General features: G+C 39.0%; 1 pseudogene; it reads right to left on the reverse strand.

Annotated features, from left to right (window-relative positions):
• Positions 1-1,475: 1,475 nt before the first annotated feature.
• LOC125146518 (60S ribosomal protein L14-like) lies at positions 1,476-9,821 on the reverse strand (annotated as a pseudogene).
• Positions 9,822-72,089: the final 62,268 nt, after the last annotated feature.

Consider the following 72,089-nt stretch of genomic DNA (forward strand, 5'->3'; position numbering starts at 1 on the left):
TCGCGATCTCGCAGTCCATGAGTTGGAGCCCCACATTGGGCTCTGTGCTGACAGCTCAGCCTAGAGCCTGCTGCAGATTCCGTGTCTTCCTCTCTCTCTGCCCCTCCCACACTCATGCTCTGTCTCTCAAAAAGGAATAAATGTTAAAATTTTTTTTTAATTAAAATAAATAAAAAAATATTAAAATATTTAAAAAAAGAAATACTGTTGGATTAATATTTGGAACAACAACAGTGACACCACTATATAGTAAGTTCCTTGGCATTTGACACACTAACCATATCTCTTTATTAAATGATGTTGAAGCATAATAATATCCAAAATTTCATTAAAAAAAAGTAAATTATGTTTAGCAGGGCTTTCATATATCTCATAATATCATGGTTCTTTGCTAATATTTATGCTATAGAGAATCTTTCAAGCAAATTATTTGTTTAACCAGAACATCCTCCCATACACTGAACTGGATTTATTAGATTTCAGGAAAAAATGTTTTAGTTTTTCAAACTCTTGAATGATCAATGGTTTTATTCATCAATAGGCATTGATTGGGTACTTCATATTTTCCAGGAACTGGGTAGGGACTGAAAGTTGAAGACAAATAGATACAGTTTTTAGACCCAAGTAATGTGCCCTGTAGTGGTCGAAAAAAGTGAGTCGCCAATGTAATACAGATTGAAATGCCCTGTGTCAGAGGTAGACACAGGATACTTCAGAAGTCTGTAAGACAGGAAATGTTGAGATCATTCACTTTTAGGGTCTAATTAAGAGAAGGTTGAACTGAGCCATTTTCCTTGAAATGATTAGGCAAAAATTGGGGCACCCGAGGAAGGGTATTTTGAGCAGAGAGAAAAGTGTATGTAAACTTCAATAAACATGGCATATAAATAATTCACGGTATTTGGAGCGTATTGGGGTGCAGAGAAGAAGAGGTGAGTCTAATAAATAAGTTAGGAACAGATTAAATAATTCTAATATTCCTAGAAAATGTGGTGCTCCCTAGGGGGGGTGTGCACATACACGTGTGTGTGAAAATGTAAAAAATGTCCCTTACCATGTTGATCTAATAGAAAGTTAACATTTTATTAGTATGGCTGAATCTATATTTCTTCTTGCTTCAGTTTTGATTGAGAGCTTTCATCTCAGAATGGTGAAAGAGCAGGCATTATATGCTACATGAAGAGAAAGCATGGCCTTTGGAATCAGAGGATCTGCGTTTGAATTTCATTTCATTTATTTGTTGGCTCTGTAACCTTGAGAAAACCACTAAATTGTTCGAAGTTGAAATACAAGGCTGTTATGAATTGTAAGTAAAATAAAACAGATTTTACCCTAAGGTTTGCAGTGTGTATTAATTGTGAATTATGCATTGTTTACATGTGAGTCTTTTATCTTCAAATACTGCACTTTTTTTTATTTTGTAATTTTGTCAGGTTTTTTTTTTTTGCGTGTCCAAAAGAACCTTTATTACTTATTTAAAATAGCCTCTTATGCTTTTGTGTTTTCTTGCCAGATGCCTTCAGAGCACATGCTTTCTGGACTGGAGCTTTTGGACCCTTCTGAGCCTTTGGAGGCATTGCATTCTGGCCTGCAGCTCTCTGGGCAGGAACCTTCTGGGGTGGAGCCTTCTTGCCCGCAGTTGCCATCTTTTTTTTTATGTTTATTTATTTATTTTGAGAGAGGAAGAAAGAGAGGGTGCATACCAGTAGGGGAGGGGCAGTGAGAAAGGGAGAGTGAGAACCCCAAGCAGGCTTCACGCTGTCAGCATGGAGCCTGACACGGGACTTGATCTCATGAACCATGAGATCATCACCTGAGCCAAAATCAAGAGATGGAGGCTTAACTGACTGAGCCACCCAGGCACCTGGATACTGGCCATCTTTTTTGCTGGAAACTTTGCAACAGCAGCTGCAGTTACATCCTTAGCAGCAGGTGCTTTTTGGGGGGAGAAACTTTCAGGAGAGCTGCTTTTTGCAGCTTCCTAACATCAAGCTTGATTATTCTATTCCCCACTCTCTTTGCCTTCATGACTTTATAACAATCAAAATCTATCAACTTGGCTTTTCTTTATCTGGTTTTAATCTACTTGGTGCATCTTGTGGCTGCCCGTTTTATACTGATACCTGCCTTCCACCAGGTGTGTTAGACATACTTCTGCTGGGTACTGTGTGGGAACTTGAGGATGAAGTCAGTGAGCTGCATGGATTTGAAAGGCATAGCCTGTATCCTTAGCTGAGTGCAGGGTCCAGCAACCAAAGACTTGTTCTGATCAATAACATCTACAGTCCAAGCCTGCTTCCCCCGAATGAGGCCCAAAGGAGACGTAGGTCACTCTATGTACCAGCCAACCTCAATGAAGCACCTGAACACCACGTTGGCAGGTGAGAAGGAAGAAACCACTCCATACCGTGTGCATATCTATTTTGTAATTTTCTTAGTTTTCACTTTATTTTCTAAATTTTTAAATTTAAATTCCAGTTAGTAATATGCAGTGTAATATTAGTTTCATGTGTACAATGTAATGATTCAACACTTCCATACATCACCAGGGATTCACCACAAGCGCACTCCCTAATCCTCATCACCTATTTAATCCTTCCCCCCACCTACCTCTGGTAACCATCAGTTTGTTCCCTGTGGTTAAGAGTCTGTTTCTTGGTTTGCTTCTCTCTCTATATTTTTTTCCATTTATTTTTGTTTTGTTTCTTAAATTTCACATAGGAGTGAAATCATACAGTATTTATCTTTCTCTAACAGACTTATTTCATAATGCTCTTTAGTTCAACCCACATTGTTGCAAATGGCAAGATCTCGTTCTTTTTCATGGCTGAGTAATACTCCACTATGTATATGTAACACATCTTCTAAATTTTTTTAACGTTTATTCATTTATTGATAGAGAGACTGAGCATGAGTGGGGGAGGGGCAGAGAGAGAGGGAGACACAGAATCGGAAGCAGGTTCCAGGCTCTGAGCTGTCAGCACAGAGCCCAACATGGGATTTGAACCCATGAACTGCCAGATCATGACCTGAGCTGAAGTCAGATGCTTAACCACTGAGCCACCCAGGTGCCCTGACATCTTCTTTATCCATTCATCAATTGATGGACACTTAAACTCTTTCCATAATTTGTGTATTGCAGATAATGCTACTATAAACAGCAGGGTGCATGTATTCCTCTGAATTTGTACTTTTGTATTCTTTGGGTAAATATCTAGTAGTGTAATTGCTGGACCATAGAGTTCTATTTTTAACTTTTTGAGGAACTTCCTTACTGTTTTCTAGATTGGCTGCACCAGTTTGCACTCCCACCAATAGCGCATAAGGGTTCCCCTTTCTCCATATCCTTGCCAACACGTTTTGTTTCTTGTGTTGTTGATTTTAGCCATTCTGACAGGTGTGAGGTGGTATCTTATTGTAGTTTTGATTTACATTCCCCTGATTATGTGCAATATTGTGCATCTTTTCATGTGTCTGTTGGCCATTTGTATGTGTTCTTTGGAAAAATGTCTATTCATGTCTTCTGCCCATTTTTTAATTGGATTATTTGGTTTTTTAGATGTTGAGTTTTGTAAGTTCTTTATATTTTTTTGGATACTAACCCTTCATTAGACATGTAATTTGCAAATGTCTTCTCCCATTCAGAAGGTTGCCTTCTAGTTTTGTTTATTGTTTCCTTTGCTATGCAGAAGCTTATTATTTATTTATTTAAAAATATTTTTTAATGTTTATTTATTTTTTGAGAGAGAGGCAGAGCACGAACAGGGGAGGGACAGAGAAAGAGAGGGAGACACAGAATCCAAAGCCGGCTCCAGGCTCTGAGTTGTCAGCACAGAGCCCAACATTGGACTCAAACTCAAGAACCATAAGATCATGACCTGGGTTTAAGTTGGATAGTCAACCAACTGATCCACCCATGCACCCAGAAACTTTATAATTTGATGTAGTCTGAAAAGTTTATTTTTTATTTTATTTCCCTTGACTCGGGACCTATCAAAAAGAAGTTGCTATGGCTGATGTCAAAGAAGTTACCACCTGTGTTTTCTTCTAGGATTTTTATGGTTTCAGGTCTCATAATTAGGTCTTCAATCCATTTTGAGCTTATTTGTGTATATGGTGTAAGAAAGTGGTCCAGTTTCATTCTTTTGCATGTTGCTGTCCAGTTTTCTCAACACTGTTTCTTGAAGAGACTGTCTCTTTCCCATTGCATATTCTATCCTGCTTTGTCAAAGATTGGCTGACATTAGAGCTATGGGTTCATTTTTAAGTTTTCTGTTCTGTTCCAGGAATCTATGTGTCTATTTTTGTGCCAATGCCATACTGTATTGATTATTGCAACTTAGTAATATAAGTCTGGAATTGTGATGCCTCAGGCTTTCCTTTTTTTTTTTTTTTTTCCTTTTTCTTTTTCAAAGTTGCTCTGGCTATTCAGGGTCTTTTGTGGCTCATTAAAAATTTTAGGATTGTTTTCTCTAGTTCTCTGAAAAATGCTATTGGTATTTTGATATGGATTGCATTAAATCTGTAGATTGCTTTGGTTAGTATAGATATTTTAGTAATATTTTTTTTCTTCCAATTCATGAGTATGGAATGTCTTTCCATGTGTTTGTGTCATCTTCAATTTCTTTCATTAGTATTTCATAGTTTTCAGAGTACAGGTCTTTCCCCTCGTTGTTTAGGCTTATTCCTAGGTATCTTTCATTGTTTTTAGTGCAACTGTAAATGGGATTGATTCCTTAATTTCTCTTTCTGCTGATTCATTATTAGTGTATAGAAATGCAACAGGTTTCTGTATATTGATTTTGTATCCTGCAGCTTTACTGAATTCATTAATCAGTTCTAGTATTTTTGTGTGTGGGGAGTATTTTTGGTTTTCCATATATAGTATCATGTCATCTGCAAATAATGAGGGTTTTGCTTCTTCCTTGCAGATTTGGAGGCTTCTTATTTCTTTTAGTTGTCTGATTGCTGTGGCTAGAGCATTCAATACTATGTCGAATAAAAGTGGTGAGAACGGACATCCCTGTCTTATTCCTGAGCATAGAGGAAAAGGTCTCATTTTTTCCCCATTTAGGATATGAGTTGTGGGTTTTTCATATATGGCCTTTATAATGTTGAGGCATGTTCCCTCTAAATCTACTTTTTTGAGAGTTTTTATCACGAATGGATGTTGTACTTCATCAAATGTTTTTTCTGCATCTATTGAAATGATCAGATGGTCCTTATCCTTTCTTTTATTAATGAGATGTATCACGTTGATTGATTTGTGACTATCAAAACACCTTGAAACCCAGGAATAAACCCCACTTGATTGTGGTGAATAATTTTTTCAATATATTGTTGGATTTGGTTTACTAGTATTCTATCGAGAGTTTTTGAATCCATGCTTACCAGAGATATCAGCCTGTAGTTCTCTTAATTAGCGGTGTCTTTATCTGGTTTTGGTATCAGTGTAATGCTGACCACATAGAATGAAATTGGAAGTTTTCCTTCCTTTTCTATTTTCTGGAATAGTTTGAGAAGAATAGATATTATCTCTTGTTTAAATGTTTGGCAAAATTAGCCTATGAATCCATCTGGTCCTGGACTTTTGTTTGTTGGAGTTTTTTTTGTTTGTTTGTTTGTTTGTTTTTTTAGTGTTTATTTTTGAGAGAGAGACAGAGACAGAGACAGAGAGAGAGATAAAGCATGAGCAGAGGAGGGGCAGAGAGAGAGGGAGACAGAGTCCCAGGCAGGCTCCAGGCTTTGAGCTGTCAGTACAGAGCCTGACGTGGGGCTCTAACTCACGAGCTGTGAGATCATGCCCTAAGCTGAAGTCGAACACTTAACCGACTGAGTCACCCAGGTGCCCCTGCTGGGAGTTTTTTGATTACTGATTCCATTTCTTTGCTGGTTATCTGTGTGTTCAAGTTTTCTATTTCTTCCTGTTTCAGTTGTGGTAGCTCATATGTTTGTAGGAATTTATCCATTTTTTCCAGGTTGTCCAATTTGTTCACATACAGTTTTTCATAATCAAACTGTTTGTATTTCTGTGGAACCAGTTGTTATTTCTCCTCTCTCATTTGTGATTTTATTTGAGTCCTTTCTCTTTTCTTTTTAATAAGTCTGGCTAGAGGTTTATCAACTTGATTATTTTTTCAAAGAACAAGATCCTAGTTTCATTGATCTCTTCTGTTGCATTTCTTTTTAGTTTCTATATCATATATTTCTGTTCTAATATTTATTATTTCCTTCCTTTTGCTAGCTTTAGCCTTTGTTTTGTTGTTCCTTTTCTTTTTCCTTTAGGTGTCAGGTTAAATTGTGTATTTGAGATTTTTCTTGCTTCTTGAGATAGACCTGTATTGCTATATACTTCCCTCTTTGAGCCACTTTTGCTGCATCCCAAAGGCTTTAGACATTGTGTTTTCATTTTTAGTTGTTCACATGTATTTTTTTTTAAATTTCTTCTTTGATTTCCTGGTTGACCCATTCATTGTGTAGTAGTATGTTGTTTAACATCCATGTATTTGTGGTCTTTCCAGATTTTTTCTTGTGGTTGACTTCTTATTTCATACCATTGTGGTCAGAAAAGGTGCATGGTCTGATTTCAATCCTTTTGTATTTGTTGAGGTCTGTTTTGTGACCTAATATGTGACTCTGGAGAATGTTCCACGTGTACTTGAAAAGAATGTGTATTCTGCTCTTTTAGAATGAAATGTTCTAAATGTATCTGTTAGGTCTATTTGGTCAAATCTGTCATTCAAAGCCATTGTTTTCTTATATATTTTCTGTTTAGATGATCTGTCCAATGATGTAAGTGGGGTGTTAAATTCTCATACTATTATTGTATATCAATTAGGTTTTTTTGTTTGTTATTAATTGTTTTATATATTTGGGTGCATAAATATTTATGGCTGTTATATCTTCTTATTGGATTATCCCCTTTATGATTATATAGTGCCCCTCTTTTTCTGTTGTTATAGTCCTTGTTTTTAAGTTTAGTTTGTCCAATATATGTATTGCTACTCCAGCATTTTTTTGACATCGATTTTTCGTGATAGATGTTTCTCCATCCCCTCATTTTCTTTTTTTTTAAATGTTTATTTAGCTGAGGGGGGGGGCAGGAAGAGGGAGAGAGAATCGCAAGCAGGCTCTGCACTGTCAGCACAGAGCCTAAAATGTGGCTTGAACCCACAAACGGTGAGATCATGACCTGAGCCAAAATCAAAAGTCAGATGCTTAACCGACTGAGCCACCCAGGCACCTCATCGATCCCCTCATTTTCAATCTGTAGGTGTCTTTAGTCTAAAATGAGTCTCTTCTAGGCAGCATATAAATGGGTCTTAGTTTTTTTTTTTTAATTCATTCTGACACTGTATGTCTTTTGATTGGAGCATTTAGTCCACTTACATTCAAAGTAATTATTGATAGATTTGTATTTATTGCTGTTTTATTATTTATTTTGTGGTTGTTTCTGGAGATTTTCTTTGATCATTTTTTTGTCTTTCTTAAAGTTTTGCTGATTTTCTTTAGTGATATATTTAGATTTTTTCTCTTTATTCTTTGCATGTTTATTGGTGGGTTTTGATAAATGGTTCCCATTATGTTAGTATATAATATCTGCTACAAGTAACAGTCTCTATTAAGTTGCTGGCCATTCAAGTTTGAACCCATTCTTTTCTCCTTTCCTTACCCACATTTTATGTATAAATTATTATATTTTGTGTCCTTTTTTGGTGTGAGTACCTTGAGTGATTTTTAGAGATATATTCATTTTACTGCTTTTGTGTTTCCTGTTTTTATATTGTCACTTTTGATCTCTCTTTTCTACTCAAAGAGTTCCCTTCAATATTTCTTGCAGGGCTGGTTTAGTGGTCACAAACTCCCTTGGGTTTTGTTTAACTGGAAAAGTCTTTATCTTTTTCTATTCTGAATGATAGCCTTGCTGGATAGAGTATTCTTGGTTGCAGATTTTTCCCATTCAGCACTTTGAATATATCATTCCATGCCCTCTGGCTTGCCAAGTTTCTATCGAAAAATCTCCAGCTAGCTTTGTGAATTTTCCCTTATGAGTTAGTGACTTCTTTTGTCTTGCTGCCTTTAAGATTTTTTCTTTAGCACTGTATTTTGCATATTTAATTAAAATATGTCTTGGTCTTGGCCTACTTTTGCTGATTTTGCTGGATCTGGACTTTGGTTTATTACACTTGTTATTAGAAGTAATGGGGGGGGGGGTGTGCCTGAGTGACTCAGTCGGTTATGTGCTAATTCTTAATTTCAGCCCAGGTCACGATCTCATGATTCATGAGTTTGAGCCCCACATTGGGGTCTGTGCTGACAGCATGGAACCTGCTTGGGATTCTGTCTCTCCCTCTCTCTGGCCCTCCCCTGCTTATGCTCTCTCTCTCTCTTTCTCAAAATAAATAAATATTTTTTAAAAAGAACTAATGGGTGGATAACAAATGATTTGCAGGACAGGAATAATAAACTTAGTGCTAGGTTTATGACTTCAGATAAATTCAGATTTATGACCAGTGGCAGAAAAACTTACCTCTTCTATGGATGACCATTACACATTCCACACCTCTGTCTCTAACCTTCCTACTATTTAATGTCCCGTGCTGGTCTGAACATCTAAAATCTCACCCATGTGGTGCTTTATTGTTGCCTGTCCTCTTAAAATAGCACTGTATTTGCAAGACTTAATCAACTCCTATCAAAACTAGTGGCCATTACTTTTTCTTGGTAAACTCAACTTTAAAGAGAATTGAAAATGTGTAATCCTTTACAGCTTAGATATATGCATTTTGACAGGAAGATTATATGAGTTAGATCTTGCTATGTTTCAAGCAATGGAAACCAGCTGTAGCTATTTTTGTTTGGGGATGGGAGAAATAAGAGCTTTATTGAGATCTAATTCATGTACCAAATAACCATGAAAGTACATAATTAAATGTTTTCTAGTATATGCACAGAATTGTGCAACCATCATCACAATCAATTTTAGAATCTGGCTGACTTTTTAAAAAAGGAGACTGTATTAGAAGGATATTAGGGATGCCAGAACCAGACTTGGAACATGTCAAGACCCAAGATAGCATTATACGGTGAGGAGGTGCCTCACAACTGAGATATTCCGGTAGGGCACCAATGCTGCAATAGTAGTCTCAAATGGGCCTTTTGGGTTCTTGCTTACTTACCTCAGGTTCTGTTTCTTGGGGGGAAACTGGATGGTTGGGTCTGATAACCACCTGACTATCCTGAGGCTTCAAAAGTGGTCAGTTGGCAACTAATTTTACCATCCCACATAGACTACACACAATGTAGGAGAAAGTTGTTCCACAAAAGACAAGTAGTGTAGTTTCATGGCAAGACACTAGGTAATGAGACCCAAATGACAAATTCTTACTATCAAGATTGTTGGATATTATTTTAAAAACCCAAAAATATAAAGTAATGGTGAAATTTCAGAATAAGTGAGATTTTTTAAGAGACACCTCATTGCACTTGGAACATTGTTTATTTGACCACTAAGTGAGACCAACCGTCTTGAGGATTCAGTTTCCCAACATAATTCCAATGAAAATCACAGGTTGTAGCCAATGTTTGATTCCCCTCTTTCCCTTTTTGGTTTTCATTATGAGCCCTATTGAAATAGCTACCTCTGTGGCAAAATCCCAAGAAAATTGCAACCTGGTTTGTAAATCTGTTTCACCATTATAGAGGAAAGGAGGCCATAATCCAAAAGATGTCTTCTTATTACCAGAGATGTTCAACCCTTTTTCATGGTTATTGCTAGATAGCGCCCCACCTGGACGGGAGTTATCATTGAATGCTTCCATGGCCCCTTCAATCTTAATGTTCTATGATTTCTAAACTTTTCAGTGAATTGTTACATGAAGAGAGAATACTCCACAAGGAGTCACTAGATATCTATGAGAACTTTTCAAAACTTCAAAAAGAACTCATAGTTTAAAATGCAATAGCACTATAACATGAGCCAAATTTTTCCATGATGGTCAAATGAACCTCTACATAGCCAAACGTCCATATGTATAATTTGATTGTACGAAATATTTTAGGTAAAATTGGTTGTATTTTCCTCCAAACGAGTGGATAAAAGGCTCCTGGGATTTTGACACTTCTTTTCAAAGCATTTGTTTTTGGTGTCTGTGAGGATATCCTACCTTCCTCGAGATATGTGGTTACACATAAACCTAGAAGCCCAAAGCAAAGTTCAAACCAGACCCTTAAAGTGAATCAACGGTATGTTTATTTTCATCTTATGTGTTTATTTATTCCCAGGTTTGTTCCAAAAGAGATTTGAGAGAGCTTAACAAAAATGCAGGCACCGCAGAAAGATGGTGCAGATAGTAAGAAGGATTCAAACAGAAATATGTCTCCATGTGAGTGAAACTAGCAAGAATGTTTTACTATCCAAGAACATTGAAATGGATAGACAATGAGTTTTATGCCTGTCTTGGTGAATCTTCAGAGATAGGAGAAGTGTGAACTGCCCAAAGTAGACAGACCTGGGTATATTTTTAGGTTGCTGACTACATAGCTTCATCAAGGTGTGTACCTTTTTGGCCACATCCTGAGCCCAAGTTCTCTATCAGACTTAGCCACCCTGTCTCCCACCTCAAAAGGGGCCCTCTTTCATAACAAAACAGCTGGCAAATAGCCAAAATTAATACCTGATAGTATCTTAAGAGGCTCTTTTGATATTCTCCCTTCCCTTTGCAAGGATAGGTCCACATTTAACATTTAAGAGCCCATCAAAGATGGCTCTTTTGGAGCACAGTTAGCATTTCTCTTGTCCCCTAGCTACCAGTCCAGTGTTCACCTACATAGCACCAACTCTAAGGGACAGGTGGTGGCTCTCATGGTGGGACATTGAAGACCTTAGTTTTAGGTAAGCAGAACTGTATAGTACTCCTCATAATCATTCATACATAAGTTAATTATTATGAACTTCTTATGTGTCAGATGCTATGTGGGGCACTGGAGGTATAAAGATTAACAGAGATTTACACCCTGGCTTTGAAGAGCTAGCAAATTGGTGGTAGAAGCAGGTAAATAAATATGCCTCACAGCAGTGTGTTAAGAACCATAACTGAGGTCCTCATGGGGGCATAGAGGAAAATCCTTTAGTCTGCTTGAGATGATTGAGGAGAATTTGCAAAGGAGATATATTGCCTCTGTGATTTGAAAGGAGTGTGAATTTGGCTAAGTGGAAGACTCTCCACACAGGGAAGAGCTGGGCTAAGGCAGAGATTAATTGAAGCTAATGACTTCTTTGGTGAACTATTTATCTGGGTGGTAGTATCACAGTTAAGAGCGAGAGCAGGCTTCCTGGGTTCATAAACTAATGCTTATTATCATGGGAGATATGGATGATGAAATTACTTAAACTCTCTGTGCCTCAGTTTCTTCATCTAGAAAATACTCTATAGGTTTGCTGGCAGAATCAGAACAACGTCCAGTACATCGTAAGATTCCAGTTGTGTTAGCTGTCATAGTCTCACTATGGCTGGACACAGGGCACATGGGAAAGCTACAGTGGGGCTTGAGGCTCTGGTGTTGGGGGGGGGGGGAGCAGGCAGCAAAGGCTTTTTAAGCCTGAAAAACTTGGCCATGCATCCTGAAAGATTAGCCTTTATGGATTTTCCATCAGAGAGTCATGTGGTCAACCATTTCTCCATTTATAAATGATAGGTTTATGGAATATCAAACTGGAATAGAGTGCACATATGGACAAAAGAGTGTATAGATGTGCTTACTTGGGGCCTGGGTAATCTTTAGCTTAATTTAATCTTTTCAGTGTTGTAAACAGATGTCCTTAGGTGAATGGTGTCTTATCTGCTCTAACAATTAGGTGGGAGAGAAAGACAGGGTCCAGAACTTTAGTTCAGATAAACAGAAGTGAGTAATGTGACCCAAGTGATGTATCATCCTTTCATTGCTGAGCTAACAAAATGTATGCTTTGAAAGTGTTTCCAGGTGCCTACAAAACGCATACCTGAAAAGTCACCAGAACCTGTAGAACTGTGCCCTGGCTTCTAATAAAACATATGTTCTTCCATTAAAGCCTTACTAATAATTACTTAATCACTAATAGCTTATTATTAATGGATTTATTAGAGATGATAAAAGAAAAAGAAACAAAACTGGAAATCCATAAGTTTTTAGCTTAAATTTTCAATTTTGTATGTAATACATTAAACATTATGTGTAACGTATTTTATAAAGACTGGATTACATTGCGTGGTCTATATTTAACATGTCTTTCTTTTCTCTTAACACTGCAGTGTGAGCATTGTCCTGCATCATCAAATACTCTTCTCCATTTTTAATTTTAACAGCTGCAGGCAGTTTCATCATCCATCTATAATATAATTTCTCTGATTCCCGGACATTTATGCGGATTCCCAAATTTTACTGTTATAAACTAGTATAAAGACAAACATTCTTATAGCTCTATCTCTGCCCAGGTCTATACCTTGTTTTCTTCAGGATAATTCAAAGGGAGAAGTTCTTAAGCCTTCACGAGGCCTGATTTCATTGCAGCCATTGGGTCCGGGTTCTTCTCGAGCCTTCCTCAGAAATGAGGTGCCTTGAGGTTATTGTTGGGAGGTTTGCCACAAACTACCTCACAACAGCCAGGATCACTCTCACCAGAGTGGGAAGAGAGCAGTTTTCCTGAAAGATCAACCAGTCATGTGTGAATGAGGTGACAGGCCATTCCCTACTATCCCAGAGCCTGGGTGCAGGGACCATAGAGGAGGTGGTTTGGCAGAATTCCATTTGGAGAAGTCTGGCACTGAAGTCTGTCCTCTTGCCATTACTCATAAATTTCCACTTTAAACCAACAACTGCTTTTCAATTTGTAATTCTACAGCCAGAGAATGAGAACAAAATGAAAGTTAATGAAGGTTTATGACACTATAATGTTTTTGAGTGTATTCCTTAATATCATTATGTTTTCAATGGACACCCATTTTTACTTCCTTTGGTGGATGTAAAGAATTAAAGAAATATTTCCTTTCCAAACCAAATGTAAGTACTTGGGTAACTGAAGGGAAAAACCAAATGATCAGAGTGATTGATCCAGAGCTCTTTTCTATTAAAATTTTCACTTTCCTTTCAGGAAAATATATTTATTTAATTATAATCTATGGGGAAATAGATTATAATTATATTATCATAAATATGTATATTTATTTTTAAAAAAACCGTTGGACCTGTTGACACAATTAAAAAAAACATGTTTTTGAATTTTTTTTAATTGTTATAGAAAATAATGCTTATCACTGTCAAAGAAAGAATAAGAAACAAGATACAGTCATTTGTAATTCTACCACCCAGAGATAATCATGGTTAACATTTTCCTTGTTAAATACATTAAGAGAAAATAAAAATAGTATCAAATTTATCACTATTTAATATCTACTTTTCACTTAGCTATAAATCATTAAAATTATCTTTCAAGAAATTAAGTATTCTTTCATTTTATTTTAAAAAGATACACTGTATATCATTGTATTGATTTATCCATTCCTTTATGCTACATTTAGCTGGATTAAAAAAAAAACCAACTATAAGCATTCCTGCTATGAGCGATTTTGTAGCTGTATTTTGTTCAAATCTCTTAATTATTTCTTGAAAAAGTTGTCTCCAAGAAGATTGTACCAATTTACTCACTCACCAGCCACATGAATGCTTTGTCACACCCTTGTCAGCATTGGCTATTATTAAAAACAAACAAAATGCTCACTAAACAGCATACCTTTGCTATTTTAATTTACATTTCTTTGATTGTTAATGAGCACACACAATTTTGTCCTTTGGGGTCATTATTTGCAATTACTCACAATTGAAAGGAATAATTGTTTGATCAATTTACTTCCCTGAATGCCATTTCACTGGGCATACTGATAAGTCATAGCCAGAGAGAATATTTCATCTTCACACATTAATTATAGGTGGGAGAGGGAGAGAAGGTAGTCATATAACTATCAATAGATAATATACTGTATTTAATCATTAATGGTTTACATTTCTTAAAACGGAAGCCACCAAACGTTAAAATGGTTCCAAGGTTAGTGCCAGTAAATTAGGCTGGGAGCTGGTTCCTTCCACTCTACTCTGCAGCGCATCCCTGGAGGAGAATTCTCATTCACTGACACATGCTTGGCTCAGGAGTGGTGGGGAGAACGTTTGAAACACACGCTAGGTTTTTCCAGCTTCAGGAGGCAGTCGGTTGCGCAAAGAACAATAGTTAGGAAACTAAGCCCTCGGAGGACCGCATTAACTAGTGCAGTAACAAGTTCAGGGACGCCCTGTGCCTCAGATGTTCAATAATAAGAGAGCGGGAGAAGAGGCGGTTGCCATGGCGATGCCGTGCCGCACGTGTCGCGTAGTGGAGGGCGGTGCGGCGGGTGACCCTCCGCAGACTTAACTGAAGGCGTGGCGGGCGCCTGGCCTTGGCCTCGGGAAGGGTAGTGGTAAATACGGGTCGTCTGGGAGGCGCCTCCGCCGCGGCTGCAAGCGGACGCTCCCGGGCCGCACAGGCTGGCGCGCACTGAGCCGCTTAGGGGAGGGCAGCCCACCCGGGGCCCGGAGCAGCGCTCCTCCCGGCAGCTAGATGCTGGCAGCCATTTTGGCGCAGCCGCGATTCCGCGCCCGCCTCCCGGCCGGGCCCCCGCGGGGCCCCGATCAGACCACCGCCCGAGATAAGGGGGCGGGCGTGCCCCGCGGTGCCGGTTACCCACGCGCGCCCTCGGCCCTGCAGTTCCCCGCGAGGCCTCGCGCCGGGAGGGCTTGCTTTTTCTGGTCATTTGCTGTTGAGAGGGAAGTTGAATTTCCAGCCGGCTGGGAAGCGATTTCACCTCTCGCTCTGGCTGGCGGATGTGCCAGGGAACCGGAGGGAGACGCAGATGTGATACGAAAGCGAAGGCTGCTGTCTTGGTGCACTTGGCAAGGGCCTTTTATTGCATATACCATTTGCATTTTCCGCAGTGATTTCCTCGGCAAAGCTGATGCGGACTTGCGTGAAATTGATCATTCAGCAGATTCTTAGGGTGCCTAGTAAATACTCATTCGTGATTATTTGCAGGGAAAAAATACTCAGGCAGCACGTGTCTTTTAGTTTTCTATGCTGCTGTGGGGAGATGCAAAGCAGAGCCCCCACAATGGTTGCTTTACTGAATTTGGACCCATGGAGTGACAGGAAGCCATGTTATTTTGTTGTGGCATTTCGTTATGCCTGCTACATGGCATACACTGTAGTCCAAGACTGGTCTGATTTTTTGACAATTGGACGTAGTGACTTCTGTAATTACAATGATGTAATCGAATGTTAAATTCTTTGGGGGGCAGGAGCTTGGGTGAAAAGATTATTAAAAACAGTGATGATTTGGGTCGGAGGTATGAAAAGTACGACAAAGCACAGCGTTTCTACTGCCTTCGAACTAGGAGCAAAGCTCATTTATAATTCTCATAGTTACAGAATCTAAGAGCTAAAAAAAAGGGCGGTTCATCGAGATCATCTTGTTTAGCGCTGTTTTTTGCAAATGATGAAATAAAGATTTGAAGAGGTCAAGAATTCATTTCCCAGGTTCACATAAGCATAGGAGTACAGGCGTGCTTTTCTAGGTTGACCACACTAAGTCAAACAAGCAAGATACGGGATTTACTACTCCATTAAATCAATGGTTCTCAAACTTTTTATCTTACACCCGTTTATGGCAAGAAGAAAAAATTATTAAGGATGCCAAAGAGCTTTTGTTTTTGTGTACTATATCAATATTTACCATATTAGAATTTAAAACTAAGAGTAAAAATACTTATTCATCCATTTAAAAAGAGATATAAAAATGTGCATGTTAACAGTACATTTTTGTGAAAAAAGAAAAATTAGAAGGGCATAGTTTTACATTTTTTGAAAATTAGTGTCTGGCCTACAGTTGAACTCATCCGCTTTTGCATTCAATCTGTTTTAATATGTTTTAGTTGACATATATGGAGAAAATGTGTCCTCTCACATTAAAAGGGGAGACTTGGTAGACCACCTGGAAGAGTCTTGGGAATTCTCAGAAGTGTTGCACCCAACCCGCCACGGAGGAAAGAGAAGCCCAATGTGCACCATTTGCCAATTTTCCTGGTGTAAATATTCTTAACATGGCCGATACCACAGAGTTTGGAATAAATGCATAGCGAACACCACTATATAATATTTCTTCCATGTAAATACAATCGATAGAAATAACCTTGAAAGCCTAGAAATAGTCAAATGTAGTAAGATATTTAGGCAATGATGGGTTTTGAGCATTTACTACCTTTATTTTAATATAACGTGTTTAATTGTATGTTTTTTAAATTAAAAAAAAATTTCATGTTTATTTATTTTTGAGAGACAGAGTGCGAGCAGGGGAGGGGCAGAGAGAGAGGGAGACACAGAATCAGTGCAGGCTGTAGTCTCCTGGCTGTCGGCACAGAGCCCCATGTGGGGCTCGAACTCATGAACTGCAAGATCATGACCTGAGCCAAAGTCAGATGCTTAACCAACTGAGCCACCCAGGCACCCCTATGTTTTTACGATTTAATTTAAGTAATGGTTATATTTAACAAAGGAGTGCTACAATTGTCAAAAACTTGACAGTTGGTGTGTGTGCTCCAGGACATCACAACTCTGGGAGTCCTTGGACTATACTTTGGGAATCACTGTATCAGATTAATTCAACAAAATTTATTAAGCAATTATTTTGTGCTAGTATCTGAATATAACATAGATTGAAATTCAGAAATGAATATTATCAAGGTAAGGGAAAATAGTTAACAAGTGCATTAATTGGGATAATTTTAAACCTTGTATTAATAACTCCCTCAATTTAAGTATCTGGCTTCTTTAATATCTTCCTCACCCCACCAAATGATAATGTGTTTGAATTTCTTCAGGAAGAGGTAGGTGTTACTGTTTTATATTTTGTAGTTGGACTGTAGGCTAAGCCACCATTTTCTTCTGACAGCTGTGATGTGGATATAAGATCTCTCTGAAGGTAAAATATCATCTTTACCAACAGAAGTATATGGAAACATCCATGATTTACAAATTTAACCTTCTCTGCTGCAGACAGCAGGATTTGTTTGGTCTTCCATACAACCACAATGTTTCCAGATTAGAGGAACCATACTCATGGTAAATGCATAAAATACATACTGACATTATGGAAAATTAGTCATTCAAAGGTTATTTATCGATCATCTGCTCTGTGCTAGAAGCTGGTAAGCTTACCACTCTAAGTAACCACTCAACGCTTCAGAATAATATCGATCAAGGGAATTTTGCTGCGCACTGGGCTTGTGTCAGAGAAGTATGACCTTGAGCACTATTAGAGCAAAGTATAGGAGGCACGGCCTCTTTTTATGTTATTCGCCAACTACCCAGCTATGTTACCTGTGAACACACATATGAACATATTCTTGAGTGACAGTTTCAGTCACATTTGCTTTGCAGCATATGAAATGATTTACTAATGGAGTGTTTTTGTTGTTGGCTTAAGTGTCATATGTCAAGGAAAAGTAATTAAATCACAAGACAGACCTGGCAAGGCCTTTCCACGGGGCCTTATTCTCCAAAGACTTGCAGTCTGTGCCTCTAGCAAGTGCTGGAATTGCCAGAATGTACTCCCACTTCAGACCCTGCAATCTTTGATATTGTGGTGCCTGCCTGGTGTGGCTGGGGGTCATTCATCAAGGCACACCTCTAAACGCTGTGTGACCTAGTTGTCAGCTATGGAAAAATTTTTGCTGTGGTCAGAAAATTAAAGCCCTCAACTTAGGAGGCCAGCCCTCCGATTTTTGTGGGGTTTTTTTTGTTTGTTTCCGTTTTTGTTTTGTTCCTTTCTTCACTATCTGGGGTTTTAGAAAAGAAAGAACTGGGCATGAGGTAGGAGAAATGAAAACTGCTTTATGTGACGTCTATGGCATTGCTTCCGCATCTGTTGCCCTAATGGGTATGGATGGAAGCTCAGGGGCTGTTTCTCAGCTACGTGAATAACTGACTGTGGCCCCAGCTAAGTCTACGAGAAGATGGATTAAATACTCTCTGAGGTGCCTTAGAATTCTAAAATGACTTCACATCGGGGCGCTTGGCTGGCTCAGTCGTGGACTCTTGATCTCAGGGTTGTGAGTTCAAGCCCCATGCTGGGAGTAGAGCTTACTTAAAAAATAATAAAACAAATAATAAACATAATAAATGTAAAAATCTTTAGAAAATAAAATAAATGATTTCACATCAAACTTAAGGTGCTCTAAGAGTTCACCAAGGCTGAAAGTCCTTTGTTGTTAAAACTAGATGTGGATATGGCAAGACCACTTCCACAGCCTCACTGCAGAGGCAGTTTGGTGGAATGATTCAATTAAGAGATCAGCTTCAGGGGCGCCTGGGTGGCTCAGTCTGTTGAGCGTCCGACTTCAGCTCTGGTCATGATCTTGCAGTCCGTGGGTTCGAGCCCCACATCGGGCTCTGTGCTGGCATCTCGGAGCCTGGAGCCTGCTTCGGATTCTGTGTCTCCTCTCTCTGGCCCTTCCCCTCTTGAGCTCTGTCTCTCAAAAGTAGGTAAACATTTAAAAAAAAAAAAGAGAGAGAAGAAAAATTTATAAAAAAAAAAAAAAAAAAGGAGATCAGCTTCAAAATTGTACAGAGCTTAATTTGAATCCCTTTTAGCTACTTACTAGATCTGTGACCTTGGGTACATAACTTTAAGGCTTTTTTTAAAAATGTTTATTTATTTTGAGAGAGAGCGAGAGAGCATGCAAGGGTGGGGAAAGGGCAGAACGAGAAGGAGAGAGAGAATCCCAAGCAGGCTCCAACTGTCAGTACAGAGCCCGACGTTGGGCTTGAACTCATGAACTGTGAGATCATGACCTGAGCAGAAATCCAGAGTCAGATGCTTAACCAATTGAGCCACCCTGGTGATGCTATAATTTTAGGTCTTCAAGACTAAGTTTCTTCATCTTTCAAATAGGGATTCTTTCATGCAACCAAATATTTATTGAGCACCTAGTATGTACCCCTCTTTTTGGCACAGAAGACATCAATAACAAGCCAGAGTTAGATCCTCCTCTCATGGCTAACTACCTGATGGATGGGTATAGACAATGAACAATAATTAAAAACATACAGCAGAATGGAAGCTGGTGATAAGAAGTGGTAACTTCTTAGAGGTTAATGGTAATGTAGAATTGGAAATCGTATCAATGAACTTTTCATACACTGTTACGATAAAAACCATCAGTCTAGCACTCTGAAAGGATCTATCATCTATTCATGATTTTGTAACGTCATGCATCACATTGATCATTTGGAAAACACTGGTTCACTGAAGTGTGGGGTTAGGGTTAGGGTTAGGGTTAGAGTGCATGTCCCCGGTATGGGCATATTTCATTATATAATATGAAAACGCTCACATTTGTTGACAGTACTACAGCTCTCATCAGAGAAGTCGTAAGTATTTGAAAGCCGTGAAGCTCCTGAAGGTGCAAATTTTCTCAAAGTCTCATTTTCCCAGAAATCTTACATTTGATTACTGGCAACAAATATTGTCAGTTGTTTTCCTTACAGCGACAGGCTCACTTTTTCTTATTGTTTAAAAATATTTGCTAAGTACTCAAGTTTCTCAGTTGTTCTTTTAAATGGAAATTCTGTTCCATGAAAAACGAAATAGTTAATTCTGTTCTCACTGTGGTCACATGAGTGCATTCCTTTGAGATTATCATTATATTGTGCGATGCATCAAAAGTGCTTTACAAGTACTTCCCATTTCATCACATAGAATGTTGAAAAAGTGTGTATTTAAGAGTAGAGGTTTAGGGGCTCCTGGGTGGCTCAGTTGGTTAAGCATCTGACTTCAGCTCAGGTCATGATCCCATGGTTCATGAGTTCGAGCCCTGTATCAGGCTCTATGCTGTCAGTGCAGAGCCTGCTTTGGATCCTCTGCCCCTCCCCCTGTTGTGCGTGTGTGCTCTCTCTCTCTCTCAGAAATGAATAAATATTAAAAAAAAAGAGTAGAGGTTTAATAAAATTAATACATTTTACTGCTTTATTGATGTTCTTTTTTTTAAATTTTTTTAACGTTTATTTATTTTTGAGACAGAGAGAGACAGAGCATGAATGGGGGAGGATCAGAGAGAGAGGGAGACACAGAATCCAAATCAGGCTCCAGGCTCTGAGCGGTCAGCACAGAGCCCAACGCGGGGCTCGAACTCACGGACCGCGAGATCATGACATGAGCCAAAGTTGGCCGCTTAACCGACTGAGCCACCCAGGCGCCCCATTAATGATGTTCTTAAGTGACTTTTTTGATTTTTTGTTTTGATTTTTGTGTTTGTGTGTCCTGTGACTGACTGCATGGTGTGGAAGAATACAATGACCATTAGTGCAGTTCGGTGTCAATGCCTTGATTCCTACCGAGGCACCAAAGATCTTATCTACCATTGGTTTTGCAGCATCAGTGCAAATCTCAGTACAGCAGAGAAGGCAAATGACATCTTAGTATTATTATGAAAATATTTTCTCCTCAGGGAGCCTCAAAAAGGGTCTCAGAGGTCCCCATAAGACTGCAGAGTACCTTCTGAGAACTGCTACTATATGGAAAATAAGTCAAGAGGTAGTGGTAGAGAGTGACCGGGGTGAGGCAGACAGCAGCTTTAAGCTTCAATAGTCAAGAAAAGCCTCTCTGAGAAGATGAGGTTTAAGCTGACACCTGAAAGATGAGAAAGCACCGGCCAAGCAGAGTCTTGCAGGGAAAAGAATTCAGATGAAAGAAACAGCTAGTTTCAAGAAGCTCTGAGACAGGGACTTCACGCACAGAACGAAGGTCATGTGGCTGGGACAAAGGGGCAAAGGGAGATTTCAAGAAGATGAGGTTGGCCAGTGAAAATAATTACAGAATCTAAAGTATAGAATTGGTATTTAAATAAAATAATGCTTGCAGAATGGTTAGCTTAATGTGTTTTCCCTTATTAGCACCAAAGAAATTGTAGCTGTGTTCCTCAGGCATGTGGTGAATACGATGTGCTCTATAAACCTTGAAGTCTGTTTTTCCATTGCATGTACAGGCCTTGAGGTATTAAAAGCACAAGGTTGTTGTCCTCCTTTTTAGGAAAACACTGTCAAGGTTGCCATGAAACTCACAATATTCTCACATTCAGCTCCCTACATTTTTAGCTCAAATTGCTGAGTTCAGGAATATGGTTATTCCCTATCCAAAAGAAAAAAACATAACATCTTTAGGTTTGTCATAAATGTTTTAGCAGAGTGGGTATGGGGATATTTGAGATCCCCAGAGGCTAGAAACTAGTAGAGGACATAAAATGAAATATATTCCAGGAGGAAGAGGGATATTCTTTTCTCACTTGCTCAGTATAGATTTTTGTGGATTACACTTATCAGATAATGTGCTCTGTATGACTGCTTCAGATACTTTAGACATTAAGTAAGTAGTAAGTAGCCTACTGACCATGCTTTGCTCAGCATCATGTTATGGCAAGATCTGAACCTGATATCTTTGTTTATTTGATTATTAATTCATCTAACCACTATCTAGATTTTTTTAAATTTATTTATTTTTGAGAGACAGAGTGAGACAGAGCACAAGTTGGGGAGGGGCAGAGAGAGGGGGGTACACAGAATTCAAAACAGGCTTCCAGGCTCTGAGCTGTCAGTACAGAGCCTGACACAGGGCTCAAACTCACGGACCACGAGATCATGACCTTAGCCGAAGTTGGACGCTCAACCGACTGAGCCACCCAGCTGCCCCTCATCTAACCACTATTAATTGATGTCCTTTATGGTCTAAAGGTTGTTCTAGAAGCTTGGGATACAAAGATGCAAGACATATTTGCATATCAAGGAACTCTTGTTCTGGAAGATGAGACAGGTAACCAAAAAGAAAAATGTTTTATTTGGAGTGTGTACCTACCAAACGTTGTGGAAGTTTAGAAGGAAGACAACCTAATACTTGCATGAGAAGGTAGCCCAAGGTAATTAGGACTTCCTAAACAACAGTGACATTTAAGCTGATTCTTGAAAGAATGTGTAACAGTTACCCCGTGTCAAAGCAAAAATTGGATCAAAGTTAAACAGGCAAAGATGACCATTCAAGAATGTAACAAAAAGGAGAGAGGACAGAACTCAGTCTGACCTCAACTCCAGTGGAACAAAGTCTGGCATAGGTTTTTAGGGCTGGGGGTAAGCTAGTGGAAAAGTACTACATGACATTAGAGGCAAGACATAGGTCAGCTGTGTTTGCTAATTGGCTTTATCCAAAAGAAAAACAAACTTCTTGCATCTTTATGACAAGATGTGGTTTTGCAATTTGTAGCAAAGTGCTCACCAATGTTAGGCACCTACTGTCCGGCAGAGAATAGGAGGAACAATCAGAACTTTTTTCCAAAGTGACTGTATCATTTTATTTTCCCACAGAGAGTTGTAGTTTCTCCACATCCTCACCAACACTTAGTACAGTCAGTCTTTAAGATTTTGGCATATTTTATGGATGCATAATGGTATACTCCTTCCTGTACCTATTGGCTATCCACATAATCTCCCTTGTAATGTATCTGTTCAGAGTCTTGTCTATTCCTCCATTGTTTTTTTTTTTTCTATCATTCTTGATATCAGTCCCTTGCCAGGTAGGTATCTTGGGAAAATCCTTTCCTAGGCAGGACTGGCTTTCATTAATACATCATTCAGTTGCTGATAAAGTCACTGTCTTCCACTAGGAGATGAGTTAACAAGAATATATCACAGGTTTGAAGATAGACTTCAAAGTTTTTTTTGTTTTGTTTTGTTTTTAAGCATTAACTTCTTTTCCTCTGAGTCTAGAATGGTTTTATGGTACAGGTGAGATGTATTACACTGTGTAGCCCTGGATATACCTTATTGGACCCACCTTTGCAGACATAATTTCTCAGTTGTTAATTGATATTGACATCTCTTTTCTTAGGTCAACACTTTTTTGTCTGTTATTTGTCATCACTTTTTATGAGTTGTATTTTCTTACATAAAATATTCTAACCACTTGTTTATTTCTTCTATTTGCTATTTATGCAGCAACATAGAAATTTCCAGCCAACATCTCTGTGAAAATTATTCGTGCCCAAAGAAATGCCAAAGATCTCAATATGTATATCTTACAAAGAATAAAAAAATTCTCTTTCAATCTTACCCTGATCATTGCCACCTTACTGTAGTAAAGAAAACACATTCTGGAAAACTGTTTCCATTTCTCTGTGTTAGAAATATAAAGCATTCTTTCTTTATCCTCTCAATCAGTTTTACAGGTATAATTTTCCCTTCAATTCTCTTTCGTAGCTACAGAAAAATGTTCTGTTGAAGAAAAAGTCCTTGCTCATCTCACATATTTAGACCCTCTATGAAACCATCTCCGGTTTCAGTAGGAGATCTCATTAGTAATATGGCACTGCTCATTTTTTGTTTGTGTTGAGACCCGAAGACGATCGCTCCAATTTCTTCCATTTCTATCAGGAGAACATGTTATTTCTCGACAGCGATGTTTTTTTTTTCTTCAGGTCATATCAAAGGAGAAAATTGTATAGGAAGAAAAAAAAGTATAGCTTCCTCATTCTTACATATTTTTAAGAACCAGGAACTTGGCAGTTCCTTGATTAAACCAGAAAAGACAGGAAACTCTTTGGTCTTTTCACTTATCTTTCTTGGCATTTTAGTGAAGTGATTCACACCTTGGCCCTCCCATCAATTGGAAATCAATACACTGGCTAATGGAGCCCCAATTTAAGCAACTGACTTAGAGAACTGTACTTAGAAAATTGTTGAAATATGGGACACCAAACCTACATTGGAGTTGTTGGTCTGAAGCTTTTGCCTGAAGTATTCAAAAACTCTGAATTTCATAAAAGTATTGTGGAATTTTGTGGGAGTGGGGAGATAAAGATAGCAGACTCTAGCCAGGTATGTAGTAGTCTGAAGTTATGGAATGGACAGGCTTGGAGAGATTATTATGACTTCATTCACTTGGGCTCAGTTGAACACATGGCTATAAAGTGTCTGGAGCCTCTTGGGGATCCTCATTGTTCAGAGTTCATGTGCTCATTTGAGCTCTAAGACTCTCTCTAGTTGTTTGCCCAGCCATATCAAGGTAGTGCTACAAAAGTCACCTATAGGAACAAAATGCAGAAAGTTCATACAGTCTCTTAAAGAAAAAAGGACATGGCAAATTAGAGACCTCATTTATTCATTGATTAAATCGTTATTGGCTCCCTATAATGTTCCATATGTCCCTGCTCATTGCTGGTGCACACATCTCATGTCTAGTGGAGAGTCATAAATGTACATGGTTAGTTAAAATATTCTGGATATTAGAAACAGAAATGTGTGCAGGGAACTATGGGCACTCATGGAAGATCTACCAACACGCATGGGTGTGTTAGTGTGTGTGTATATTTGTGTTACATGGGCTATCAGTGGAAGTTAGGGAATTTTCCTGGAAAACTTTACATCACCAGCTAGATTTTGAAAGGATGGGTAGAAATTAGCTAGGTCAGTAGTGTAGAAAGGGTCTTTATGGTCGAAGGGACAGCATCTGCAATGACAGAGAGACATGTGAGAACATGGAACATTTGAAGGTCAATATCTTAGTCTGAATTGAGTTTACGGTTCAGTGGGGAAGAATGGAGAGAGATTAAGCTGGAGATGTTTGACAGATCATGAAAGTTGCAAGACGCTATGCTAAGGAGTAATGATGGGTGGACTGTCAAAGAGCAGGGGAATGTCATAAGGTTTGGCTCTGAGGTTTAGAAATATCACTTTGGCAAGGTAGCGCATGGATCTAAAAGTGGCACAATAGGAGTAATACCAGAAAACATTTGGCTAGTGGTTGGTATGTGCCAACATTAGAACAATTTTGTGTGTTGATTAGTATTGGTATCCCTATAATATAGACGAAGACATGGAGGAACAGAGCAGTAAAGTAACTTTCCCAGGCTCATTTGGATAATAAATGGCAGAATAAGAATTCAGACTCCTCAGGCTGACTGTCCATGTCCTCACCACTCTGCTAGACTGCCTTTCAATAATCACAAACATTTACTGAGAGCTATTTCTATGCCTGGCGGTATTCCAGACCTGTTACCTGAGTCTGCTAGTGTGTTTAGAACCACCTTATGAGCAAGTATTCTTATTACCTTTGCTTTATGGATGATATAACTATAAGGAGTGGGATTAAATGCTTTATCCAATATAACCCAGCAAGTAAGGGACAGAGGTAGGATTAAAATGATTTGAGACTAGAAATGAGTATGAAATAAGAACCTGAGTTCTCCACCTCTGTGTTGTATGGATATGGGTAGATTGTTTATGAGAGTGTTGAAATAGTTCAGGCAGAAACAATGGTGGCCTGAACATAAGAGAATGACATGGTTGGTACAGAATATAGATATCTCCAAGGCACAGCAAGGAAGTTGATTTTATGGGATTTTAAATGTTTCTTGAAAGAATGCTGGGGAGTGAGAGGAGGAAACTAAAGATGATCTGAGTAATGGTAGCACCATTTATTTAAGTGGAAAATATAGGAGAAAAACATATTTTTCAAGAAAGTTTATGAGTTTGGTTTTGGGCATTTTCACTTTCAGATGCCCGTGGGACATTTAAGTGGAGGTGGTCAATGATCAGTTCAGTTTTGAGGTAAGTCTAGGAATGTGCATTTGGGAACTATGAACGTAGAGAGAGGTAATTATTGACATGGACATAAGCGTGATTTCTAGGGGAGAGTGGGAAAAGTGAAAAGAGAAACATACTAAGGAGGGAACCCTGAGAAACATCAACATTTAGAACACTGGCTGTCAAACTAGTTTGTATCTGGGGAAGTAGTTGTGCAATAAAACACAATAAAATTGTATAAAGAAAATCAATTTATAGAAGAAGTCAAAACAGAACTACTCTGGTTGAATGGTTCTGGTAGTGGTGGAGAAAAGGGCAATGGGTGGGAGCTGGAGTCTGTAAGCAGGAACTGCAGTGGGGGCTGGGAACTGGGAGCTGGGAGCTGGGAGCTGGGAGTAGGTGGTAAAGCCTAACAGTCAGGGTTCTTATATTAGTTATCTATTGCCGCATAACAAATCACCTCCCAATTTAGCAACTTAAAACAACACACATTTTTTAATCTCAGTTTCTATGGGCCAGGAATCTGGGTGAGGCTTAGCTGGGTGCCTCTGGCTTATGGCATCTCAGTTTGCAGTCTAGTTGTTAGTCATGCCTGTGGTCTCATCCGAAAGCTTGACTGGCAGAGTATTTTCTTTCAAGCTCGCTCACATGGGTTTGGGCAGACCCCTGTCTCTCATCACATAGGCCTCCCCATATAGTTGTCTCATGAGCTGGCAGCAGGCTTTTCCAGGTTGAGCAATCCAAGAGAGATCAAGAGAAGATTCTTTCAAGATGGAAACCACAGTCTTTTTATAGCCTAATCTCAAAAGTGGCATCACATCTCATCGGTAGTATTCCATCCATTAGAAGTACGTCTGTAAATCCAGTCCACCAGGCTGCACTCAAGAAGAGGAGATCATACAAGAATAAATACCATGAGGAACACATCATTGGGGGTCATCTTTGATGCTGCCTAACAAAATCCTCATCCCCATCACATCCCCTTATGAGTTATTCATAATGCCCTACTTGAAAATCATTGATTTAAATTCTGGGCAGAGAAATACAAAAAGAAACTGGGCACAGAAGAAACTCTAGAGGTGAGAAGGAAACCAGCAGTGGGGGAATGTCCTCCAAACCACCGAAACATTAAGTTTCAAGAAGGCAGGAGAGGTCATGAGGGTCAAATACTATGGTAGTATCAGAAGCTGCCTCAGTTGTATCGTTGGTAATCTAGGCAGGGGCAGTGCACTGTTGTCCAGATTACTGTGGGTAAAAGAGAAAAGTCGAAGAATTAAAAAAGGAAGGAAAGGTGACTTAAAAAAGAAGGGTATTGTAAAAGGAGAGTGGGTGCTAGTTAGAGGTGATCTATGCCTAAAGGAGACTTTTTTTTGTTTCCTTAGACAGAAAGAGAGAGAGAGAGAGAGCACAAGTAGGGGAGAGGGGCAGAGGGAGAGAGAGAGAGAGAGAGAGAATCCCAAGAGGGTTGGATCGTACAACCCTGGGATGATGACCTGAGCAAAATCAAGAGTCAGAAGCTCAACTGACTGAGCCACCCGGGCGTCCCAAGGAGACTTATTTCTTTTTAAATGAAGATACAATATATGGAACCGTTCTGATGATTAGATGGCTCTGTAGTATCAGTAACGAGAAGGCGATAAGGCAGTTTGGAACATGATGCCGTAACACTTCCTCCCAGTGACCAAGAGCTCTACGATCCCCTAACTGAGTTGCAGAGGAGCAGAGCATAGAGTCTGGATGGAGACTGGACTAGCAAGTCTAAACAGAAATGCATAAGAGTGTTTTCTATCATTGAATCTCCCCCTCTGATAATTTCGTACAACGTTCTAAGGTATTACATTGTTCTCTAGCACAGTGTTTATGCTGTGTATTTGGATCTTTTACATAAGCCTGCTCGTTCTAAGGCACTACATATAATTCAGATTCTGAAGCAAGTGCTAGGAAGCACACTTCTTTAACTATGCTTCCAACCAAGTTTGTTCCCCCGTTCTTTGTCTTCTTTAATAAAACTTTTTCTCGTGGATTCCCTTAGTTCAAGGTAGTACCATCTTAGAGAGGTGGCTCTATTATACTGGTTAAAGTCACCATCTGCAATATGAGAAAAATCTTTCTCACTAGGGTTGTTATGAGCACTAATGATATACCAGCAGCTAGAAAGATGCCTAGCACATAGGAAACACTCAACAAATGTTTGATGCTATCATCATTGCCATCAGCATTGTTATCTTATCACCTTTACTGGAAACCTGAAAGAAAGATCATTGGTCCTCTCTCTTCCTTCATCCTTCCATGTCTGACTGGCTATTCAGTCTATGCTACTTTTGAAATAGTTATTGAACTTATCTTTACCGAAAGGATTTTTTAAATGTTGTGGTTTTTTTGTTTTGTTTTGTTTTGTTTTGGTTTTTGAGAAAGAGAGAGCGAGAGAGAGAGTGCGCATGCAAGCACGGGCAAGTGGAGGAGGAGCAGAGACAGAGAGGGAAATGGAGAATCTGAAGTGGCCTCTGTCCTGACAGCAGAGATCCTGATGTGGGGCTCAAACTCATAAACCATGAGATCATTACCTGAGCCAAAATCAGATGGTTAGCCAACTAAGCCACCAGGTGTGTCCCTAATTGTCTTTATGAAGGGGATTTTAATTAGAATATTAGACACAAAGCTTACCTGCTTGGCTCTATGACAGATTATCCTACCCTTTACCTCAAAAATGGTAAATGACATTGATTACTATACCAGGCTGAATAGTGTTCCCCTAAAATTCATGTCCATCTGGAACTTCAAAATGTGATATTATTTGGAAATAGGGTTTTTGCAGATGTAATTAGTCAAGATGAGGTCATACTGGATTAGGGGGGCCTAAACGGATGACCGGCATCTTTATAAGAAGAAAAAGCAGAGAAACAGAGACAGACTCAGAAAGGACAGCCATGAAGACCAAAGCAGAAAAGGAGCAATCCAGCTGTAAGCCAAGGGATGCCAAGAATTGCTAGCTAGGAAGAAGCAAGGAAGGATTCTTTCCTAGAGCCCTCAGAGAGATCATGGTCCTGCCAACACCTTACTTTTGGATTTTTGGCCTCTGGAACTGTGAGAGAATAAATTCCTGTTGTTTATAGTTAACCACTTGGTGCTGGCTTGTTACAGAAGCCCTAGGAAATGAATATAGTTATTAATAGACATTTCCAAACTCTTTAACACAGCAGATGGTTTTCTGACCTTTTGAGGTCTGGCCAGATTCTGCTTCTGTGGCCAGCTTTCTGTCCATCACCCGTGCTGTCTGCTCCACCCAGTAGGTCTGCGCTCCCCCTCCCCACTCCACGCATAAAACCAGTACTCTTAATGTTGAGGCCTGAATCAACTGTGCTCTCCGTATCCTATCGTATGCTGCAGTTCCCCCATCCCATGGTTTTTAAAGTTTTTTTAATTAAGTTTTTAATTCTAATTCCAGTATAGTTAGCATACAGAGTTATATTAGTTTCAGGTGTACAATTCTATACATTAGTTCTATATATTAGTTCTATACATTAGCTCATCATGGTAAGTGTACTCTTTAGTCCCCATCATCTATTTTCCCCGTCCCCCCACCCACCTCCCCTCTTCTATCATGTATTTTATGTCTTTGTGTTTTGTGTTATCGATATTTGTTTATATGCCTGTCTCTTCTACCAGACTGGAAGTTTCTGTAAATCAGGGCATGTGTCTTTTTAATCTCTGTATCTGAGTCAGTAATGAGCACAGTGTTCTGCTTATAGAAGTTTCTAACACGTTTGTTAATTGAATGTATGAGTGAGGCACTGACTGAACCGGTAGATACCTACTGCTCTAGCTTACCATTTGCAGGCAGACCTCCCTTCTTCCTTAGTCAATGAATGATAGTGAATCTCGAAAGCTTACCATCAGATTCATAATTTTTTTTCAGATTCACTGTTTTCACGGTTCTCATGATCTCTTTAGAAGCCCCAGCTCTGGAAAGAATAAGCTGTTAAATCCAGAACATTTTTCCTGAGCATGTATTTATCAAATCAGAGCTGCAGAGAAAATGAAAGAACTGGGCTACAAGGAAGAAAAGAAGGTGGGATGACAATACAGTTGTTGTTGTTGTTGTTGTTGTTGTTTTTCCTGAGGGATGAACCTCTTTGTGGGATTTACACAGGAAAGAGGCTCCAATCAGATTTTTTTTTCAATCACATTTTTATGCAGGAGGCAGACAATGACTGATGCTTTGTCTTGGCATAGTAGCAGTTCCATGACAAGTAGCCCCTTGGATGAGTAAGGACATCCTATATCTGGAGGGCTGGGGTTATGCAAATGAATGCCAGGTGAAGGAGGTTCCTCTGGCATCCAGGTGTGGTCTACTTCTTTCTGTATATTAGTGGGTATCTTCGTCTGTATTCCAGTCCTCCAAGGAAGCTGTTACAGTAGTTTCAAATTCATATTTTCCCAAGTCCTGTCTATTCTAATTGCACTTCTTGTTTTGTGGGGAAGGAGAGCTCAGGCTGGGTCATTTGGGTGTTTGGTTATTTGGGTGTTTGCTGAGGCTGAGAGAGCATTCATGAGCCGAGCTGAACTGTTTCTGCTTCTCCAGCTGGCTGGGAAGGCTGTGGGCCCCTCTGTTCTCCATGGGGGTGAGCAGTGCAGCAGAAAGCTTTCTGTAGAGGCTCTTTGACTAAAAAATGCAGAGGTCTGTCTGCCCTCGCCATTATGTCTGGAACCCTCAAGGCACTATTTGGAATTCAGGCTCCCCACCTGTGTCTACCAATATACTCCCTGAGGCATGACTCAAAATGATTCACATGCCAGTGTTCTGGCCTAGACCAAAATGGTTTAAAATTATTTATGTTCCAATTACACTTCATTACTTTTTAACTAAAGATCTCATTTCACTCCAGTGAAGAACCCAATACAATCTGGCTCATTTCAAAGCAGCCACAGAGAACCTGTGACATATTTCCAGAAAGACACAGCATACCATTTAAAACCTTCCTCAGCGTATGTGATAAAGTGCTTTGGGGAAACTCAGAGATTCAGGTTGGAGTTGCTACCAAAGGTAATTAAAAAAATTTCTTAGAACTTTTCTGAATCAAGTTCTGGAAATATCCATATTCATGCCGCAGTTTATGTGTGTGTGTGTATGTGTATGTGTGTTGTTATTGTTGTTGTTTTTTGCTTTTGGGGATTTGGGTTTTCTGTGTTTTGTTTGTTTTTGAAACAGGTTTCACCCCTTCCTTTAATACTGTGATTAAATCCTAATAGTGTTTCAGTAGATCTTTGCTTCCACACTGTCAAAGCTATCAATCTGGTTTCTGTGATGATTTTGTGACAGAGAAAGAAATTCTACTAGGGCCCTTCCCACAGTCAAAAGAAATTGTTTCAAAGGAGAAAGGTGTCTTCCATGGCTTAACAACCCCCTCAGTGAATTAGTTTCCCCCTCATTTCAGACTGAAATCTCAGTTTTGGCTAAGTTTTCCCCAAGGAAAAGGAGTGTGACATGTCCTCGAGGCTCTCACTGCCAGGATTTAGGAAAACATATTTTCCCCCTCAGAGGTCTACAGAGTCCTGGTTCAAAAGATCCAACTGAAATTTTTTTTCCCTCAGATTTCCAGAAAATGTTAACATTAACTCTAGCTTTTATCTTGGTTGGGAAATTTTTTGAGCTTTTCTTAGGGGTGTTTTTTGTTTTAACTCTCTGTAGGCAAATGGTAACCTTGTATTGATTTTAATTTGCATGGTGAGGTGGTAAGGTGGTGTGGGTGCTTGCAATGTGTTAACTTTGTAAAGACTCATATGAAAGGTTAGAACATTAGCAAACATTTGACTCACTTGGGAAACTATCCCAGTTTTCTAGGTCCAGGATGGACCTTGGGCATCAGCTCCCATGTCTGCCACTAAATAGGAATGAATATGACCTTGAAGAAGACCTTCATCTCTTAGGGCTTTGTTTAACTATTTTGTTTTTTTCTCTAATTGCTCTGTGGAACATTATGATCTTTGACCTAAGTGTCCTGCACAATACACAAAAACAAAATAAAATAAAGCAAAGACTTCTGTTATCATATAAGTGTGAAAAATGCTTCCAATATATACCTGCTTTGAAGATTCATATTTTCTATTGTCACTTTAAAACCTTGAACATTTCTGTCATAAAGGCATCTGTGTAAAACTGTGTTCTTCCAACTTAACTGAACATTGTACCAGTGAGTATAGACTAGGTTATGCTGAGAGAAAAAATACAGCCAAATTTCACAAGCTTAGAATAGGAAGGTCTCTCTCTCTCTCTCTCTCTCTCTCTCTCTCTCTCTCTTGCTCTCTCTCTCCTCACTCTCTTATTCCATTTGTAATATGATTTAATGGAGATGGGCTCTTTTGTTCATAGTCACTCAGGGATACCAGCTCATGGAGTAGATATCATCATGAAAATTGCAGGTCATTTTGGCAGAAAAAAATGAGGAAGTTCAGGAGGGTCTCAAACCAGCCATGAAATGGTACAGCCCAAATAGACATGTATAATTCCCACTCAAAATTCATTGGCCAGAACCAGTCACATGATCCCACTCAACTACAGGGAAAATAGAAACTGCACAGAGGAGAGGAAAGCTGGATGGTGGTGAGCAGAAAAAATGACTACTCTGACTTTGGAACCCTTTCTTATGGCAAAAGATATAACTAACTTAGAATTACATTCTGGAAAATTCTGTAGGGGATGAATATTCTAAGAGCTCTTCTAGTTCTGAAAGTCTATATTCTATAATGTCACAGATAAACTTTCCCCTTTCTAGTTAGTGTGTGTGTGCTTCTCTGGGAGAAAATACCTTATTTTTTTTCTTTGTTTATTGTAACAAAGTATAGATAACATAAATAAAACCCCTTACTTTATAAGGTAAAGCTTTAAAAGATGAAACTTTTAGTTGACTGTAAGATCTTTAAGATAGCTGGTCATAGTGTATCTTCTCACCAGTCACTGAACACTTATATTTTGAGTACAACTGCATACCCTTACATTAAAAGGGAAAATGAGGTTTCCGTGTGACTAAATCCTGTTGAAAATGGAATCCAGACAATCATCTCTTGGAGGAGGGTTCAGTGCAAATTGTGAGCCCTTTGATTGGTGGCCCCTTTTCTGTCCACTTTCTTCTGTTAAGATCCTAAAGATGAGAAGGGAAAGAATTCGCCTTCTAGAAACAAAATATGTATATATAAAAGAGCATATATATATACATACACACACACACACACACACACACACACACATATATATATTTATATATATATATAAAAATATATAAATATATATATGTGTATATATATATATATATATATTCACTTAATCTGAAACCTCCCTCACAGGTGCTGGGGCTCAAAATTGGATAATATTCCCACCATTCTTCATCCATCTATGTCTTGTGACTTTTTTTTTTTTTTTTTTTGCCATAAACTCTCTTTTTCTTCTAAGGAAATCATAAGATTGCAGACTTTCAGAAAAGAGAGCCTTGCCTTTAACATGGTGTGATTTTCTTTAGAGGGTGGGGGATACAATTTATAATGTTTGGGTGAGCTGCTGACTTGTCACCAATAAGAGAGGTTCAATCTATCTACAGTTCATTCTGACCAACTGCCTGGTGGGGACCTCAGTGGCCAGGGTGATATTTAATTTGTCACAGAGCAGCCTGAGGCTATAATAAATTCATAACCCTCTACCTCCCTTCCCTCAGTATACATGCAGTTTGTTGATGTGTTTATATGCCATTCTGAGAATGGAGGCAGATTTATAAACATTTTGTAATGCAAAATGGAGCTGAGCACAGAACTGTGCACAGTCACGGTTTGTGAATTACTAATAGGCCATGAGTCTGGCTTAAATATACATCACATCCTGCGACATTAATCAATTCCTAGAGCTGAATGAACACAAGGCTTGTCCTTCGGGGACACAAAATGCCTATTTTGAAGAAAGGAATTATAATAAGGAGCACATAGGCATTCTAGACCTTGAAGCTCTTAGCAGCGGCACATCTTTTGTTTCATTTTTGAATGAAAAGCATTTACAAGAAGATACTTGTGTTAGATTCATCCCGACTTTTTTGAAAGGGATAAATATACTGGTTTTGCATCTACATGAAATATCCAATTGTTTGGCAACTTATGGGTTCCCAAATCTTTGGCCCTTGGACTACATAATAAAAAGCTCCTCTTGTATGTAAAATCTCTTCAAGGCTAAGCCCATCATGAAAAATTAATAGGTTTATGTGTGGGAAAAAAACAAAATCTCTTTTTTCTTCTTTCCTCTCTGCTTTGCTGTCATATACTGGTAAAACATGAACTGTTTCTTTTCCTTTACCTGTACTTCCAAGGTACAAGATCCTCTTATTTTTCTGTTCAATTAAAATACATTTGAAGCCCTTGGAGATGTCATACCTACATGCACAGTACCCTCAAAGTGCTTTTACATACATCCTTTAGTGATGTGACCAGCATCTATGAAACATTTTAGGCAACCTGCATCTTCTGCATTTTAAAGATGTGATAACTGAGATTTAATTTAAATGACTGGTCAAGGATATTTAGCCAGAAAATGGTTGGATTGGGACTGAAAATCAGATCTTTGGGTTACAAGTTGAGGGCTTTCCCTGACTGTGGTAATATCATCAGTTCCTTGGTTAGGTGCATTAGGTGTTATTTGTTTATAAAGTAATTCCTTAGGCTTTAAGAAGGTAACAAACTCCTCAATAAAAAAATATGCTGCACAAAATGATAATACATCAGTAAAACAAAAAGTTTGTTATAGAGCATCTGCCATACCTAGAAAGTTTTACAACTTTCAAAGTGATCTTTTGTGTCTTTGTTCCCAGACCTAATGTTCCGGACGGATGTGGCCAGACCTTGGATGGGAACAGTCAGAATTTTTCTATGAAACCAGTGCTACAGGGAAAGACTTCTCTCCATCTCTTCTAGGTGCTTCTTTCCATGGGAGGAGCTCGGTGAGCAGATATCCTTACGTCATCTGCTTCTTGCTTACTCTGATCTACAGGAGGAAGAGGGACCTGATTAGTACACTTGTGATGAACGAACGAGGCAAAAGCAGACTCAGCTCAGCCATCGCTTTCCATTTTTTGATGTTGTCTTTCTGCTCTGCGCCTCCAGGCTAGCTCTGCCCCTGTGAGGGCATGTGGGAGGCTTGCCCTTATTCAGTGTGGCTGTACCTGGGTGGATAGTCTGCCTAATTCTTTGTATACACATTAGCTGGCCCCGCTCAACTTTCACCTGTCAAAATGTCATACTTGGACATCTATCTGCCACTCCTTGGCCTTTTTAAAAAACTTGTTCAGATCCTGAGGTGATTACAGAGGTGTCATTTATTGAGCATGCTTAAAGATTTCAGTAGCCATGACCCCTGGTTTTGTTGTTGTTGTTGTTGTTGTTGTTGTTTTGTTTTTTAATCTTTGGGACTACATATTCGTTTTGATCTTTGGAGTATTTGCTGGAAGAATAGGTTCCTAAAGACTAAAATATAGTTAATAATAATATTAATAATGATTGCAGCTGACCCTCTCTGATACCATGCTAAATGCTTTACTTGCTTTATCTCATTTAATCTTCTTTGTGGTCGTTTTGATGATCAGATAAATTAGCTCTCAGATAAACGATTGAGATTTGGGTCTGGCATCTTTGAAGGAGAATATGTCCCTTTATTGAGCATAAAAACCGTACTTGCCTAAAGCAGCAAAGGATGCCTGGAGAGGGGAAAGGATTCCGTGCAGTGCCTCCAAGATCTTTCTCTGAGACTGAAGAACCGTCCCGCCCATCTTCTGGGAGGCTCTGGCTCTCAGCCCTAGGCTCTTCCTCCTGTCAGGGACAGGCAGCAGGAGCCAGCAGTAGGCAGTAGTCTCTCCATCCCTGCTGGAGACAATGGAGAGCCGTGAAAAGCTTTCGCACAAAACCGGGAGACCATTATTCTCCCTGCCATGGAAGATTTCACCTATCCCATTCTTTTCTCTCTTTCGGGTTCAGACCCACATTTCTTCCTTTGTTCATCCTTTTGATCATTCATTTATTTGTTCACTCTCCTTCTTTCCTTCCTTCTCCGTCCCCTCCACTTCTCATCTATTATTTATTTGATTAATATCTTGTTGATGTTTGTTCTTTGCCTGTTAGTGAAGCCGTCATCCGGATCATTGAGTCTTTCCCCCTTCTGCTTTGACTTGATCAACAATTGGAGTTTTATCCCCTAGCAAATTAAACCCGAGCCACTGTTGGCAGAAAAGCAGCATTTAAATGACAGTCTAAGTAATTTCTCAGTGGAGCACCCCCCCACACACCAGCCCCCCCACGTTTATGAGATAATTGGAAATAAATCTGAGACCATAAAAGATAGAGTGGGTGAAAAAGACACTAAGACCATTTTACAGCTGACTCCATGGGAATCTCTTACGAGTGTTTACCATCCTGGGTGAGTAAACTGTAAAAATGGCCACATTTCCTAAATATTTCTTATATTTTAAAAAGTATTCTTCTGGGATTTATGGTGTTTGAGAATAAAGTATAATCCATATGGTAAAATATTATAGACTTGTATTTACCTGTCACACTGGGTCTTAAACCATAAGCAGTAAATTCCTAATTATTTGACACAGAGACTGATATAGTCTGCATAATCCAAAATTCTATTTCCCAAGGCATTGTCAGATATTCTATGTATAGGTTATCAATTTAAAAGAAGAAGAAATCTTTATTAAGATTTCTGCTGAAGAAAATTATTATCTTATTATTATTATTTTGATGATTCCAAACGATTCCACTGGTTTGGAATCCCAGCACTACCACATAGCTGTGAGTATGTTTCAACGGCTAATCCTCAATGATCTCATCTATAAAATGGGAGCTGAAGTAATTCCTAATCTCAGAGAGTTAGGGGGCAAAAAATAGGAATAATTCACATTGTATGCCCAGAACAGTTTCTAGTACATTAAGTGTGGTAGGTTTAAAATATGTCTACAGACTTTCTGATAGTCCTCTCCTCAAGAGGTGGAACTCAGTTCTCATCCCTTTGACAGCTGGTTGGACGTAGTGGCTTACTTCCACTGAATAGATTACAGAGAAAAATAATGATGTATTATTTCTGATACTTGGCGTTGTGTCTTAGCGGCCCTCCTGGATCCCTGGCTCTGGAAGAAGCCAAGTGCCTTGTTGCTAGGGCATGTAAGCTGCCGAATGCACAGGTGCATGTGGTGAGGAACTGAGGCCTTCAGTAAGTAGCCAGCAAGGAACTAAATCCTCCTGCCAAAAAGCCTGTGAGGGTGCTTATAAGCAGAACCTTCAGCTTGTATGACTGAACTGGTCATCATTTTGACTGTAACCTCATAAAAGACTCTGAGTCAGAGGTACCCAGCTGCTGCTTCTGGACTCCTGACTCTCAAAAAATGTGTGAGATAATATTTGTTGCATTAAGCTTTGCGGTAATTTGCCATGCTGCAGTAGATTAATACCATAAGCACCCAACAAATGTCAGCTGTTATCTATTTATTCCCAGCAGTTCTGAGTCTTTTTGAGGCCCATGAGCATAGCCATGTTTTAATTGGAGTCCACAAAAAATTGGCACCTGGATGGCTCAGTTGGTTAAGCATCCAACTTTTGGTTTCTGCTCAGGTCATGATCTCACAGTTAATGAGCTCAAGCCCCGCGTCGGGCTCTGCACAGGTAGTGCACATCCTGCTTGGGATTTCTCTCTCCCTCTCTCTCTGCCACTCCCCAGCTTTCTCTCTCAAAAATAAATAAATAAATAAATAAATAAACATTTCAAAAAAATTTTTAAAGACTTTCCAGTTGACAAAGGCTAGATGAAACATTTCATGTTACTACTGCTTTAACCTGGTTTTAAGATGGTTTCTAAATTCAAAACCAGCTATTAGTTAACTTCTATCACTTTATAAAGAGCAGCTTGATAACTTTATTTTCTTTTTTTTTTCAACTTTTTTTTGGGGGGGGGGACAGAGAGAGACAGAGCATGAACGGGGGAGGGGCAGAGAGAGAGGGAGACACAGAATCGGAAACAGGCTCCAGGCTCTGAGCCATCAGCCCAGAGCCTGACGCGGGGCTCGAACTCACGGACCGCGAGATCGTGACCTGGCTGAAGTCGGACGCTTAACCGACTGCGCCACCCGGGTGCCCCGATAACTTTATTTTCTACAACAGGATGACAATTTTCAATAATGTAACTGAAGACGCTACTGCTCAGGCTTCACTGATGTCCAAATTAAAGGGGTGACCGTGTGTGCATTTGCTATATGTAAGTACATTTCACTTGTCATAGATCGATTTATTCCTCTCGATCACATGAGGACACCAAAGCTCAGCATAAATTATTTTTTTAAGATGGCTTAGGAATGAGAATGTAGCATATGCGTTCGAAACTGGCTGCAAATTTGAAACCCATGTTTTTGGTATCTGATGCCACTGAGGAAGGAAAGATGTGATCAGAGTCTAGGTTTAAATTGCATCAGGAAACTCTACTGGGTAGACTGTTTTGCTAATGAAGTGGGGAACTTAGACTTGTTCCTTGAACACATGTGCAAGCACATGCACATATGTGTGCACATACACATGCACACAGACACACAGAGTCACTGCTAGAGACCACATGCTTGATCCCAGGGTGACTACTTCCAAAGGTATGCAGAAGGTCCTGGGTGAGAAACTGGGGAGACCAGATGAGACTTTGGATGACGGCCTATCAGGATGGCTGGGAAATGCAGTTCCAAGGCACCTGCCTATCATGATGGCTGGGAAGTCAAGTTCCAAGGCACCTGCCTTGCTGAGAATGAGTCAACTGTTCCATCTCTTCCCTAATACTTTCCAGATTTACCTGAAGTGATCAAGGTTGTCAGAGGGAATGGAAAAGCATGGAGAATAATGGAAACAGTTCAAGAAAACATTTTCTGGTATCCATTAAGCATAGATATTTAGTGTCATTTAGCCATATTCTCCATGAAACAAGATTTTCCAAGAATAGTTTTTTTCACTGAACAAGGAGGCAAAGTTAGAGGCTAAACTTATGTTTTTTTTTTTTGTTTTTTGTTTTTTCCAGGGGGGAGGGAGGGTGGGACTCTAAACTGGTTGTTATTCAATAGCATGGACAATTTTTTTAAAGTTCTTTCTGTCTACTAAGGAATTTGATTCCTTTCTCTAACAAATGACTTTACATTTCAAATTTATGGATTTATTATGTTTTAAAAAGAAGCCATCTCAGATACCAGTCACTTACATAAAAAGAATTAGATAATTTCTTACCAATTCTATACTTGTCATAACCAAGATGCTAGTAAAGTTCTAACTACTGCCTAGTCATTAAAGTCTGGTATCTAACCCTTGGAGTATGACCAAAAAAGTGAACTCAGAGGCTAATTATCATGTTGTGGTATGCTTCCAGAAATGCTAGTAATGATTTGGGTCAGTTTTACAATCCTGAAGGATTGGAAGGTTACCGCTCAAATGGCTCTTTAACTATTCATTGGTCAGTCCCACAAGATACTTTGTTTTAGCAATAGGTAACTGTCTAAGGCAATGGAAAATTCAGATATTGCCCGAATTTCAAGCATCAGGAAAATTTTGGAGCTAGTTCCAGATAGCCTAACCTTGTTGAGAATCACAAAAAAGGAGCATTTGATAACAGAGAGTTCAAAGTTCACATATGATTCAAGGAACAGGGCATTTAGGAGAACTGAATGGTCCCATTCTTATTTCTTGGCTGAGAGCCCCAGAGGCAGACTTTTGGATTTGAAAAGAGAATCTGCTATTATTTGCTGTTTGACCTTAGAAAACCACTCCATCTCTTAAAAAAAAATTTTTTTTAACTGTTTATTTTTGAGAGAGAGAGAGGGGGGGAACATGAGCAGGGGAGGGGCAGAGAGAGAGGGAGCGCAGAATCTGAAGCAGGCTCCAGGCTCTGAGCTGTCAGCACAGAGCCTGAAGCAGGGGTCAAACCCTGCAACCCATAGATCATGACAGTAGCCGTAGTCAGATGTTTAACCAACTGAGCCATCTAGGGGCCCCTAGCCACTCCACCTCTTTAAGGCTAACTACCCACATCTGAGGACATGTTGATATTAATATCAATCACATGGGTTGTTATGAGGATTTAACAAAATTATATATGTAAAATTATTAAAATAATACCTAGTACTTGTTAATCACTTCAAAAATGTAAGCAGTTAATAATAATAACAACAGTAATATCAACAACTAGTGTCATTTTTTTTACACAAACCCATTTACTTTTCAGAAGGAGATCAGGGTGAATATGCCATTATTCTCATCTTTGCATTTAAAATGACAAATACTCTGAGTGTGTGTGTGTGTGTGTGTGTGTGTGTGTTGAGGGAGGGGAAGTACCTGTGTGCACTTGAGACAGATCCGCTATTACCTAGTCATCTGATACTGCTGATTGAAGAAGCTTTGCAGAAAGACCCTGCTGGCCCTTTCTAGTTGGCTCAGGATGCCATGTGTATGTTCTCAGGCTTTGCACTGCATAACTCCAGGGCACCCGAGTTCATACAGACCATGATGAGAATATGGGGTCCCTGCTTGGCACAGGGTCTAGAATGACCATAATTAGAAACAGACTCCCAGTAATGCAATGGGAATTGAAAGCTGACTCAAGTTCTACCACATTTTACCTCTCAGTTACATTTGACATCATCTGTCATCTACTGTTTCTTGAAATACATTTTTCATTTGGCTCCTGGACATGTTGTCTCTTTGCTTCCTTCTTAGCTCACTGATCACTGTTTCTCAAATTCTTTGGCTATTTCCCTTCATCACCTCACTCTCTTATTCCTAGATTTCCCCAGGAGTCCATCTTTGAGCCACTCCTATTCTCTATATACATTCTCTCCTTTGATGATCACACCCTCTTCCCATATCTTTAAAACCATCTCTATCTTGATCATTCCAAAATGCGTATCGTAACCCAGGATTTACTGAATTCCAGTATCTTGTTCAACTGCCTACTTGACATAACCATTTAAATGTTCAATAGACATCACAAACTTACCATGTCCCAGTCAAAACTGAATATTCCTGCCAACCTACCACTGCCTCTCCTGTTCTTTCTGCAGTTTTCCCTAAGTGCCAACACTATCCTTCCACTTGCTGAGGCCACAAACACTGTAAGTTGTAACGCCTGTCTGTCCCACTCTGCACATGACTAATCCATAAGAAGTTCTGTCAGCTCTACCTTCCAATAAAAATGGAATCCAATAGCTTGTCTCATAGCCACTGCTTCTTCCCAAGACCAAGTCACCTGCAGTTTTATGTGTAGATTATGTGGTTTTATATGTCTATATGTTTCACTGAACATATCCCGTCTGAACGCAACCCAACCAACTCAAGGACTATTCCAAAATGTTGGCTGAAATCTTGTCACTCTTTTCCTCTGATTCCTCCAACAGTTTCTCATCACATTCAAAGCCAAGCACTTACAATGGCCAAGACCCTTGTGATCTGTTTCCTCTGCTTTAACTTCTTCAACTTCATTTCTCATCCTTTCTCTAATTCTTTAGCATTATTCAACCTCTTTTTCTTCTTTGAACAAGCCCATCACATTCTCATCACAAGTCCTTTGCACTTGCTGTCCCCTTTTGCTGGAACACCCCTCTTTCTCAGCTGTCAACCTTATACACGAGGCCATCACTGCCCATAGTATATAAAATCATAAACCATCTATCTTCCACCTTCGCGCCAACAATAGTCTCTTTCTCTACGAATTTGTTCTTGAAAATTTTCCTTCATCAGCACTTATCACCTCCTGATTTTTTGGATAGATAGAAATAGGTATAAACATACATATATGTAAATGAGTTGTTTATCATTTATTTTCCTGCTGCCACCAGGAAGTAAGCTACAGATGGCATTTGTTTTTGTTTTTGTTTTTCTTACCACTGTATTCCCAGATCTTAGAAAAAGGCTTAGCAAAAACTAGGCATTATATGAATTAAATATCTATTAAACTATAGTTCCTCAAGTAGGGGACACTACTCTCAAAACATTGTCAACCACATTTTTTTTCCCTCAAGTTGGAAGGGATCTAAGACATTCTGTATATCCTCCTAATTTTACAACAAAGACCCAGACAGGAATAATAATTTGCTCAGGCTTCACAGTAAATTAGTAGAATATTTAGGACCAGACTGTCAGTATCCTGATTCTTACTCAGTCTGGTGCTCAGTTTCTATTAGTATTAAACATGTCACAAGTTCCCAAAGAAAATATTGTGGGATTGGTGATGGGAAAAATATAGGTATTAATAGGACAAGTCCAGGGCTTGACAAGAGCTTTGGAGCCACCAATGAGCAGCAGGCTTCACTGGAAAATTAGGGCAAGAATAATTTAAATGAGAAATTTGACTCAGAGGAGGTCATAGAAGCTGAAGGACATTTTCAGGTTTATTCACTGAGAATTGATTGGTTGGCATGTTCATTTATTCATGCCAGCTACTACACCAGGGGTTGAGGAAGTTTGATAAACTATGCCAGCCATGCAAGGGGCTGACATTCTCTTGTGCTAGGTGGGGAAGGGACAGTCAACAGAGTGTGCATTAGGAGTGCTTCCCTGGAGAGGTGACACCTGAGTTGAGTCTGGAAGAGTAAGTAGCTCTTAGTGGGTAGAGAAAGAATGGGAAGGTGGGCAGGTGGAAGGACAGCATGAGCATGGTCCAGGTGGTATGAGTGTACATACATTCATGGAATTGAGACTAGCCAAATCGGTTTAGAGTGGTAGGTTAGTAGGAGAGGTTAAAAGGGGAAGGTGGCCTGGGAAGATGGCCTAAGACCAGATGGTAAAAGGTCTGATAAGGCGAGCCTATAAACACCTTATTGAAGGGTAGATTTTTTTTTTTTTTGCTAAATCTCAGGGTTTTTAATGCTATTCTGATATACCATGTGCTTTCTTAGATAGTAGCTCTTCTATGATTTTCACCCACAGATTCCAAGCCATTTCTCATGTGCTTTTATTCTAAGGAAAAAATTAATATGATTTGTTCATTAACATACGTCACATTCACAGATGGATTTTAGTAGGGCCAAAACCTGGTTCTAATGTATAGGCATATTGTAAGCAAAGATTGAAATAATAAAAATATATCAGTGTTGTGCATTCCAAGCTATAATTCTTTTTAGGGAAGATAAAATATATATACTTAAGTTTAAAGTCAGATAGTGTTTTATTTATGTAATAAAAATCCCAGATGAGGAGCCTACAGTGTAATTTTAAAGTATTGAAAGGAAGTTGTGAAGTTTACATGGTGTAAATTACATCCAAGAAAAAGAGAAGTGTTAGGTTTATATAACACTGCTTTCCTTTACATTACCATAAAAATGGAGGACACAATGAAAACTCCCAGAAAATTCTGGAAAGCCGACAATTCTTTTTAATAAAAGATGAATGTTCTGTGATACTGCTGTGATTAATCAAACACACAGCATTTTGTTTGCATTTGTCTGGTTAGGTGCTGGAATTTTTTGTTGTTGTCGCTGATGTTTGTAAAGATAGGAACACAAAATAGCCAGAAGCTCTGCCTCCTTCCATTTAGTCGACAAACAACCACAGACAGAACAGTCCGAAATTGGAAGAGATCAGCGAAAGTAGACGAGTTCTTCCCAGAAGATGCAGAATCTACTTTAATGGAATTCTGGTCACGTAGTCCAGACCAGAGCTCAGACCTGCTTTGGTTTAATCAGCTCCCAAACATTAGAGTCTAGTACAGCCATGTGGATCCAGGCCCCCACATGCATAACTTATTTCCCCTAAATTAGGTCTTTTTTACTTCCCTTTTTTGACACATTATATTGAAAGCTGCAGTAGTGAGACTGTAGGATCGTAACAGATCTACGTGTGTGTGTGTGTGTGTGTGTGTCTGTGGATGTCCTTAAGGCATCTACACACAGCTCCAGTGGAACAACATATGCCACCTCCCCCCGGGCACACAGTGACCACAGCACAGGATTAGATTATAAGCACGATTTCAGCTTCCTCTGTTTGGGCAAATTATTCGGGCCCTGCTTTGCTGAAAATAGGGCCCACCTGCCCTTGCAGAATCAGTTCATGAGGATCCAGCCCTTACCGTCTTCCTCGGCTGTAAGATCTGTTCTAATCCATTAAATCCTGCAGGGAGGTGTTCTGCAAGAACGGCTCATGACAAGCACAGCAGTGTCAGAGATTGGAAAACCCAAGGATTCTGGACACATTCGTTTCAACGCTTTTAAGAAAATTCTGGCAAAAATACAATTGCTATTCTCCAGCTTTCTGTCTTCGGTTGAAATAATGAAATTTGAAAGAGCGTAAGGGACTAGAGGAATAACCATCACCCTAAATCTGAAACACACTATTGTTTTTTTATGTGACGCTTACACATCAGCAATCCCATATGCAGATTCAGAGTAGGTACCAGAGAAAATGCTTTTAATTTTATCACCTGGGAGTGCCTGGTGGTTCAGTCAGTTAAGTGTCCAACTTCGGCTCAGGTCATGATTGCATGGTTCGTGGGTTTGAGCCCCGCGTTGGGCTCTGGGCTGACAGCTCAGAGCCTGGAGCCTGCTTGGGATTCTGTGTCTCCCTCTCTTTCTGACCCTCCCCCATTCATGCTCTGTCTCTCTGTCTCAAAAATAAATAAACATTAAAAAAAATTTTTTTTAATTAAAAATAAATAAATAAATGTTATCGCCTGGTAAGTAGGCTAGAGACGCTGATTTTGTTTGAATTCTATCCATGACTTCCAGTATGACTAAGATACTATTAAAATAATAGCTTAAGAAAAATATGCCTCTTCAAAATTCTTTCAGGAATGGCTTCAGAGTGGCGGTGTTATTTACGCAAAGCATTATGCCCGGCTATCGCAAACGCATTTGGCCTCACAGTCTTCTTCGCTCATTCCTGACGTCCTGAAAGGAGAACCTGGTTTTCTGAGGTGATGATATTTATAGTTTGGCATCATCAAAAAGCAATTCCTTGCTTATTTGGGATTTGAAGCCTCGCCGGGGCTCCCTTGTGACTCATTCTGTATTCACTCAGGGCTCTCTGCCTGCCTGTGCAGTGCTCTCATGAATCCTTAATTCCATTTGAACTCAGCAATGCCACAGTCACTTTCCATCAACCCGCCCACTCAGCTGAACTGCACCAGCCTCTTCTGTGCACAGCATCACACTCCCGTTCTGAGATTGATTGGGTGTCGGGCCACCACCACAAGGACAAAGGAGGTCAAACTCAGCACTTGCGGTTTGCTTTAAGACCTGATGCCATCGTCATCCCTTCTGACTTCTGGAGCTGACGCTGATGACATTTTCTGGGACTTACCTACGTAACCCCGTGTCTTGTTGAACCGGCTATATCAGCACTTCACCACTGATGATAATCACTGAAATATTAATGATGTGTTTGCTCTCACCCTCTGTCTGCATAGCACACAGTTGAAACCAACATGACAATGTGAGGGCAGCCACCCCTGTATCACGGCATCTTTCTCATCCTTCTGCTTTGCTCTTCTCCAGGGTGATAGAACAGACATGGCTAGAGTGCTGGCCTGATGTCCAACAGCAGGTGCAGCCTTAGGCCCTGGGGACTGCAATAAGGCAGGCAAGGTAGATGTGTCTAGGGGTCAGAAGCAGGGAGAATCAGAGAGCAAGCTCAAACCTGGTCCTTATGTCGACAAGGCAAGTACAGAATGAAAACCTTCTGACCAAGCCAGAAGATCACGTGTAAGATAGGGATATAGACTCAGCATAAGAGCAAGGGCAGGGAGACTGGTTCTGAGACGATTACCAAGACTTGGGTCGGTGCGATGGTGGCTTTTAAAAATTGGTTGCCCAGAAAGTTGGGTGTATTAGCACTGGCCTAGTTTAGAAGCACAAAGTAGAGGGTTGGCAATATGCAAAGTACTGGAAAAGTTGAAAACTTATTTAGAGAGTATTGAATTATTTGAGATCTCCCCAGTGGCCTTTTAGTAGCTGTAGCTAGAGATAAGTCAGATGTGGTCCCTGCCTTGAGAAGTTCACCATCTGCAATAGGAGACAGGAATGTAAATAAAAAATTACAACACTCACAGGATTGCTGGAAAGAAATGGTTTCATTCTGCCAGGAGGGTAGTAATAGTAACCAACATTTATAGAAATTTCACCATATACCGGGTACTACATAAAATACTTTACAAATATTATCACGATTTTTATCAGTCTCTTCTATAAAAAAAACAAACGGAGGCTAATAAAGTTTAAACAATAATCACCCAGGGTTGCAGAGCTAATTAGTGTTTAAGTCTGATTCATTGAGTCACAGCTTGACCACTATAACTAGTCTGTTCTGGGAGACATATTTTAAGATAGATGTTGAGAAATATAGAACTTGTTAGGAAAGCCCCAAGAATAGTGTGCAGACTGGAATTCATGATCTGTGAGCAAAGTTCCCCTTATCCCCTTCCAATGAGTCTAATGAGAGTCAATATCAAAAGCTAGACAAGGAGGCACACAGTGAGGCTTCAGGTGTGGATGAAAAGTCGGCTGTGGTAGACTGTTTTGCTTGGAGCGGAAGGAAGAGGGGTTTATCCGTAGATTCTGGAACCATTTATTTTCGCTCTTGGTGTCAAGTTCTTCTGGCAACACAGACTGAGATCCTGGAGTGGCTGATAGATGCCAGGTAGTCCTGCCGATGAACAACAACAACAAAAAAATAAAGCATTTATAAATTGTTGAGCTTAGAGAAGAAATTTTATAGGTGTCTTCACACATTTGAAAGGCTGTCATGTGTAAGAGAAAAAAAAATTTGTTACCTGCAACTTTAATAAATGCAACTGGGACCAGTGGCTGGAAATTCTAGGAGGCAGATTGCAGCCTGAGAAATACTTTTTTCCCAACTACTAATGTTAACAGACGTAGCGGCTGGCCTGTGGTAATGTGAGACCTTCATTGCTATGGGTATTCACATTGAGGTGGGTCACCTTCTATTAGGAGTGGTAGTTTTAAAATTGTAGGTTTCAAGAGATTCACATGGGGCTGCTTGGTAAAAAATGTGTATCTGGGCTTCGATTCAGAGGTTCTGATTCGGTAGGTGAGTCATAGGTATCAGGAATCTCTTGTCTTTAATAAGTGAACTAGAAGATTCTAATGCAAATGAGAAATATTAATCTGAAGACCATCAACGGAATTTCCACATTGAGGGAGGTTAGATTACGTGCACAGTTTTCTTTTTTTTTTTTTTTTTAATTTTTTTTTTCAACGTTTATTTATTTTTGGGACAGAGAGAGACAGAGCATGAATGGGGGAGGGGCAAAGAGAGAGGGAGACACAGAACCGGAAACAGGCTCCAGGCTCTGAGCCATCAGCCCAGAGCCTGACGCGGGGCTCGAACTCACGGACCGCGAGATCGTGACCTGGCTGAAGTCGGACGCTTAACCGACTGCGCCACCCAGGCGCCCCGAAGTTTTCATCCAGCTCTGTGTCCTCACCGTGTTGATCCATCTCTACCCAGAATTCCAACTTGTCATGTACTCTGTATATATTATCATAAATTTAATACTTAGCTAAATTTTGATATTTTATCTTCCTCTTCTTTCTCTTCTTTTTTTAAAAAAGTTTTTTAAAACTTATTTCTGAGAGAGAGAGAGAGACACAGTGCAAGTGGAGGAGAGGCAGAGAGAGAGGGAGACATAGAATCCTAAGCAGGCTCCAGGCTCTGAGCTGTCGGCACAGAGCCCCATGCAGGGCTCGGCACTCATGAACCGTGAGATCATGACCTGAGCCAAAGTCAGACGCTCAACTGACTGAGCTACCCAGGGGCCCCTATTTTCCTCTTGTTTTTAGTGCTCTCAACCAATCAATATTCTCAGAGCATCTACTATGTGCCAGACACTCTTCCAGGCCTGGGCGAGACGTAGGAGGACAAGGCAGGCAAACACCTTGCCTTCGTGGCGCCGGTAATCTACCGAAGGGAGGTAATAAAAAAGATAAGTTATTTGGTAAATATTTTCTCTACATACTCTTTTGGGGAAGGACTATTTTACTTACCATTTCCTACGGTGTCTAGAACAATGCTATGCAAGAGCAGGTACTCAAAAGGACATTTTAAGGTAGCAGTAAAAAATTAAAATAAGAACCAATTCAGAAAAAAAACTACAAAAACTTATATTTTTCTCCTACAAACCAGGCTAATCTTACTAGATTTGTGCTTCGAGGTTTCTTTAAACCACTGGATTTTTGTCTGCACTAGTAGAAAGAGTATCCAGAAGAAATGGCACAAACTTGTCAATTTTGGGAGCATCACAGTCTTGGGGACTGAAATAATGAAAGGCATCTGGGAAAGAATAAAGATGATGAAGGGGCTTGACATACCATGGTGTAGGACAGGGGTCAGCAAACTTTTGTACCTATATAAAAAGGACCAACTAATTAAATATTTTTGACTTTGTGGGCCATAACATCTCTCTCACAACTACTCAATTTGCCATTACTGTGAAAGAAGCATGGGAGAAGGTATAGACAACGTATAAATAAATGGACATATTCTAATAAGTGCTTATTTACATCCATAAGTGGCAGACTAGAGGTGGCCCTTGGACCACAGTTTGCGGACCCCTGCTATACGAGAACCCCCTGAAAGAACTTATTCATTTAGCTTGAAGAGCACAGAAGAAGAAAACCATATCTACTTTCAAATATTCTAAGGAATCCCATACACAAAAGTTGTTTAACCTATGCTGTATGACCAGAGGATCTATAACCAACAGGCAAAAGTTTACGTAAACATATTTTTGTCAAGTAAAACACTAACATTTCAGTAAAATTCTCTAGGGTGATAATGAGTTTATCATCAGTGGAGGTGTTCAAGCAAATGTCAGACTCTGATTTAATAATGTTCCAAAGCAGACAAAAGACGCTGATGAACAATTTGACTAAATGTCTCTAAATGTCCTTGTCATCCAGGAGATTCCATAATGAACATGGATGTAATGCACGTATCAGGGCACAAAATAAGTTCAGGTTGACACAGAGACACAGGTAAATGCACAGGTTAAATCTAATCTATGATAAATCGATTACTTGGTGAGAAGTCAACTCTGCTAAATATTAGGTACACAGAGTAATAAACAGGTTTAAAATGGCCAAAAATTAAAAGCAATGTAAATTATAAATTAAATGTAAATTCTATCTTAGTGAGTTTGATTTATAGAAGACTTTGAGATTATATCTGGCAAATGGGTTGGTAATTCAAAAACTAAGTGGATGTTCCCAGTTACACAGATAGACAAAAAAGTCCAGAGAATTTTCTTGAATTTTACAATTTAAGGGATTTTGAATTTCTGAATCTCATTTTGGACTTTCTATAGGATTCTTTTTGTGTCTCCTGATGTTTTGCATTTATGAAGCTGTAAATGCTAAAAACAACAGCCCTCCCAGGTGGGGGTGTAGATCCATAAAATTAATAAACACAGTGATTTATTCAGAGCCTATTGTCCCACTGATGAAAATGAGAACCAGTGTCTGATGGATGAACATGACAAGGAGCTAAACGGCTTAAAATTTGTGGCTCTCCTTAACATGCTACCCATGTGTGCCAAAGAGGCAAATCTTCAATCAGCCCGAGCTTGGTTTCCACCTCCCAGTGGAGGGTCGGAAGGGGTGAGCGATTCCAATCAATATCCAGTTGTTAAAGTAACAGCTATGTCGGTTCTGGATGGCCGACTGGGCGAAAACATGTTTGTTCTACTTAATGTGACAGTGTCCTGTCAAATTAACAGCCTCGGTGGCAGGAGCAAGCCTGCTTAATGGCTTGGAGTCAGTTCCACAGAGAATTTATCATCAACATGCAACCGAGAGGAACCCCAAACCTCATTACCAGGGTTTATTTGTAGATAATAACTGAAGGTATGCCGTGTCCTTACAGCAGGATTTGTTTGCTTTTTGGCAACTCAGTTTCATGTTCTTTATCAAATGCTGCCCTCTTAACTCCCACCAACTCTGTAGGATCATGCTTGGTCGGTGTTTAAATCCACCAAGTGAAGTGGAATATGTAAGCAACTGTACCAAGGTGACTTAACAAGATTAAGTGATGATTTGAAAGAACAGAATATTAGATGTTGAGGGCAGCAGAGGAGAGAAGCTACCCAGAAAGTGGCTGCATCCTCCCCTTCACTGTCAGCACTTAAATATTTCCTCTCCAGGTGGGCTGTTGTTCTAAAGCCAGCGTCACAGACTGTTCGCCAGGTTCTTCCCCCAGCTGGATTGTGTTTGATCCACATAGCATAAAAAAAAAAAATTAAATCCCTTCTATCATCTAAAAGCAAAAAATTGTACACACAATCTCGGATGTCTTATTTGCATTAAAAACACAGAGAAATTAGCAGCATAAGTCAGCTATTCACAGGGCAGTGATTGTCTGGAGCTGTACGGTAGTCCGTCCTCTTTAGATGGGCTGAGTGTTCTCCAGGGTGCCCACGGGGCCTGCTTTATTCATTTATGTGACCTAGGCAGTCCCTGAAATCATTGAAGTTTTCCATACCCTCTGTAAAAGTTAAATCTTTGTTTTCTTTATCATCATACGCATGGATGGAAGATGAAATATTATGGCATTACCCATCCATGGATATTGTTAAGACTCTCTTTGCTTCTCTCTTTCTCCAGTCCCTCTGTCTTCCACCAGTGCTCCTCGGTGGTCTAAACCAGTGGCAGCTAGCTGACAACAGAGTCTGGGAGAGGCCAGCACTTCCCAGGAGAGTACAAGAATGGCAAGGAGAAGATCTGAGAATATTGACTTATAAACAACAAATCTGGGAGCCAGAACACGTGGTTCTAACCCACTGATTGACTCTGTGATGTTGGAAAAGTGCTTGAACCAACTTGATCTTTAGAGTTTCCAACTGTAAAATGAAAAATTGAGTGAGATGATCCCTGAAGGCTATTAAAGTCCATGATTCAGTGGTGGAGGGGCTAGAGTAACCTTCATTTCATTATCTTTTTCTACCTGTTTGGCTTCTTGGGTGACATGGCAGTATGCATGTTGAGGCACTGAAGGGCACCTAAATGGCTTACACTTGTGAGACCCTGAGATATTTTAGGGGAGGCAGAGGACATAGCTTGCCTGATAACGATAAAAACCTCTCTGGGCAACTTTAAAAAAAAAAGGCTTGAAGGAAATCTACAAATGACCACTTTAACTGGGAAGCTGCTTGGAATGAGAAGGCAACAGCATGATCCCTGGCCCCCTCACTGGCTGGAGAGGTAAAAGATGTTGCCCTGAGCGACTGTGACCTTTGCTGCTTTCAGATTCCTCAGGAATCCAAGGACACCTTTCAAACAAGAAAATTAAACTAACAGCAATGTACTATTTTAATCATTTAGATCACAAATGATTTTCCCAGAATGATTGGCTCAAATTTCAGAAGGAATCTGGAAACGGATTCAACATGAGGTCCAAACCTGCAAGTTCCCTATGAATCATGAACTCATTTCTGCTTGCTAGGGAACTGCCTGCTGACATTGAAGTATGGACGTTTGATGGCGAATTCATTTCTCTCTGTAGAGCAGCAACTACCTAATGAATCAGGAAAAATGGCAGCAGCTTTTATATCTTTATTTGCTCAAAACAGATAAAAATCTTTTCATTCCACCTTGTGAAATGTCAAATAACCCACTAATAGCAAAAGTCTAAAACCTGCATTTTCACAGGACTTTTTTTTTAAAGTGTATTACATTTGTAAAGGTGCAGCAATATTTTAAATAAACATTGCACACACTTCAAAATATATCCATTGTGGAGCCAACTGAGACCTCAATCATTTAGTAATTTTTCTCTCTGGAAATGGGGGATTTCAGAAACACATACAGAATCTTCCATTTTTACCTCGTGGGGAACTGAGGAAAGGAACTGATGTTGCTTACTGGCAGATAATGATAGCCCGGACACTGACATTCTTCCAGACATTAAGTCATTTGCAGTTTCCCTTTGACAGGTATAAAGCCTCAGAAATTAATTGTGGGAACTTGTCCTGATTCACCCAAGAACATGCAGCAGCTGCAAGAACACTTTTTTTCAAAAGCTTAAAGATGAATCAAGTTTGCTTGTTAAAATGTCCAGCACAGAGCAGAATAAACATGGTCGTATATTCCAGTTTGAATTAAAAAGTACAGCAGACTTTAGAGCTATTAATGAAGAAGCAAAAGAGAAACTGAAAATATTAGAGTCTGCGAGAGAACCTGATTTTAATTCATGGTTTTTTTGTTGTTGTTGTTGTTGTTCCAGTAAAATCTTGATTAAGCAGGGGAATTGAGAAAAAGAGATATCTAAGCAAAGAAAATTTTGATTTGGCTAGAAAATAAACTATTTTTTCTTATGTGTACATATTGAAAATCTTCCTAGAGATGATCCTTCAGCCTTAAATTCAATTGACCTTTTATTGGGCACCTAGCACATGCTGGCTATGATGGCAGGAGGCTAGAGAGATTACTAAGCAAATAATTCTCCTGCTACCAAGGAATTCTTAGACTCAGTGAATACAGTATATTGAACGTGAGTAGGTTTGAAAAATATTTATTCCTGGGGTCTTCTAGATCTATCATTTTGAGTTTCAGTTGGCACTGCTTCGTGCTGGAGATGGGAATGGAGAGGAATGGGAGGAGGGTCATCGCATTTGGATGGAAGAGTCTTGAGGATAAAATGAAATGAAATAATATGCGTGAATGCTCTTAGCACAATGTATGCTACATTATAAATGTCAACATCACGCATATGTATTTCTTTATTGTATCAAAGTTATATGGTAGACATTATTGTGATTAAATCCTTGGCAAGAGCTTGGAGGTGGGAAGGGATTTGGATGTCACCAATTTTTCTTGGTCAACCAACCAGACATGCACTGTGTACCTACCAGAATAAGATTGAGCTATATAAACCAGGTTGCTCTGAGAATACACAGGAAGGACTCCGAGACCAAATTTGGGATGCCAGGAACTCATTATTTCAGGAGACTGATATATGAAGAGTACTGAAGAAGGTACATTTTAAGATAACGTTTTGCAATTTCCAGGCACACCTGGGTGGCTCAGTCGGTTAAGTGTCCGACTTCAGCTCAGGTCACAATCTCGAGGTTCGTGGGTTTGAGGCCCTTGTCAGGCTCTGTACAGACAGCTCAGAGCCTGGAGCTTGCTTCAATTTCTGTGTCTCTCTCTCTGCCCCTCCTCTGCTCATTCTCTGTCTCTATCTCTGTCAGAAATAAACATTAAAAAAAGATAAATTTTGCAATTTCCAGCAGTTGTTTCTATGAAATAAATGAACTTTTGGTTCAAAGACTCAGCAGTCAAATTTCTTTTTTTTTTTTAAATGTATTTATTTATGAGAGAGTGGGGAGGGGCAGAGAGAGAGAGAAGGAGAGAGAGAATGTCAAGCAGGCTGAGCTGTCAGCACAGAGCCCAACTTGGGCCCAGGCGCCCCAGACAGCAGTCAAATTTCTAAGATAAATAGCAAAGTGCAATTATTCAAAAACTAAAAGAGAATCCTTTCTTGATATAAAATTTATCACAAACTTCTGGAATGAACTTTAATGGCTCTTCGATTGCTACTTAACACTGACAGAGACGCTAGGATTTCATTTTTCAATAATGATATAATATGAAATGCACACTATATATCAAAAAATGTACTGAGCTTCTGTTATATTGACAGAACTCTCAGGTGATGAAGAAGTACAAAACAAATTTTGAAGTTGTGTCTCTCCTTCAGGAATTTACAATATATTGGGGAAGACAGACTTGTAAAGACATGACTAAAATACTAAGCTCAAAATAGAATAAATACAAATAATTTCTATACCAGTTAAATAAAGTAGGGAACAATTATTTTTAATATATGTTAAGGATTTAGAAATAATTTTATGGTTATGAAGCAAACTATGAAAACGAGCAGTGACATTTAATACTTATTCTCTATTTAGCTCTGGGGATTTGAAAACCACCTAAAGGCAGAATTGTTTCTGTGCTCAGAAATGTGGATATTGGCTTTCCTTTCTCCCTTTCCATTTACCTAAACAATTCTTTACAATCATAGATTTTCTGCCCACATCCTTCCCTATGGGCATTTGTAATCCTAAAAAGGATGCGTATTTCTCAGCGTTCTATCAGAATTGGATAGTTTAGGATCTTCAACATTGAGATGTGGGTCTCAGCTCCCCAGAAAGGCTGAGGAAGTCTAGAGAACAGTTGAGTTGCTCTTTGCCATGGGTGTTCATGAAAAATCTATGACATCAGAAAGAATGAGTATCAAAAAATTCTCTTCCTGGGGCGCCTGGGTGGCTCAGTCGGTTAAGCATCCGACTTCAGCTCAGGTCATGATCTCGCGGTCCGTGAGTTCAAGCCCCGCATACGGCTCTGTGCTGACCGCTCAGAGCCTGGAGCCTGTTTCGGATTCTGTGTCTCCCTCTCTCTCTGCCCCTCCCCCGTTCATGCTCTGTCTCTCTCTGTCTCAAAAATAAATAAATGTTAAAAATTAAAAAAAAAATTCTCTTCCTGCTATACCTTTCAGAGTAGGAATACTGTGATTCTGTGTAAGTGCTGGTTTAAACCTCCACTGTGGTCTACAAAACACTAGATAATGTGACTCTTGCCTGCCTTATTTTTAAGCTTTTTTTTTTTTTTGAGAGAGAGGAACAGAGAGCATGTGAGTAGAGAAGGGGCAAAGAGAGAGGGAGAGAGAGAATCCCAAGCAGGCTCCATGCTTAGTGCAGAGCCCAACATGCGGCTTGATCTCACAAACCATTAGATCATGACCTGAGCTGAAATCAAGAGGCAGAGGCTTAACTGACTAAGCCACCCAGGTGCCCCTCTTGCCTGCCTTTCAATGTGGTCTTATCCCCTTCTCCCCTTCATTCACTCTTCTCTGACTCCCCTGGCTTCTTTCTGTTTTTTCAAAGGCTGCCAGTTATTTCTTCCCTCCTTAGGGACTTTATATTGCCTGTTTTCAAATCCTCTAGATCTTTGGCCAGATGGCTCCTTCTCCTTACTTAGGCTTCAGTTCAAATGCCACATTTTCAGAGTGGTCTTACCTCACCACCCAGCCTTTTGTGTCATTTGCTTTCAGGTACAAGTGAAAGAAAATGTGGTTCAAATCCACTTAAACAATAGGAAACTTTAGCTCACACAAGGAGAAATCCTGAGGTGGGGTGAGTTTCAGGTGGTTGGTTTAGCAGGTTCTTTCCTTTTCTTTACTCCAACTTCCACAGCATCATTTCCTTCCAAAGCTGGTTCCCTTTATGATTGTAAAATGGATCCGGGGAACATCTGGGCTATAGGCTCCTTGCTAATACCATTAGACTACTCATTGCTCATGACTGTTTCTTAAAGAAGAGAGAGGAAAAAAAAAAAAACTTTTGTCAAATGCCTGCAGCAAAATTGTACTTTCGTTGGTTGGAGCTGTGTCACATGATGATGCTTGAACCAATCATTAATAAAGGGGTTGGGATGTATTCATAATAATAAGAGTATGAGGTCCTTTCCTCAAACCACATTGCTGCTATTTCTCATGTGAAGATGGATTAAGTGCTAGCGATTCAGCCAAAATGTCTACCCTCCTCTCAAGCACAATCCCATTATCTTTTTAATTTTTTACACTCACAACAATTTTAAGTTATATATTTCTGTTATTTATATATTATCATTGTCTGTCTTCCTTGCCATAGTTGAAGTTTCATAAGAGGATGGCCCTTGTATTCAATGATGTATCTTTACTTAGAAAAATAGAATAGTTGGTACACAATAAAAATTTGTTGACTCAGTGAATGACCTTGAGATCCTGCATCACTTTTTCTTAAAGAGCCCTTTGATTTCATGAGGATGAAAAAAATTGCCAATTTATTATATATTGACTTTTTCTTTCTATTACCCAGAGACACTTAGGTCTCAGAAGGTCCCAACTATTGGGTAAAGATTCTTAAGAAAGTGATGATCCTATCAATATTGGGAATTTTTTAACTAAACCGGAGAATGAATACAATGAAAAGCAAATCAATTATTTGAGAAGAAATAATGAAGAAAGTAAATGGGGAACAGGAACAGTACCAAGGCAAGATAAAATAGCATGAGGGTGGGCTCAGACGTGAAAGCAATCTGGTGTGGCTGGGGCTAGGATGTGTCAAGTGACAGGGTCAGGGGACAGGAAGGGAGGCAGTGAAATTGACTTTCTCCAGGTGTTTTTTCTCAGTTATTTCCCTCATTGTGATCACCTGGTCACTACCTTACTTCACATTTGGGATTTGTTTTATACTAAGTTACCTTACAAATATTCCTATTTCTCTATACTTGCCCTTAGGTATATTTTGCTTCTTTGCCTAGTTCAGAAACTCATTGATGGCAATGAATAGCTTTACTGTGTGTTAAAATGGAACTGAACCGACTTACGCTTAAGATAAGTTTCATAAAACCAATGACCTTGAGTGAATTTTTCACCACTGTTTCCTCAGTGGACATGGAAAGCACACATTAATATTGGTAGAATAACTGAATGAAAGAGGGAATGACTCAGAAAATCTGTTTTTTAAATCCAGCTTCCCCTTCACTCATACGATCTTGAAAGAGAGTCAATGAATCCCTTTTAAGTCTTGATTTCCTTATCTGTCAGGTGGGGGTGTGGCTGCTGATGATAAAGCATTGCTGGGAGAGTTAAGTGAGATGGTGAAGGCACTTTGGGAAATGAAAATGTTACAAAAGTAACCGTGATACACAGTACCAGGCATTATTGTGAAGTCAGTAGCTGCAGTCCAGGTACAGAGATGGGACCAGGAAGAAGATAAAATTGTCAATTTGGCCTCCAAATGGGAAAACCTAATTCTTACATTTTTTGGCCTGTCTTGAAGATTTCAAGCTGTTAGTACATTGTTTTCTAAAAGTTGCACATTTCACTGTAAGAAATGGAGACAGATGATCAGCTCAGTAAACAGCTAAAGAAAGCCAAGCCCAAAGACCTCTAGAATTTCAAGATATTGTGGTAAGTAAATATTCTTGAGTTGAAATGGGCTTCTTGGTAAGCAGGAATCTCTGGGAATCATGGCCTAAGTCAGATGGCTCTTTTCTTCCTCCTCCTATTCTCTCCTGAGAAGGAACGAAGACTTTTTCTTGCCTTGATATAGAAAAATGATTACTGCACCAGGGGTCAGGAAACAAATTATAGTACCAGCTCTCCACTAATAACTTATGAAACCTGATATTAACTTGCATATCAGTTTTTTCTCTCTAAAATGAAGGGATGGTGTGAGATAAACTCTGAGTTTCTTCTATTCTCTAAAATTTGATAATCCCTAAGCATTCAGAGAAAATAGCAAATTTGAATCCCAGGCAACTTTTCATGACCACTCAGTTTCCTGAGTCCCTTATTCTACCAGTATTTGTCCCTTCTGCACGTATTATTACAGAATACTTTTCTTCTGATTTTGACAGGCTTACTTTAGGGAGTCATTTTGCTGGCTAATTGAGGTCACATCCTGTTATCCAGCTGGATGATAACAATAATAGCTACCACTTATATAACACTACATGTGAGGCAGTATTCTTTTTTTCTTTTCAAAGTTTATTTATTTACTTGGAAAGAGAGGGTGCAAGTGAGGGAGGAGCAGAGAGAGAGGGAGAGAGAATCCTAAGCAGGCTCCATGCTGTTAGCACAGAGCCTGATGCAGGGCTTGATCTCACAACCTGTGAGACCAGACCTGAGCTGAAATCAAGAGTCATATCCTTAACCATCTGAGCCACCCAGGCACCTCCCCTCCCCCTGCTTTGTTTTAAATGTGAGGCATTATTCTAAGCACTTTCATATATTAACTTATTCATTCCTCATATTAGCTTTATAAGGTAGATGTTATTGTGATTTTTATGAGTAAACTGAGGCAAAGGTAGGTTATGTAATTTGTCTGAAGTCATACTACTATTAAGTACCAGAGTAGCAATTCAGATCCAGACTGTTTTATATCTCCACATACGAGTGCTAAAGAAATAAAGTATACTGAATATGGAGGGTGGGAGGAAGCCTGGCAAGAGGAGGTCTACAGCTAAAAAGCACAGAGCTAGGCTTCCAGATCAATATGTCAGGTACACAGGACAGGTAAACTATCCTAACAAAGGACAGAAAGAAACCAGAAGTCTGAGTTATATCCCATAGGCCAGTTTGCCCCCCAGATTTTGTCTTTGGGATTGCCTGCCAAAAATGTGACTTTAAATATAAGACTAACAAAATGAAATCATTTCTTGGAGAACATTGCTGTGGTTCGCTCTGGAATGCCAAGTTAAGAATAATCTGTCTTACATTTTCAAGCACATGTGTTGTAGTAATTTTATGGGGTAATGAGTTGGCTTCCATTAAAGATATTTTATTTTTACAGGGGCTGGGGCTGGAAAAACGTTATGTGGCAAGCAGTGAAATACCTTTCGTTTTCAGATTGCTTTAGCTAATCACCTACAGGTGAATTTTCTAGGAACTCTGGTTTTAACCATTTGACTGCTATGCACTTCAGCGACTGAAAACTTTGGACCTAATGACACGGGACTCAGTAGTGAGCAAAGGAGGAGTTCAGGATATGAGGGAAGTGATCAGAGTATAATGGAAGAAATATGGGATTTTCGTCTCAACTTTAAAACTTTAAATGAGACTTACAGACCATTCATTGGATTCCGTAGAAAATAATTCAAAATGTGACAACAGCTAATAAATGGAGACAGACGGAATTTATAAAAGCTAGTGTAGCTTTCCACTTCCTAGTTTATCATGTGGCAGATGTTGCTAGTTATCTGCCCAATATCCATTGTCTCCTTCTTCCTTACTAACAGAAGCCAAATTTTGCAACTAAAACATTTTATTCCCCAGATTATCTCGCAACTGGAGGTGGTGGCCACAAAACGCTATTAGGTGATAGAGATAAGAGAGGATGATGGCCAGGCAAATCAGCAGCTATCTTGTAACTGTAAATGAGGCAAGAGGAATGAGAGGTACAGAAATTATGGTGGTATGGGAAAATAGAAACACTTAGATCCTTGATTCTGCGTGGAGTTGATGCAGCTACCCTAGGCTGCTTAGGCATAGCATTCTTGTTTTCTGAAAAAGAATTACATCTTTTTGATGGGTAAGCAGTTGCCTAATTCTGAGGCTGAAGGAAATACTCCTGCTGTGCTCTCCTCTTACCTACTCCCTTCCAGTGCCCCAACTTTTATTTATTAATTTTTATTTATCTTTAAAGTTTATTTATTTTGAGAGAGAGAGAGAGAGAGGGGCAGAGAAAGAGAGAGAATCCCAAGCAGACTCCGTACGGCCAGTGCAAAGCCCAATGAGGAGCTGAAACCCACGAACTGTGAGATCATTACCTGAGCTGAAGTCAGACACTTAATTGACTGAGCCACCCAGGCATCCCATGGTGTCCCAACTTTTAGGACTGTCATGTTTGCACCTAGTCATTTGTGTGGGCTGGGGATTGGCAAGATAGGATTTTATGCCATTTCCTCCACCGTGACTATTGTTCTTGAATGGGGCCAACTATTCTTGGTGTTCTCTGAGAAATAAAAGGGTTTGACCCAAGATGAGATCAGTTGTAACACTACATTGAAGTTCAACATAACATACATATTAGTCGGTGGAGTAAAATAATCTTAATGAGCATTCTACCAGGAAGGGCAAGTGAACAGGAAAGAGGTTGGTGCCCAGTCTTGGTCCTCATAATAGGGTACAGGAATGTCACCCAAGAGACACCAAGCCCTTCTGCTAGAGAAAAAGTGGCAAAAGGGTGGTGACAGCTGTCAGTGTTCTGGGACTGAAATGTAGCCCCACTGGGTAGAATTCCTCTGAGGCTAAAAAACAACAGGACATGAGATCAGGTCAGTAAGTGCTTCTAAGGAAATTTTAAAGAACTTAGAGGGGAAGAGTTCAAGAGTTACCAGAGAGTTAAATGGGTGCTGTTTGTGCAATTTATCTGATGTTTCAAAGAAGACACAAGTTTGAGGTTGAAAGTCTGCATGTGAAGGATGGCAGACTAGAAAGGTCTCTGATGTCATCATTACACTTAAACTAACTGGCCTGGGGCTTCTTTTTGTCGGAGCCACATAAATCCTTTACTTCTTAAAAGTGCCGTTTGTTGGATTTCCTGTTATTTGCAGCTGAACTTTTTTTCACACTGACACAGCCCTTCTCTCTTCGCTGGGCAGGGTGCCCCACAGATATTTAATAAAGCAGAGAAAGATATCCAGGTGGAAGACAGACCCTGTAATAGAGGACTTTGACTGTGATTATCTAGGCCTCCATGATGTGTGCTTCATGCTTACATTTGTTCGAGATTTTTTTTTTTTTGGTCCAGAAGTATTTAGGCTCATTATATTTGGATGAGTTCCATGAATATCCGTTTCTTTTTAATTTGAAGTGGGTTGAAATCTTCCAAGGAAACATGGGCATTTTGATTTTCTAAAGACAGCTTGAGGAATGCAGAATGGAATGCAGAGAAGAAAGAAAATGAAGTAAAAAGAAAAAATATATGGGAGGTGAACACCTAAAATGTGCCTGATATGGTATAAACCATTACGGCATCTTCTTTATTCCTCAACACTGTTTTTCAGGCATGTTTTGTTGAAACTATTTTATAAAGTCAGAAATCTGAAACTCAAAGTGGGCAAAATACCTTACAAATAAGCGTGAAGCCAGATTTCTTCTCCAGATAATCTGACTGAGCATCCAGATTTTCTGTGACCTTTGCCCAGGAAGGAGACAGCTCCTTTGGTAAACTGGACAGTTATCAAGCCTGCCTATTGCTCAGAATGGAGACACTATCTCTATCTTCCAAGGCCATACAAACATCCTTGAGAAGAAAACATGGAACCTGGGCAGGCTGCCCATGCCTCTGCTTGTGACCAGTGCAAAAATAAGAAAGGCCCATGGAGAATGATCTGCCCAACGTGTCTACCTTCGTGTTCCTCTTCCCTGCTCTCTCTGACACCCCTTGCCACAGTGCTACCCAAGCGTCCCTTTCTCTTGGGGGATTTCAGGGTTTTTAAGCTCTTTATTCTATCTTTTCGCCAAAGAAAAGTTTTAAAACCACATTTCAGGCAATAAAATATTTAGAATATATTCTAAGGGGTTCTCACAGGATCTTTTCAGGCAACAGAAGCATACACATTAATTCATTAGCTTATTTATTTATTTAATGTTTATCATATAACTACTATACTTAGCAGGTACTAAGTGCTTTCATTACAGAGAGGACAGCTTTTACTAAATAAACCAATTAGCCATTCGGATACCAGTGATAATAAAGAAGAAAATACTAACAAGTGTGAGTTTCATGGGGTGGGGGTGAGGTTGGTGCTTTGACATGGATGTTTTCAGAAGGCCTCTGTAAAGAATAAAATTGGAGCTAAAAACTCAAGGATAAGAGAGAGCCAGTTATGAAAAGAACTGGAAAAGGAATGTTTCATACAAAAGTATTAGCAACAGCAAAGACCTGAGGAACAAGTCCCAAAGCTCTTTGGTTGAGCCAGGTGGACCTACCAATGTACACGCAAGCAGGCAAATCTTGAAAATTTCATGTAGTTTGACCTATGTTAACAGGAAAGTAGTCAAGAATTTTTTGTGTTTCTGAGTATCCGTTTACTTAATTTCATTGCAAATAAGTTTAAAAATTCTATATGTTACTAACTTTGAAATTAATTCACTGCATGAAAGTCTAAACACTGTGTGATTTTTTGAGAGTTTCTTTATTAATCAATAGGTTCAAAACTTCAAGAAAATTGCTGAACAATTTGCAAGAACCTTGAGAAACCATACACAAATATTAATGCCAATTTAGAGTATAGATTAAAGAACCTATTAGACCCAAATGACTTACATGAAACTCAACAAGGAGAATAATTTCAAATTAAAGGAAGAGAAAAAATAGGAAAAACAAAAGTACTGAACATCAACACATTTTTATCAGCACAGAGGAGTTTAACATAGAGAATATGAGTTTTAATGTGGGTTGTATGAGGCAAAATATTTGAAATAAATAAAATATTTTACTGATGATTGCTAAATTATGCTTAGAATATAGACTTTACCTTTAGGGACAGTTATTTCACAATACCTTGTGTGTTAGTTAATTTTATGTGTTGACTTGACTGGGCCTCCAAGTGTCCACATATTTGGTCAAACAGTATTCTGGATGTGTCTGTGAGGGTGTTTCTGAGTGAGACTAACACTGAATCCATAGACCTAACACAAGTTTCCCTTACCCATGTGGGTAGGACTGTTCCAATCCTTTGGAGGCCTGAATAGAACAAAAGGGAAGAGTAAGGGAAAATTCTCTCTCTTCACCTGTTTCCAAGGTGGGACATCAGCATTCTCATGCACTCAGATCAGACCTTACACCCCTGGCTCTCTTGATTCTCATGCCTTCATACTTGAACTGGAACTATGGTACTGACTTTCCTGGGTTTCCAACTTGCAAATGGAAAGTCTTGTCAGCCTCCATAATTGTGTGATCCAATTCCTTATAATAAATCTGCATCACTGTGTGTACACACACACACACACACACACACACACACAATCTCCTATTAGTTCTGCTTCTCTGGAGAACGCTAATACTTTGTGTTAGTGATTTAACATGTTAACTGTTATCAGGAATATTGGCATTAAAAATAATGGTGGAGTTTTCAAAGACACTTTTACAGTAGGAATAGCCTTTGTAAGGTAGCCCTTCAATTACAGAACCTAAAATAAAACTACTACCTTGAGTAATTAAGAGATCAGCTTGAATCTGAACCTTGGCTCCAGTACATAATTGCTGCCCTATGAGAAAGAAACTTAACCTAGCTTAGCTTAGTTTATTCATCTGTAAAATAGGAATAACAGTATCACAAAGAACCATCCATCTCAGGGAACTGTTACAGGGATTAGGCAGACCCATGTATGTGTTTTCTAACGTTAGTCTAACATGTGGTAATCATTAAATAAGTGTTAAAATTTATTATTACTGCTGTTATCATCTATATAAACTTAGCTCTGAATGACGTTATTCTAACAACTGCTAACGTGCTCAAAGATGAATAAGATTATAAAAAATGTGAGTTCAGGCGTAGGAGCTACTTGTGGAGAAGAAATAGCATTACCCTTTAGACAAAATGTAGAAGTTAAGAGATCTCACATTTCCACATCTAGTCAGCATCGACTGGAGCAGAAGACCCAGGGCTCCCACAGCAAATCATGATGGAAGTTGGGAACTCCTGGGCTAGATCATTTAAGGAGGCTCCATTAGACTGAGTTCCAAGAGGACAGGGCTAAGATCATTTATTTCTCCATTCTCAGTGTTCACTGTGACACAGGCACTGGCCTGTACACTTTTCCCATTCTTGCTCAGGATAACCTGATGAGGTGCATATTCTTATTGCCCTTATTTTACCGATAAGGAAACTGAAGTGCACATGGAGTAAGACCCTTATTCAAAAACAAACACAGTAATGGGGAAACGAGGTCTGGGAACAAAGGCTACGTTATTGACCGCCAAGTGATACTGCTTCTCATTGTTGAGTGCATGTATACATGTGGTATAAAAGAGGCTTCAGAATGGAATCTTACTCTTTTGCAATTTTAACCTAATCATTTGTTCCGGAATGGAAAAGGAAAGAGATTATTGACATCATAAACACATTCTCAAAAGTTAACATCAAACTTTTATTTATCGAATACCTATGTGTTGGGGCACCTGGTGGCTCAGCCAGTTGAGTGTTGTTCTGACTCTTGATTTCTGCTTGGGTCATGATCCCAGGGGCATGGGATGGAGCCCCTAGTCAAGCTCTGTACTGAGCGTGGAGCCTGCTTGGGATTCTCTCTTCTTCTGCCCCTCCCCGCATGTGAGCATGCACTCTCTCTGTCTCAAATACATTTTTAAAAAATTAAAAAAAAACCCACCTATGTTTCCAATATCAGTGATTCCTGAGCACCCAAGCTCCTATGAGAATTGATGAAAACTATAAGCACTCTGTATACAAAAATTCTGTTGCTGTTTTAGGGACTTCACAGTCAACCTGAAGGTGGTTCAAATATCTCAGTTTACGAACCCCCTGTGATACCTCAGAATAATCCTGATAAGCAATTATTCCTACACCCTTCTTCCAATGAAGACATTAAGATTAGAGATTGAAAATAATTTGTACAAGGTGACATCATTGATGAGAAGCAACACTGAGACTAAAATCCAGGTCACTCTGAGTCCAAGTTTGGTCTGTTTAAGTTACATCATACAGCTTAACATCTAGTGGGCTTTCTTTTCCCCCCTTTTTAAATTTTCTCTATCATTTGGCATCTAATATTTTTCCTCTCAATTCAGAGAAATTAAAAAAGAAAAAGATCTGAGTTCTCTGGTTGTCCTGTGGCAATTAGAATTTGAACTTTGAAACCTGGAGTATAAAAATGAAATGATTAAAAATGTCTGTCTGCTAGGAGGTTTTGACTTTAGAAAATAATACCTCATTAGTTGACACAGAAAGGCATTCTTACTGAATGCCTTACTTTGATTTTGCAAACTGGTCACTGGTGCTATGGTTTGATATGGCTCTGGGGTCACAGGGTTTACGGTCAGTTAATTTAGTTCAACATTTGGCCTAAGACAGGAACTGGCTTCAGATGCAAAAGTTTATACAAATTGTATGGAATTTTAAGCGACATAGTACAAATCAAAAAGTACAATTAAGTTACTAGCATAAAGCTGGAAATGACTTTGGCTTGGGAAGGGGGTCCAGGTCCAAAGGGATTGTGAAGACTCTGGGCTTTGAGAAAGCATCGTACTGACATTAACATTTCTACAGATGCTTGAAAAATTCTAATTGAAATGGCGATATCAATCCAAGAGCAAAGAACATCTCATTGTTTATTGTTTTTCCATAAGGGAAAAAGTCTGGAAGAAAAATTTATAAATGAATGCAGCCATCAACATGCAATTTAAAACCAATTGACATCTTACCTATAGTATGATTTCTATGTGGCCTTGGTCTTTAATAAAAATGAGAACCGTTTATTGTATTTCACTCCTAATTGACTGTTGGGGAAAAAATAATGCTTAACAATATTCTTTTAAAGTTTTTAAAGAAATTAACTTTGTGGTCTTGAATCAAAACCAAACAGTGCTGAGAAAAGATTCCAAATAAAGAACGCTTCCATATTAGAAAGTCACCTCTAACTATGTTTGACTTCTGAGAACTAAGGTCTTATGATCAATAGCTCATTTTGACGTTCTTTTAATGACCAGAAATACGTGTAAAATAAAATTAATATTTTCATAAAGGAATATGACAGATGAGGGAGGAGAAAGTGTTAGGATTCATGGGTCAACTCTATCATGAATCACTACACTACTTCTTTTCTTAAATGTTTTGCCCCATAGCTTTGCTAGGCCAAAATTCACTCAAATGTAAGTATTGTCAGTACGTTTACAGAGTTCTACAACCATCACCAGCATCCAGTTTTTGAACATTTCTATTATTCCCAAAAGTTCTCTTGTGCACCTTTGCAGTTCAATCCCCAATTCCACTCCCAACCTCAGACAACCATTGATTTATTTTTGCCGCTATAGATTTGTCTTTTCTGGATATTTTATGTAAATGCAATCACACAAAGTGTTGTTTTTCTGTGTGTCTGGCTGCTTTAACTTACATGATGTATTTGATGTTCCTCCATGTTGTGGTGGGATCAATAGTATGCTCCTTTTCCATTACTAAGTATTATTTCATTGGATGGATAGATTACATTTTGTTTTTCCACTCACCAGTTCATGAACATTAAAACTGCATCGTGTTTGTGGCCATTGTGAGTGACACTACTATGAATATTCACATACAAGTCTTTGTGTAAGCATATATTTTCATTTAATTTGGGGACATAAATAGGGGTGGGATTGTTAGATTGTGTGGTAAATGTTATAGACTGAATTGTGTTCTTTTCAAATTTATATATGACTCTACTTGGAGATAGAGCCTTTCAAAAATAATTCAGGTTCAATGAGATGACAAGGGTGGAGCCCTAATCCAATATGACTGGTGTCCTTATAAGAAGAGGAAGAGACCTCAGGGACGCTCATGCATAGAGGAAAGGCCTTGTGAAGACACAATGAGAAGGCAACCATTTGCACATCAAGGAGAGAGGCCTCAGGAGAAACCAGACCTGCCAACACCTTGATCTTGGACTTCCAGCCTCCAGAGCTGTGAGAAAATACATTTCTGTTGTTTAAGCTTCCTAATCTGTGATATTTTTTTAATGGAGGCCCTAGAAAACTATTTCAGTAAGTTTAACTTTTTAGTAAACAGTCAAACTGTTTTCTGTACCAACTGTACACTTTTTACATTCCCACCAGTAATATATGGGAGTTCCATTTTCTCTCCATTCTGCCCAACACCTGATGCTGTTTGCCTTTTTGATTTTTAGCATTCTGATGGGCGTAAAGTGGTATGGTGTGGTAGTTTTAATTTATGTTTCCCTGATGACTGGTTATATGGAGCATTTATACGCATGCTTATTAGCCATTTACCATCTTTATTTTCTTTCGTAAGTATCTATTCATGCCTTTGACCATTTTAAATTGGGTTATGTTTCGTATTGAGTTGAAAGAGTTCTTTATATAGTACAGACAAAAGTCCTTTATCAATATATGATTTACAAATATCTGTGTGCAGCAGATGGCTTGTCTTTTCCTTTTTTAATGATACATTCTGAAGCATAAAATGATAAATTTTAATTAGGCCCAATACATTCACTTTTAATGGATTTTGCTATTGTTTTCCTACCTAAGTATCTTTTGCCTAACCCACAATTTTCTCCTATGTTTTCCTCTAGAAGCTGTATAGTTTTAGCTCTTACATTTAGGTCTGTGATCCATTTTGAGGTAAGTTTTGTGTATTCTGTGAGATAAGGTTATAGATACATCTTATTTCATATAAATACCCAAGTGTCCTAGCAGAATATCCTCCATTGAATTGCCTTGGCACTTTTGTTAAACATTAATTTATCATAAATATAAGGATTAATTTTTATATTTTCAATTCTGTTGCATTGATCTAGATTGCTTATCCTTATGTCTAAATTACACTCTCTTAATTAATGCACCTTTATAGTATGTTTGAAATGGAGTAGAGTCCTCCAAATTTATTCATTTTTTGAAAAAAAATTGTTTTGGTTTTTCAGGACCATTTGCATTCCCATATAAATTTTAGGGCCAGTTTGTCAATTCTCACAAAACTCCTGCTAAGATTTTGACTGGAATTATTTTGAATCTATAACTCAATTAAGGGAATTTTTCTTGGCAATATTGAGTCTTTCAATATACAAACATGGAATAGCTTTTATTTAGACCTATATTTATTTATTTAAATTTATTTAGATAATTTAGAGTTTAATTTCTTTCAGCAATGTTTGTAACTTCCAGCATGTCTTATACTTCCTTTGTCAACTTCATTGCTAAATATTTTGCTATTTTGATGTTACTGTAAATGAAATTGTTTCCTAATTTCATTTTCAGATTATTCATTGTCAGTATGTTGAAATAGAGACAGTACATGTATATTGATCTTAAATTCTGAAAACTTGCTGAACTAATTTATAAGTTCTTGTACTTTAAAGACATTCCCTTAATATTTTCTATATAGAGAATAATGTCATCTGTATTAAGACAGTTATACTTTTTATCCTCCAGTCTGGATGACTTTAATTTCTTCTTCCTTTCTTTTTCCTTTTCTTCCTTTCTCTCCTTCCTTTCCTCCCTTCCTCCCTGCTCCCCCCCCCCTTTGTTTTTAATTTCCTTTCCTCTTTTCCTTCCCTGTCTCTCCTTTCTTTCCTCCCTCTCCTCCCCCATTGTTGGCAATGGCTAAGATGCCTATTACAATGCTGAATAGGATTGGCAAGAGCAGATTTCTTGCTTTTTATCTTGTTTTAGAAGGAAGGTATTTGTGGGGTGCCTGGGTGGCTCAGTTGGTTAGGCATCTGACTTCAGGTTATGATCTCATGGATTGTGAGTTCAAGCCCCACTGTCAGGCTCTGTGCTGACAGCTTGGAGCCTGCTTTGGATTTTGTGTCTCCCTCTCTCTGCCCCTCCACCTCCCCTGCTCACACTCTGTCCCTCTCTCTCTCTCAAAAAATAAACATTTAAAAAAAATTTTTAAAAAGAAAGCATTGGGTCTAAATGTGTGTGTTTCTGTTTTTGATTCTATCTTTTATTGCATTCATGTTTTTATCAATCCAGTCCCAATGCCACACACTTTTAAAGTTTGAATTACTCTAGTTTTATAAGTAATAGTCTGATAGAGTGATTCTCATTGCCTTCTTGCCTGAATATTGGACTTGACTTTTCCAGGTTCATTACTTTTTGTGTAAATATGTGATCAATTTTTCAAAAACTTCATTGGAATTTGACTGAAATAGCATTGAACTCATAGACTGATTTAGGAAAAAGATACACATTTAGAAAATTGAACCACTACATCCATGTGTATGGTATGTCTCTTTACATAGTTTGATCTTATGTTTTGCTTTTATTTTTTTATTTAGTGAGAGAGAGAGAGAGAGAGAGAGAGAGAGAGAGAGAAAGCATGCAAGCAGGGGAGGGGCAGAAAGAATTCCAAGCAGGCTCTCCATGATGTCAGTGTGTAGCCCAATGCGGGGCTCCATCTCACAACTGTGAGATCATGACCTAAACCAAAATCAAGAGTTGGACACTTAACTGGCTGAGCCACCCAGGCACCCCTTATGTTTTGTTTTTAAATAAAACTTTATGGGGTACCTGTATGTCTTGGTCAGTTGAGCTTCTGACTCTTGATATCTGCTCAGGTTGTGATCTTCAGCTACAAAGGCTGCAGCCAGCTTGAGATTCTCTCTCTACCTCTTTCTCTCTGCCCCTCCCCCCACTTGTTCTCTTTCCCTCTCTCTCTCTCTCTCACACACACACACATACACACACACACACACACACACAATAAATAAACTTTAAAGCAAGCAAACAAACAAATAAATAAAAACTTTATAATAACCTCAACTAACCTTATATTATATTGATAGACAATTCTTAAGTAACTTATAGTTTTGAGGCTGTTAGGAATGAATGTCTACCTATCATTTACTTATAGCTCATTAGCTGTTGGTAGTTTATGAAAAAGCACTTATTTTTTTGTGTTAATTTATTGGCCAGCCACCTTGATGATTTCTCTCTCTCTCTCTCTCTCTCTCTCTCTCTTTTTAAGTAGGCTTCATGCCCAGTGCAGAGCCCAATGTGGGGTTTGAACTCACAACTCTGAGATCAAGACCTGACTTGAGATCAAGAATTGGATGCTTAACTCACTGAGCCACCCAGGTGCCCCTGATGACTTCTTCTCTTATTGATTTCTTTTCTTATTTCTAGGAGAATTCGAATTTTCTTTCAGAATTTTTTCATATAAAGCATCATCTTACCTATAATAACTATTCCTTTTATTTCTCCCTCTCTAATTGTTTTACCTCCTATTTTTTCTTCTTTTTTCTTATTGCACTAGATAGAATTAACATCATAATTTTAGAAGAAATAGCAAAACAGCTATCATTTTGGTTACTGGCTCTAAAGGGACTTTGAAAGTTTCCTCGTTAATAAGGGTGTATTTTTATGCATAGCTATTTACTCACTAGGATTAAGCATAATCTTACAAATAAAATTGGTTTATACTTTTTTCTCACACTTTTTAGATTTAGGATCAAGTGTATGCAAGTTTATAAAGTGATTCAAATTTTCTTTGTCTTGTTTTGCTTCAGTTTTATTCTTTGTAACAGTACAAAATATGAAGTAGCAACCGCCAGTTATTTGAAAGTTTTCTAAAACTAACCTCTGTAACCATCTGGGCTTAGTAACTTTTTTGTGAGTGGCTTTCTGATTGCTGATTTAGTTGCTTTACTAATTTAGAAATCCATTTGAATTTGCCATTTCTTTCTGGGGTGAATTTTGATAAGAATTTTCTTAAAACGCCCTTCAACTTTCAAATAATTTCTTTTAAATTATATTCTATCAATAGTTCTTTGTAGTTCGTATCATTGCTTTTATGTGCCTTTCCACTCATTCTTGTTCTACGTCTACTAGGATTACAACTACCACCATGGCCACCTCCACTGCCACTAGTCTGCCAAAGATTTATCTACTTTATTAAGTCTTTTCAAAGAAATAGATTTTGAATTTATTGAAATCTTTTATACCCTTAATAATTTTTTGTTGGATTGATTTAGCAATTGATTTTGACAGAGGCATCTTAATCTTTCATCTTATTGGGCATATTTTTCCATCGTCCCCTGACTATTTGCCACTGAAAAATCGAATTATTACTCCTTTTAAGATAATCTGGTATTTCTCTTTGGCTGCTTTCTAAGATGTTCTCTTTGAATTCAGGGTCCTGCACTCTTATGACAATATGTCTATGTGGGGACTTATTTGTATTTGCTCTAGTTCTGTCCTGATGTGATTTGTAAATGTAAGGATTCTGTTTCTCATCAATTATGAAACAATCTCAATCATTATCTTTTTGACTATTAATTATCTCCAATGCTTTTTATTCACTTATTCAAGGACCTATACGAGATACATATTGAACCATCACACTTTCTCCTAAATTTCTCTTAACTAAAATTTTTGTTTCTGGTGGGCGGCTTTCTTTCCCACTCCCTTACCTTTTTTCTTGACTGGGACTTTTTCAGTCCCACATACATGAAGGAAGCTACTGTAATCATGTCCTTGCTTTACAGATGGTCCCTAGTTCTAGCCTGCAGCCACCACTCTTATGCTCTTAGGTCAGATATAAACCCTAGACCCTAGATTATAGGAACTGTTTCAGGGTTTTCTCTTTTGCAGGATGTTATAGGCTAAAGCAGTTGCTTATCTTTGTCAGTACGAGTTTCTGTGTTTTTTTTTCCCGAAATCTGAGATTTCCATGATGTCTTCTGAGTTCAGCTATTTATTTATTTACTTCTTTTTATTACATTTTATCCAGCATGACCATGTCTTTTTGAGGAGGAGAAGAGTCTGTATTAGATCAGTTGCCAAGTCACAAGTGTCCTCTTACCTATTTTTATATATTTAATTTTGTGCAAAAGTAGCTGCAATCGCAAGGGGCTTTCCCTGGAAAAATCAGTGACAACCCAATGGCTAGTGTCATTACAATCAGCTCATCTCACACTAAATCCACACTCTGCAACCATTTGCCATTTAGAGCCATATTACCGAGGAATCTCCTTCTTTAAAAATTAAAGAAATAACAATTCCTTCAGGGACAAGCCAGGATTTTTTTTTTCAAACAAATGAAGAGTCTAAATTAGATTTAAATCAGCTCAAGGAATGTGGCAGAAATAATTGCTGCTTTTTGGAAACAATTATTGTATTGATGTCTTCTTAGGCAATTTCTTCAGCTCCCACTGAATTTTAGTCATTTGCTCCCAAGTCTCTGAGTGCTGCTAATAAGAAGGGGAAAAGTAAAGAGTGAATATAAGAAGGAAACTCAAGTCATAAATATGCCAACTGCATATAAGCACTATTAATTATAGGCACTTGTGAATGACAGAAAATTAAAATACCCTTCTACAAGTGGCTTGCATTTTAAACCTCCACTTGCTCTCTTATTAAAATACTTCACTGTGTACTTTGGCAAGAGCTGCATGACATTACTCTGAAGGTACCTAGAGTTGGAACACCAGACTCGGGAGTCCAACCCTCCCACTTCTTATATACTGTGTTCTGTTGGGAGACTGCCATTTCTCTTATTGTCTTTATTGAGACCAAATGGCAGGAGAGAGTTAAACTGAAATTTTCTTAAGCTTTTATGTTCTGTTGGAAATGGTCATTATGGATTTACATTATACTACACTTTTGCCTAAATACATACAAAATACATGATTTATTTAACTTGAGTCAAGCTTTAGGCAGGTAATCCTCATTGTGTAAGACTTCTTGAGAGTGAGAGAATTATGCATGGTGGGGCTGAAGGAATATGTGGTGTAGTCAGAAGGACAGGAGCTTTGTCATTCATTGCTGGATGACCTTTGTTTGGCATGTTATAGAATACCAGGTTCCTCACTTGGAGAACAGACACAGTCTTCCTCACAGGATTGTAGTAAGAATTTAAGAATAAGAGATGTGCAGCACTGAGCCCAGCCTTAGGTGCTCAATAAATGTCAACTTCCTTTCTTGCCTTTCTAAAATTTTGGATTAAGTGTTCCAGTTCGAAGGCAAAGATTTTTTAGATGGAATTTAAGAACTAGCCATTATAGTCTGTTTACAAGAAAAAGATTGGAAACATAAGGTTTCAAGAAGGTTGAAAGTAAAAGAATAAAAAATATATGCCATGGAAATAGAAAATTGGTGGAATTTTTATGAGACAAGTATGCTTTCAGATAGAAA

The sequence above is a fragment of the Prionailurus viverrinus genome, chromosome D1 (genome assembly GCF_022837055.1).
Source record: "Prionailurus viverrinus isolate Anna chromosome D1, UM_Priviv_1.0, whole genome shotgun sequence".
Classification (NCBI taxonomy): Eukaryota; Metazoa; Chordata; class Mammalia; order Carnivora; family Felidae; genus Prionailurus; species Prionailurus viverrinus.